Raw genomic sequence first — 72089 nt, 5'->3', positions numbered from 1 at the left:
CTCATCCAATCAAGAGTCAGAGGTTGAGGGTGGCTAGGTGGTGCAGTGGATAGAGCACCAGCCCTGGATTCAGGAGTACCTGAGTTCAAATCCGGCCTCAGACACTTGACACTTACTAGCTGTGTGACCCTGGGCAAATCACTTAATCCCCATTGCCCCACAAAAAAAAAAAAGTCATGTGTTACAACTCATTCTGTAGAGCAGATATTCACAGGAGAATTCCTGAGGTAAACTGAATGCCTTTAACTACCACACTGAGAGAATTGTTGGGCTATGGTCCCAGTGCTTTGGAGGAGTCAGCAGTTACAGTCACTGATGAAAGAATGATAAATGACAAGTTCTTCTTTTCCCTGATTTTGAAAAGAACAGAAGTGACTCAGTATGGCAATATATAGTTGAAATATTTATCTATGCCTTTGTATTATTTGTTACCATTAATAAATTATATGGCCAGTAGCACTGATGCTTGTCTAAGTCTATAAGTCTGGTGTTTGAGACCGAGAGAGGAAAGAAAGATTATGAAAAAGGAGGTTTTGTGGGTTTTTCTGGTATGAAGACTTAAAGTTCATTAATTATTGAGAGATATTTTTCATTTTTAGTACTTTCTGATATAATTCCCAGTTGTTCCTACTAGTTAACCTTTGAACACAGTGAAGGAATTAATAAGAGAAGAAATCAGTAGTACGCTGAGGGGTTGTATTGTTTGCCCTGGAGAACATCTGAGAAGCATATATCTAAGCTTACAACTCATACCCATACCCTTGTCCATGGGATTGCTGCAGGTAGGTTAGCAAAAGCCTTGCTATATAACTGAATTATGAGATAGCACTGAACTTCCACCTTGGAGGTGGGGCATGAGATGGAGGGTAGAAAAGTCCAATCATATGTCCAAATTAGGAATTCTATATGATAAGCCATTATCAGTAACTATACAGAAGTAAATGATAATAATAATAATAATAGCTAATATTTATATAATAGCTAACATTGATATAGCACTTATTATCTGTGAGGAACTATGTTAGCACATTGCAAATATTATCTCATTTGATTCTCTGAACAACCTGGGAGGTAGGTGTTATTATTAGCTTCATTTTACAGATGAGAAAATTGAGGCAGAAAGGATCACACAACTAGTGTCTGAGGCTGGATTTGAATTCAGATCTTCCTGCCTCCAGGCCTCCTATTCACTGGATCACATAGCTGCCTAAGGAGTAGGAGAGGACCATAGGCAGGAAGGCAGTTATCAGATGGAAGTAGGATTTTTAGAAACTGAATTATGAGATATCAGTATAAATATATGGATTAGTAAGGAAAGTTTCCACTAGGGTATTATATATTATCTTAGGAGAATTTGTCCAAAGGCATGCGGGAAAGAAGAATCCAAAACCCTCTCTCATGAGACTCTGGCTCCCTCATGATTGATCACATATATCAGATATTTTTTTGTTCCCAATGATTCACATGAACAGCATTGCTCACTGAGGGGAAAAATCCATCTGATAACTGTTTTGTTAACAATAATGGATTTTCTCCCACCCCCCTGGATTTAAAGTGATTTTTCTTTTTTATGAATTTTTTAAAAGTTCTAGAAACTTTTTAAAAACTTTCCAGAGTTCACTGACAAAGCTTTTAAGAAAAGAGAAATCTCTATAACAGAAGGAAGACAGATAAATGAATGAGCAAAGTCATGGATACTGACAGATACTCAGAGAACTAGGAATGTCTGGGAAGATTATATTAGTGATAAATTATAGAGTCACAGAATATCCTAGCTGGAAGGGGCACCAAAGATCACTTAGTCTAACACTCTCATTTTACAGATGAGGAAACTGAGGCCCAGAGAGATGGCTTGGGATTTCTCTCTTGGAGAGGCAAGCTAGATGGCACACTTGATAGATCTTGGGACCTGTGATCAGGAAGACTTGAATTCAAATCCAGTCTTAAATACTTGTTAGCTATGTGCCCTCGATCAAATCATTTAATGTCTTTTGCTTCAGCCTGCAAAATGGAAATAAGTATCTGCCTCTCAGAGTTGTGATGATAAAATAATACTTGGAAAGCACTTTGTAAACCTTAAAGTATGAACTAGCTATATTATTATCATTATTATTATTGTGATTATTGGAAAACATCAAGATCAAGGAGACATCTAGTTGACACAGGAAATAGAAAGCTAGGCCTAGAGTCAGGAAGAGCTGAGTTCAAGTCCAGCCTCAGGCATTTACTAACTGTGTGGCCCTGAGCAAGTCTCTTAACCTACATTTGCCTCAGTTTCCTCAATTGTAAAATAGATATAATAAAAGCACCTACCTCCCAGGGTTGTTGTGAAGATCTAATGAGATAATATTTATAAAGCATTTAGCACAGTACCTAGCACAAAGCAGCCATTATATAAATACTACTGTTATAGTTCTTATTATCAAGGACAAGATTCTTTTCATGTCTTAACCAGAACCTTGGTTTTTCCTCAAAATCTTGTCAGTTTCAAAAATTTGGTCAAGTTTTTCTTTGAACTGTTTTATAAATCCACTCCTTCCTTTCCATCCCCAACCATACTACTTGAATCCAGTCCTTAACCTTAACCCTAGGTCTGGCTTATTGCAATAGCCTCCTAACTGGTCTTCCTTCCTCAACCCCCAGAAGTCCCCAGACCAGTCCCCAAAACATTGCTAATCATAGTAATTTAGACAACTGATCTGTGTAACTGAAAGGGAGCTTAGACATTCTATTCATCCAATTTGGCCATCTTTCTTTTGGGGGGGCGGGGCAGGGCATCTTTCAAAAGAGGAAATTAAGCCATTGAGTTGTTAGCTGATACACTAAATGGTACACAATTAGTTAATGATGGAACTGGAACTAGAATCCGGGTCTCTTAATTCCTAGGATAAAGCTTCTAAAAGCACTACTTGGATACACTTCACTACTAAAAAAAGCCTTCATGGCCTGTAGAATAAAGCACAAACTTCTTAATCTGTCACAAAGGCCCCTCCCAATCTACTTCATCTAGAACAAACTCCTTACTGTTTCCAAAATATTCACTCAACATTTATTCCTATTGATTCTCTAGTTGAAGCTTTTGCTGATTCTACCACCTCCCATCCTTCCCTCCCACCACTCCCTCTATGCCTATTTACATCATATCTCCATAGAGCCTTCCCTGAAGACTCCAGTCCACAATGACCTTTTCTTCTAGAATACAAAGGGTACTTGCATATCATTTATTTTGAAATTTAATTAGATAATTCCTAGTGGAAAGTGCCAAAGATTTGGAACCAGGAGACCTGAATTTGAAACCTAGTTTTGTCACTTACTTTCTGTGTGACTTGGGACCATTCATTTCCCTTCTCTGAAAAATGAGTGCGACAAAACTTGAAAACATTGCTTCAATGGAATATTATTAGGAAAGTGCTTTGAATGCCTTGATGAATCATATGAGCATGAGGGGTTTTTGCTTGTTTGTTGTGTTTAGCTTTTATCTAGTTTGTTAATAATAATAGCATTTCTATAACACTTTATGGTTTGCTAAGTGCTTTATAAATTTGATCTCATTTGATCCTCACAACAACCCCGGGAGCTTGGTGCCATTATTCTCTCCATTTTACAGATGAGGAAACTGAGGCCAATAAAAATCAAAAAACTTGCCCAGGGTCACAGAGCTAGTAAATGTCTCAGGCCAGATTTTAACACAGATCTTTCTGACTCTAGGTCCAGTTCTCTATCCATCTAGTCACTTACCTCCCTGAATTTTTTCAGGATTATTCATTATTCATTCATTCCACAATTTCCCCATTTTATTTATTCACTTCCACATTCTACAAGAAGCTACAATTTTTTTTTTTTTGCGGGGCAATGAGGGTTAAGTGACTTTCCCAGGGTCACACAGCTAGTAAGTGTCAAGTGTCTGAGGCCGGATTTGAACTCAGGAACTCCTGAATTCAGGGCCAGTGCTTTATCCACTACACCACCTAGCTGCCCCGAAGCTACAATTTTTAAGCATTTATGTGAGCATCTTCACTCTCCAGGACTTTGATTCTACTGAAGGGAAAGAATATACAAACATAAATATAAAATGTACAAGGTAGAGGGGATTTCTAGAAGTAATGGCACTCAGACCTGGAGGGCTCAGTATAGTTCTCATGTGGGAGAAGATGCTTGAACTGAATCTAACAGAAAGATAAGTAATTTATGAAGCTGACCTGAGAAGAGATTGCATTCCAGGCCTGGGGCACAGCCTATACAGGGATAAAAATGTTCAAGGAACAGAAAGTAGACCAGCTTGACTAGAATATGGGAAACAAGAAGGAGAGTAATGTACAATGTGTTGGGAAAGGGAAGTAGGAATCAGATCATGAAGTAATACCAAACAGAGAAGTTTGTATTTTTATCTTGAGTCAAATGAGAGCTACAGAAATTTCTTGAACAGAGGACTGACCTATGCATTAGGAATATAAATTTGACAGCTGTTTTCAGGACAGATTGGAGTCAGGAGAGGCTGGGGAGGACACCAATCAGAAGCCTTTTGAAATAACCCAGAAAAGGCAGAAGGAGGACCTCAATTTGTGTGGTGATCATGTGAGTAGATAGAAAGGGAAACATGCAAGTGATGTCTTTGGAGTTGGAACTGACAAGACTTGGTAACTTATTGTCTATAAGGGATGAGAGAGAAGGAGGGGTAAAGAATGAATCCTAGATTGTGAACATGAGTGACTGGAAGGATGGATGTTGGTACTCTCAAGAGAAATAGAGACTTTTAGCAATGGGAAAGGCTGGGATGTGGGGGGATGTGGGGGAGGGTGAAATATGAATTCTCTTTCAAGCATCTTAAATTAAAGGTTATCCAAATAGAAATATTTCATAGACAGTTGGTGATGTGGTCCTGTAATTTTGCTAATCTGGAAATCCTTCCATCAATGAAGACATACAACTTTCCTATAACCTGTGGTATTAAAGTACTGTGGGCTTTTTGGTCTCAGCTGTTCTCATCCTATCTTTCAGACTCCCAGGATAGACAGTCATTAGCCCCAGGTTGGAAACAGCCACCAGCAGTAAATCAGGCCCCCCTCTTACTATGAGGCTGGGTGATTATGAGGAAGAAATTATATCACGATTTAAATATGTGACCCATTTGTCCTTTAGAAGCAAGTTAATGGATTGTACAGGCCCAGGAGGAAGAGGAGGGTAGTTGGTGCTTTAGCCTGGTATTAATTGCCTAGACATAAAGTACAAAGGAAAGGACTTGATTAACTGTCAAAGTGACCTTATTCAGCTATCAAGCATGGACTTTCATGGGAGGTGCCAAACGCTCATTTACCAATAACAGTTTTCTTTCTCATATAGATGGTCTCAGGGTTGGAAGGATCATGCACTTGACCCAATTTTCTTAGCCTAGGGCAAATTATCTGTAAGACCAGAAAGTGATAGCACTATAGGAATGTCTGTGAAGAGCTTTCTTGGCAAAAAGAGAGAGAGAGATAAAGAGACAAAGACAGAGACAGACATATAGACAGAGAAAAAGAGACAGAGACAAAGAGACACAGAGAGAGCAAATTTTTCTTCCATATCTGTCCTTTCTCCCTATTTTTTTCTTCTAAGACTCCCTCTGCCAAAAGACCTAGATTCCAGATTCTTTGAAGCCTACCCAATAAGGGTGCCAGGGATCATTTTATATATATATATATATATATATATATATATATTCCATAGGCCTGATCAGCTGGTGCCCATCCTTGTCAGCTCCCCACCCACTTGCCTTGGGGAGGTACCCTTTAAATCTAAGTCATACTGGGCCAGAAGGGATATTCTCCTGTTTCAAAAAGACGTGGAGGCCATGTAAAACATTGTAAATCAAGTTTCCTTGACTACCTCACCTGATCCTATGATTTCACTTAGCCTCTTGGCTTTCCCAGTCTCAGCTCTTATACTTTGACTACCACATTCACTCACAGGACCTTAGGCTCAGAACCAGAAGAGAACTTAGAGTCCCATACCTTCCTTTTATAGATGAAGAAATAAACCCAGAGAAATTAAGTGACTTGCTTGGAGCCACCAGTACTAAGTTGATTTGAACATTAAGTAGATGATTTAAACTTAGGTCTTCCTGACTCCAAATTCAACATTCTATCACCTATGTCATCTAGATGACATACTGGTTTTCTATTTCCCAGGTACGGCTATGATCCCAAGATCATACAGACAGTAAATAGCCTAGAAAGAACTGAACTGATGTCCTCTGACTCCAAATATAGCACCCTTTCCATTCAGTCGCCTTTGCTAGATCTTCATCCAGGTCAAACCCATTAACTGTTGGGGTCCCCCAAGTCTTGGTCCTGAGTCTTCCCCTTTCCCTCTACTATCTGACTTGGCTATCTCATCAGCTCCCAGGAATTCAATAGCCATGGCTTCACAGATGACTCTCAGGTCTATATATGCAGCTCTAACTTCTCTTCTAAATTCATCAAGCACCATCAGCTATCCCTTGGGCATCTTGAACCAGATATCTCATAGACATCTCAAATTCAAACATTTTTAAGACACCCTTCATGTCATCCTCAACTCCTCAATTGCATTCGCCATGCATATCCCATCTGTTGTCAAGTTTTGTAATTTCTCTTTTGTTCAGACATTTTTCATATTGTTCAGTTATGTCTGACTCTTCATGACCCCATTTCAGATTTTCTTGTCAAAGATACTGGAATGGTTTGCTATTTCCTTCTCCAGCTCATTTTACAGGTGAGAAACTGAGGCAAACAGGATTAAGTAATTTACCCAGAGTCACACAGCTAGTAAGTGTCTGTGGCTGTATTTGAACTCCTGAAGATAAATCTTCCTGATTCCTATAACAAGTGTTCTATCTACTGGGCCATCTAGCTGTAACTTCTACCTTTACAATATCCCTTGTATTTGTATACATGTATATGTGTGTGTGTGCGTGTGTGTGTGTATGCATATACAGAAATATACATCAATGTATGTGTGTGTGTGTGTGTGTGAGAGAGAGAGAGAGAGAGAGAGAGAGAGAGATTCCTTTCTGTCCATTCATATAGCCACCAACCTGCTACAGACCCTCATCACCTCACAACCTGGACTATTACAATACCCCGTTAATTGGTCTCCCTGCCTCAAGTCTCTACTCACTCTGATCCAGCTGCCAAAGTAATCATCTTAAAGCACATGTCTGACCATGACATGCCACCTCTCAATCACTTCTAATAGTTCCCTATCACCTCCAGAACCAAATATAAAATCTCCTATTTGGAATCTAAAGTCCTTATCACTCTATCTTCTTCCCACCTTTTCAGTCTTCTTACACTTTCCTCCCTCTTGTACTCTATGATCCAGCAACCAAGGCCTTCCTTCTATTGTTCACACTCTCCCTGGCCCCAAATGCCTTTTCACTGGCTGTGTCCCGTGCCTGAAATGCTCTCCCTCCTCACCTCCAGTTCTCGGTTTATATCTTATGTGTACATAGCAGTTTGGATGTTGGGTCCCCAACAATAATGTGATCTCCTTGAGGGCCTTTCTTTTATCTTGAGTGATTATCCCAGTGCCTGGCCCAAAGTAAGGATATAATAAATGCTTATTGTCTGACCAGCTACCCCCAAATGGCCTTGACCTCTTATGACTCTTCCAGAGACCATCAGCCCTATTTTCTCTTTGAGTTATCTCCCTCCTTCTCAGTGATGCTGTCAGTCTTTAATCTACTGACTTGGCCTTAATCTCTCTATCACATCCCTCTACTTCCACCGGTATGGTGAACTGCAAATAACTCAGAGGGCAGCTAGGTGGCACAGTGCATAGAGTCCCATACCTGGAGTCAGAAAGACTCATCTTCCTGAGTTCAAATTTGGTTTCAGACACTAACTGTGGGACCCTGGGCAAGTCACTTAACCCTGTTTGCCTCATTTTCCTCATCTGTAAAATGATCTGGAGAAGGGAATGGCAAACCGCTCCAGTATCTTTGCCAAGAAAACTTCAAATGGGGTCACAAAGAATCAAAAACAACTAAAAACAACTGAACAACAACAACAAAATAATCAGAATTATTGACACAGAGTAGAAACCAGTATACCACACTGGTAAAGTAGCACTGGACCTAGAGATGGAAAACCCGGGTTTGAATCCTACAAGACTCAACCACTTGCTAGTTCTGTAACCTTCCATTGAAGCATTACAGGTTTGTCATAAGGAAACCATCACAAAACATTATATGTGTGAACTGTTTGCATCAAACCATCTGCCTCTGATAATTACTAGATGCTTGGCCCTGGGCAACACATTAAACATTTGAAGATCAATTCCTCATATTTAAAATATGGAGGTTGCAGGGCAGCTAGATGGCACAGTGGTTAAAGCACTGGCCCTGGATTCAGGAGTACCTGAGTTCAAATCCGGCCTCAGACACTTGACACTTACTAGCTGTGTGACCCTGGGCAAGTCACTTAACCCCCATTGCCTTAAAAAAAAGAAAAAAATATATGGAGGTTGGATCAGATGGCCTTTCAGATTCCCTTCCATCTATGCCCTGACAATCCCATCCACCCTTGCCTTGGATTGGAGCATTTGGCTACCTCCTGTACTGATAGCTGGTTACAATTGTTCCTGGTTCTTGCCCTCCCCCTAGTGTCCATTTGCAATATTACCCCGACCTGGTGTTAATCCAGCGTGTGTTCAAGGTGGATGAAGACAGTTCCACCCATAACATTATAGATTTAGACTTGAAGATGACTTAAAAGACCATTTGGTCCAGCATTTTCATTTTACAAATAAATAGTATGAAGCCCGAAGAAACCAAATAACTTGCCTTTGTTCACATTGGTGCTAAGAGGCAGAGGTGGGATTTCATGTAGAAGAAATAACATTCCAGACATGAGCAGCACGAGAAATAGACCATTTGATGCTCACAAAAATCAATGTACTCCAAACAGACCTTTATGCTAGTACACTGTGGATGTGTGCACATGCGTGTGACAGCCAAGCCAAATGAAGCATACAGTACCTACGTGATGAAGAAACAAAAGCAGAAATTTCCACAAAACTTATATACATATAATGGAAATGTTCATTTTTAAGACAGAGCCAGATAAAAGCAGTCCTCTGATTACAGAAAGCCTCTCTCCACTTGACGGTGCCTGACCTGTCTTGAAAGTCCTCCAATCTCCTTCCTTTTTTCTCTCTGTAAGAGAAAATGGAGAGAGGTTTTGACAGGCTATTTTATAACTGTTCCTCAGCCAGAATAACTGCATTGTAAATAACTCAAAATTATTGACATAGAGAAGAAAGCAGAATCACTCTGTGCCTGCCAAGAAGAACAAAGACTTATTTTTCCTGATTGGGCCCTCCTTTGTGATATGTAAATTGAAGCTGATTTCCAAAAAATTACTCTTAGCTCCAGGACTGATCCCTGTGTTTTTACCACCAAGTCCCTGGGTGACTGCCAATCTTCTTGATGTCCTAGGCACACTCGTTCATTCACCAAACATCTATTGAGAACCTACTATGTGCTAAATGTAGTATAAATGTAGTATTGTGTGGAATTCAAAGTCATAGGTAGTAAGATTTTTGCCTTACTCTCCCATAAAAGGGCTGTGTAAGTCTCTGCTCAGGATTCTAAGGGTGCCCCATATGTTATCATATGTGTTCCTATCACTGTTTACCACCATTCTCAGCTCTACATAACCAATTAACATCAATTAACTTTTACAAAGAGGTATTTACTTCCAAGATATAGCAAGACACATTTTCCTCAATACCTACAAGACAAACTCTCAGAAATATCACCTCAGTTCCTGGGTTAAATGGGCTCATACTTTATGCAGGTCCAACATAGCATCTGCCCCACCAACTTCACTTCCAAATTGACATGGCTGATGGATAGATAGTCTGTATCTCTGCTACTACTACTGGACTGGGCTAGGAAGTTGAAGTGGTATTTCACTCCTCACCTTCTGGATCCCAGGAAATCCCAACAAGTGTTACAATCCCTGGACTCTGGTGTCATTCTCTCCCGACCTTTCAAAACTCACAAGGTCATAGATATCTTCAATCCCCTTTAGCTAAAACAAGAAAGAACAAATATAAAGAGTAAAGGACAGAGATCTCTGACCAGGAGAAACATTTAGGCCTCATTTGGGAAGGGCCTGAGTTTTCTCCCTTTAAAGCATTGTCTCTCTTGACAAAATGCATCCAGGTAAGAAAACCTAGAGCCAAAAACAAGGCCCAGGTTGACTTGTACCTTCTGAATACATCCCAGTTGTGGATACTCAATCGATCAAAAAGGTTCCTCTTCATAACATAGGGAACCAGTTATGGAATATCAGTGCTTCCCCTAAGTTGGGAAGCAAGACATTTCCATTACATGCCATCATGTTTTCCCAGAAGCAGATTCCCCAGCCTCCTCCACATTGTTTCACCCCACCCATTATACATATAAGACATGCTCCCTGCTCTCAAGTAATTTACAATCTAGTAGGAATGAGAAGATAGATGTATAAACACTTACAATACAAGGCAACAGTGGTTAGTGATACATGCTGTAGGCCATGAGACCTAAGGCTAGAAAGGCAGTGTCAAAGGCAAAGGTCTTTAAAATAGACTTGAGTTGGGGGAAAATGAAGGGAAAGGCCTCATTCAGAAAATTCAGACACATAGCAGTCACCTTTGTCTAAGACATTCAGTGCAACACTGATCCATTGTCATGGTTCCTTTGTGGCTCTGGGTGTATAATTGTTTTGCTTCCATCCACATCCAAGGCTGATGAAACAGGGTGCTCTTCTGGAACCATTCCTGGAAAATAAGCACACACACACACACACACACACACACACCATCCCTCAACAGCTGAGGGTACACTACAGAAAATGATAGAAAACTTATACTCAAAGTAAAGAACTCGAGAGGCCTAAACTCAGGTTTACTAGGATCATGTTACATAACTTATAAAATAGATTGCCCCCAACTCCTCCTTAGACACTCACCTCTCCTCTTCCTGACACTGAAGAATTGAGTGGCTATTGAAGGAAAGAGTATGGATAACTATGGCCAAAGCTACCAATAAAGGTATTTTGAGAGAAGTGAAATTTGAGCTGGGCCTTAGAGGATGAATAGGATTTCACCAGGCAAAGATGGAAGAGTAGGCATAAAAATAGAGTTAGTGGTATAACCAAAGACAAAGAAATGAAGTATATCTTTTAGGAATGACAATAGTACAAACTGGCTGAAGTATAAGGTTTGTGTAATGGATAGCAGGACATAAGGCTAGAAAGGCTTGGTCAGAGACCAAGGTCTCCAAAGTAGTCATGCCCTTGGAACAAGGCAAAGGGAAATCTGCTTCATTCAGAAGTTTCAGACACACAGTCATCAGCTACAGGCAAAGGTTTTATTCCCATGGTTCCTTCTTGTCCCTAGTACTTGAATTACTTTTCTCCATATGCCAGGTTGACAAGATACAGGACACTTCTGCAACCATTCCTAGGGAAATACACAAATGAATCATCTCTCATCAGCTGAGGGTACACACTAAAGAGAGCCACAAAAAAAACCTTCTCTTCAAGGAAAAGAACTTAATAGGTCCAAGGCCCACTGGGATGCTGTCAGCTCAGTTACAAGATATATAACTCCCAACTCCCCTTTACAGTCTGCCACTGCAGAATAACTTTGTTCACTGTAATAAAGCCAGCAATTTTCCACCACCAAAGACTAACTTGAGCAACTTATATTTAATTACTGCCCCCACTAGAGCAGAATTTCAAGGTATTACTGGCTGGAATTGGCACCATTGCATTTGTTCTTTCCACTACTTATGCTGAATTGGGCTGTAAATGTTTCTGGTCCCTGAACCCTTGGCAGGAAAGAATATATGGATTGTGTGGAACAGTGCTTGCTGCATTCACAGATATTTCCTATCTGATTTCAGTCCAAGTGACTACGCCATGAGGATAGAGTCTTCTAATTGTCTGAAGAGCCAGAGAAGAGCTGATGACACAAGAGTTGCTGATCTGGGAAGCCTACCCCTTTATCACTCTCTTGCCTATGTGAGCATAATGGTGTTGTTCATCCTTAGTATTCAAAGAGGATCAAAATGACAGCCTGATATTGAGGTCAAGATACAGGGTGTTCAACTGTTGCTGATCAGTCCACTATGATCTGGGAAGACTCTACCACATCAGGCAAAAATAGTCCATTTGAACATTTAGGATGGAGATCTCTCCAGATGTGTACATTTTAATGTTTCCTTTGTGCTGCTCCAATTCTGTTTTCCTTAAAGATCACAGTGCCTTCTTTGATGCAGGCATGCCATGCTGGGTGGTCCTGTGCCAGTGTGTTTCATGTATCACAATCAATACTAGTTTTTCAGAAAAACCTTGAGAGTGTCCTTGTACCACTTCTTTGGACTTCCATGTGAGTGCTTGCCTTGTGCAAGTTTTCCATAAAATAATCTCAGATAAATGCAGTTTGGTCATTTGAACAATGTGAGCAGCCCATTGGAGTTGTGCTCTGTACAGTAGAGTTTGAATGTTTGACAGTTCAGCTTGAGAGAGGACTCAGTGTCCAGTACCTTATCTTGCCAGGGGATCTTCAGAATCTTCCTAAGACAGTTCAAATGGAAGCAATTCAATTATTTGGCATGGTGCTGGTAGACTGTCCAGGTTTCATAGGCACACAACAATAAGGTCAACTCAATGGCTCTGTAGATGTTCACTCTCATAAGCAGCCTAATGCCTCTTTTCTACCATACTGTCTTTTGGAGCCTCCCAAATATTGAGCTAGCTATGACACTGTGTGTCAACCTCATCATCTATGTGGACATTCTTGGAAAGTATACTGCCAAGGTGAGTGAATTAATCCACAGCATTCAAAATTTCTCTATTTTCCATAATTAATGGTTCCATGTATGGATGGTGTGGTACTGTCTAGTGGAGAATTTCTGTTCTCTTAGTGTTGATTGTCAGGTGAAAATTAGCAAAAGTGGCAGAGAATTGAACCATATTCTGTTTCATCTCAGCCTCAGAAATTGCATTGAGTGCATAATTAATTATCTGTGAACGAAAAGTTATGCACCAACTCTTTCTATACTTTAGTCTTGGCTTGTAGCCTTTTAAAATTAAATAGTTTACCATCAGTGCAGTGGCTGACTCTGATGCCATTTTCATCCTTGTTGACAGTGTCTGACAACATTGCTGAAAACACCACACTAAAAAGCATAGGAGCAAGCACACAACCCTACTTCAATACACTGGTGAATGGGAAAGTATGAGAGCAGTATCCTTTATCCAGAACCCATGTAAGCATGCTATCATGAAACTGGCATACAGTACTGAATTTCGCCAGGCAAATAAATGTTGCCATGATCTACCAAAAGCCTTCATGATTGACAGTACCAAAGACCTTTGTGTAATTTAAAATTCTAAATGTGGGTTTTAATCTGTCCCCCAAAGTTTTGGGGGGAAACTGGCTAAAAATCACTGATAAATGAGTTTAGGTTTTTTAGGGTTTCTTAAAAGATATAAGATAGTAAAGAAAGAGAAAAATCAAGAACAGATTTCTTATAGCATAGAAATCTTAGCCTTCCTAAACCTCCCACTTCTGAAATCCTCTGCCACCACACTGACGTCTCGAACCAAAAGAGAGAGAATTCTTCCACCAGCATTCACTCCCTCCTTCATGTTCTCCCCCCAGAAATGGGAGGTTCTTCAAACTGATTGGCTAGCGTCATTCAAATTCATTGGTTCACTGGAACTGAAGGTGGTCTCGATGTAAAGTTCAAAGTTTTTAGCTTCTGAAAACAATATCCTCTTAAGTATGAGCCAGATGTGCTTACAGGCAAGTCAGTCACTCTCACCCAATTCAATCAGTTCAGCTCAATCTCCAGGTGGACCCCTGAGTATCTGCTAAATCCCTTCATCTACCACATTCCATTTTCTTGACACATCCCCCCTGCTTTGTTTCTTTGAAGAACGCGAGGAACCCGAGTGTTTCCTTGATGAAACACACCCTATGCTAACAAACAATATATAAATAACAATATAGGAAAAGGTGAATTTTAGCCCCTTACACCTTGGTGAGGTAAACAAATGTTGTGAACAGACTTCTATTCTATTCCTGGCATTTCTGATGGAATTGTCAGGCAGCAAACTCCATGTTGACAATTCCTCAACCCTTTCTGAAGCCACACTTCTTCTAGGGTAAATGACCATCTTCCAGATGCAAGATCAGCCAATTAATTAGTACTCTGGAAAGAATCTTGCCAGCAGTGAAGAAAACAGAGACCTCCTACACCCTCCCCTCCATGATTATCACAGGACAACCTCTTTCCTTTTCCTTCATAGAGATGGACAATGATCTCCTGGGGGATAGCCTCCTCTTGCCATGTAGTCCAAAAGATTTCAGTCGGTTTCTATATGAGCTGTGGACCTCCTGCCTCTTAGATGCAAGGATGAAATCAGTGCCAGACACTACCACCCAAGAAGATCCTAATGGTATTCAGCGCCTCTTCTTCGATTGGTTGTTTAGATAGCAAGTAATTGACTATTATCAAAACAATCTGATACTGGCTAAGAAATAGAGTGGAATAGAATAAATATGAATTGCACTATAATAAATTACTACAGTAATCTAGTATATGATAAACCCAAAGATTCAAGCTTTTGGAACAAAAACTCATTATTTGACAAAAACTACTGGGAAAATTGGAAAACAGTATAGCAGAAACTAGGTATAAACCATCTCATGCCATATACCAAAATAAGCTCAAAGTGAGTTCATGATTTACACCTAAAGGGTAAAATCATAAGCAAAGTAAGAGAGCATGGAATAGTTTATCACATTTATGGACAGGGGAAGAATTTAGAATCAAGGATGATACAGAGAGTATTACAAAATATAATATAGTTAATTATGATTATAAAAAATATGGGGGCAGCTAGGTAGCACAGTGGATAGAGCACTGGTCCTGGATTCAGGAGGACCTGAGTTCAAATCTGACCTCAGACAATTGACACTAACTAGCTGTGTGACCCTGGGCAAGTCACTTAACCCTCATTGCCTCACAAAAAAATGAAATAAAAGGTTTTTCACAAACAAAATCAAAGCAATCAAGATTATAGGGAAAGCAGAAAACTAGGGGAAAAAATTTTAAACCAAGTATCTCTGATAAAGACCGCATTTCTCAAATATATAGAGAAGTGAGTCAAATTTATAAAAATAAAACTCATTTCCCAAGTTATAAATGGTCAAAGGATATGAACAGGCAGTTTTCAGAAAAAGAAATCAAGGCTATCTGTGAAAAAATGCTCTAAATCACTATTGATCAGGAAAATGCAAATTAAAGCAACCTGAAGTATCACCTCACACCTACCAGATTGGCTAATATTACAGAAAAGGGGAAATGCTGGATGTTGGAGGGGATGTAGGGAAAATGGGATGCTAATCCACTGTTGATTGAGTTGTGTACTGATCCAACCATTTCTTAGGGTAATTTGGAACTATACCCAAAGGGCTATAAAACTGTGCATACCCTTTGATCCAACAATATCACTGCTGGGTTTATATCACAAAGACATTTGAAAAAGAGAAAAGGACCTCTTTGTACAAAAATATTTATAGCAGCTCTTTTTGTGATGGCTAAGAATTGGAAATCAAAGGAATGCCCATCAACTGGGGAATGGCTAAACAAGCTATGGTATATGACTGTGGTGTAATACTATTGTGCTATAAGAAATTACAAGCAGGATTACTTCAGAAAAACCTGGAAAGACTTACATGAACTGATGTATAGTGGAGTGAACAAAACCAGGAGAACACTACACACAGCGAGAGCAATATTGTTTGATGAAGATCTGTGAATGATTCAGCTATTCTCAGCAATACAATGATCCAAGAAAATCCCAAAGACTAATGATGAAGCGTACTATGCCTTCTTATACAAAATGACAAATATAAAAATATTTTACATAATTGTACATGTATAACCTATATAAGATTGTTTTCCACCTCAGGGAGGATGAAGGAGGGAGGAAAAAAGGGAAAGATAGAATTTGAACCCCAAAATTTTAAATAAAAATGTTTGAAAAAAGGGAAGACAGTACATCCTTGTACTGTGGAGGGAAAGGGGGAATTGACTTCAACTGAGGTAAGCAGTCAATGATTTCAGCCTTGGCTGATGACAGTCAGTTGAGAACACTATGGAAATGTTCAGCCCATCTTATCAGGATCATGTCCTTATCACTGATCAGTGTGGCTGATATACCACTTAATTAAGATGCACCAGAGATCTTTGGTGCATAAATAGTCTTCAGGGCACCACAGAAGTTCTTTGGATTGTTGCTGTCAAGTGTACAACTGAATTGCATCTGCCTTCTTACTGAACCAAGAATCCTATATTTCTCTAAGCTTTGCTTGCACTTTACTCTTGATGGAGTTAAATTCTGTCCTCTTAGAGAAGGACAAACTGTATTACTGGTAAACCCTGTGGAGTTCTTGTTTTTCATGTTGTAGCTTCTTAATTTTTCCATCATTTTTTGTCAAAACAATTTTGATGTTTACTGGTGTTCTGTCTCAGATGAGCAAATGCAGGGCTGTACGCCAAAACTCTGAAAGTTGTTCACTCCTTTTCTGTTCTACTGTTGCTATGTGCTGCCTCAGCTTTTCCTTCAGGTTAGGAAAAAACTGTTCACATAGGGAGAAGCACTTTAATCTGCTGACATGGAGTCTCCTGACACTTGGCACTTTTGATGAATGTAAATATTTAGCTTAGAGAGGTTAAGTCTGATTGGTCCTGCACTCTGAACCACACACCACCTTCATCAGTCTCCCATCCTGCCTGCTCCTTTTCCTCATAACAATGTAGTCTAGTAAATGTCAATGTTTGCTGCAAAGGTGCATCCATGGCATTCTACTGCATTTAGGTATGTGGAAGACAGTGTTGGCAATGAGAAGGTCATAAGATATACAAGTCTTCAGTAATAGGTGAGTGTTGTTGTGTCTGATTCTGTTCCTCCCAAGGACTCCCTGCCATATCTGATAGTCTGTACCTCATCTGGCATTAAAGTCACTCAGAATTACAAACTTGTCGTTCTTCAGCACATTGATGGTGGGAGGTCTCTAGATCTCCATAAAATTATTCTTTGACCTCATCGGGGATCATCATGGTGGGAGTATACACACTGATGGTGGCACTTTCCTGCAAAAAGGAGTCACATTGCCATTAGCCTACCATTCATTTAGGAAACATACAAACTTGATGACTAGTTTAGAGTTGATTGTGAAACCTGTGCCAGATTCATGGCATTCCTTTTCACAGCAAACACTCCAGAAAACCATGTATCCATCTCTATCTTCAATAAACTTGCCTTTCTTTGTCATTCTTGTTTCCCTCAGGGCTGCTATTTGAATGCAAAACCTGCTGAGTTCTCTCACAACAAGAACTATTCATTTTTCAGGCCTACTAAATTTCATGTTGTCTGTGAGCATGCACACATTCTACATACCAACGGTGAGTGGAATCTTCTTCACAAAAATGTTTGTACATTTTTTGAGTGTTTCAACTGAAGGGTGGGATCCTCGCCTGCCACAGTCAGCAGGCCAAGAGTTGGGTGAAGCAGACAACTTTTAGAGCATCTTTTCTAGCCCCTAACTCATTCCAGGAGGTGGGTAGTGTGGTCCTTTAAGAAAGATGCTCAGACACCCAGGGTGCTGCTTCATCCCACTGCTGCTTCAGTCCAGTGAAAGGACCCTATTGCCTGGGCTGCCCATTTGCAGAGTTGTGACTATAGCTCCCACTGTATCTATATCTGGTGCTTTGTCATTTTCCTGTCATCACAGGACTTCACGGTAAGTAAAACAGTAAGAGAGCAAATTAGTAAAATAGCAACCTAATAAAATAGTAAAATAATACAATTGTAAAATGGTGGGTGATGGGTGATATCTTGACTTGCCCATGAATTGGATTTAAGTGACACAGGGTTATGCAGTCATAAGACTCACTCTCTCTTCCAGTCATCAAAGTCCAGTGGAAAGACAAAACCCAAGGCAACTGGTGATGGCTCAGGATGCAGTGGATGACCTTGGTGTCTAAAATATCTGAGCTCTAAGTGCTCCACATCACCTTCATCCGCCCACTCCCCAGGGGAAGTCTTTACATGCTTGGGATAGACATTCTCCTAACTCACTGAAAGGTTTGAGACCCAATGGTTACCCTCACCCTCCTTTAACCTGTCTGCCAATACAGTTTTGCTTGGGTGTGGCTGTTGCACCTGCTACAGCTTCTTGGAGCCACAGGTAAGAGTTGGGTGACAGGTGCACACCAGAGGTGCATGAGCAGCCATGCAGCAAGCCCTTACAATGGAGATGCTAGTCTTCCTTGAACACCCTTTACACCACAATAACCCCATGATAAAACAGGATTACTTTGAGTTGCCTCACCTAAAAGCTAAGGCGGAGAAAGGGTTGCCCATTGTCTTGCCTCAACAGTGGCAACTATAATCACATGACCTCCCTCTGTCTCTTTTCTGATTATTCTTTTTTTTATTTAATTTTTTTAGTGAGGCAACTGGGATTAAGTGACTTGCCCAGAGGCACACAGCTAGTAAGTGTCAAGTGTCTGAGGTCGGATTTGAACTCAGGTCCTCCTGAATCCAGGGCTGGTGCTCTATCCACTTCACCACCTAGCTGCCCCCTTTTCTAATTATTCTTAATCTTAAATGAATGAATATTCTGAGATGGAAGTAGCCAGGTGACTTTGGGAGTTTGGAAGATTCAGAGGTCTTAGAGATCCAAAAGTGGATGAAAACTAAATGGTGGCAGTAGCAATAGCTACCATAATGGCAGTGGAAGAGGAAAGATAGTCAGCTGAGGCAACAGAGTCAAAGAGCATGTTCTTGTACCAGAAAAGGACAGCTATGGACTTTGGAAGGGCACAAACCATGGGAACTTGGATAAGAAGCTTACCAAGACTTCTAAGATATCATGAGTATACCCCAAAAAATGTAGTAAAGGCTTTCCAAGGCCAAGGAGTTGGGAGGTATCCTTCTGCCGGACATGTTCTCTACATGTCTTCCTCAATACCTTTGTACTTAAAAGTTTGAACCCGCTCTCCCCCAGGATTTCATGTGTTCAAAGGGAGAATGTACAGTAATATGGCAGGAATATTTTGTACCATCTAGTCATACTATTCTTTCTCAGTAAACGCACTGATAGTATTAGGAACCCAGATCCTTAGGGTTATTGCTAGGATTCTGAGGATAGAAGATAGTCAAGTCTCCAGCGACCTAACCTACTAACCCTAGTTGAGAGAATGGTTCCAGACAGGACATTATAGTAGGCTACAGTCAAATTTTAGAGGGTGTGAACATAGAAAATAACTCCGTTGAAAAGTTATTGAGGGGCAGCTAGGTGGCACAGTGGATAGATCACTGGTCCTGAATTCAGGAGGACCTGAGTTCAAATCCGACCTCAGACACTAGCTGTGTGACCCTGGGCAAGCCACTTAACCCTCATTGCCCTGCAAAAAAAAATATTGAAAGCTTTTAGGCAAAAGAAGGACATGATCAGAACTGTGTTTTAGGATGATTAATATGACAGCAGAATATACAACACACTGGAGGGGGGAAGAATCTGGAAGTAATGAAAATCTAGTCCATTAGCAGCTATTACAATAAGCATGAAGTGTCAAAGAGTTGAACCTGGGTGATGGCAAAAGAAATGGATAAAAATAGACAGATGGAAGAAAAACTGAAAAATGAATTAAGTGACAGGATTTAGCAAAATGAGATTATGATTTCATACCTGAGCAACTAAGAAGATGAACAGAAATTATCAGAATGAGGAGTCAGAAGGGGATTTGAAAGAGAAGATTTGTTGGATTTAAAGTGTCACTGATTCACCTAGGGAAAGATGTCCAAAATGGAGTTTTTTAAAACCCTGTGTTTGAGAGTGGGGCATTCTTTTCAGCTTATTACATCGAATGAGTTACTAGTCCAGGTTAAACAGCAGACTCCAAATGGTTACAGTATACAATCTATGAGGTTTTAAAACTTGTAACAAGGACAGAAGAGAAGTTGTCTACTCATTTCAAGGAAATCTTCACAAACTTCAGTGAGCCACAAGCACTTAAAAATCATGAACATTCAGATGGTCATCCTTAGCCAATCGAATCTGTATGAGGAACTGGAATGTGTTCTTATGCTGGTCAGCTTTTAGCTGAATTTCTTCTTCATATTCTGGACGTTCAATTACAGTACCACTGGAGCTTAGGACATAGGGCACAGTTTGAGATATTGACTAGCAACTCATTCTCATATAGGTCACAGGATCAAAGAAGCCATCTTGATCAAACCTCTCATTTTACATTTGAGGAAACCGAGGGCCAAGGAAGTTAAGTGACCTTCTCCATGTGAAAATAAAAATGCACACACACACACATATATAGACACACATATGTATATTTTACATGTATGTGTGTATATTCCCAGCCCTCATTAGATGCATGCCATCCATAGCTAAAAACTCTATTATTCCTATATTTTAAGCCATGGTTCAGAAATACACATCTCTTTCTCAGCTACCATCTCCTTAACCAGGCATTCAATCAATTAACAAGAGTGTATTAAGGGCTTATTATGTGTCAGGCACTATGCTTAGCCACCAAGCATACAAAAAAAGTCCCTACCCTCAAGAAGAATGAGCATGTAAATAAATAACTACATTAAAGATACACATACAATAAGGTTAAAGTTAACCTTAGATGAAAAGACTCAGCAATTGAGGGAGCAAGAAAGGTCTCCTGCAAAAAGTGGCATCTGAGCTATCCCTGTGAAAACCAGGTTTTCTAAGAGGCAAAGGTGAGGAGAGAGGGCTTTCTAGGCATAAGGGATAGTCATCAAGTGATGGGGTTTGGGGGGATGGGGTGGTAAGGATAGAAGACACAAGAGCATGACTAAGAAGCAGGAAAGGAGCCAATAGATAGGAGAACATTGAGATTGTCTTTCCCTTACCTTCAGAAGACAGCAGCAACAAAATGCTTATGTGCATCCCTAAGGTCTTCAGATGAGTAACTTCTTTTAGAATAAATGAATAAATAAATGTGACTGTTGAGCCCTTCCCATCATTAGATAAACCATAAATTTGATAAAACATGCCATCTAGGTGTTTATCTAAATAATTAATTTTTTATGTTGAATACAACAGGATGAAGGGCAAAGTCACTGGACAGCTGCCTCAAAATTCATAATAATCTGTTAACCAAACCACTTTCTATTTTCACAAAGGAGTAATGGGTATGGACCCAAAGATAGACCCATGTCTTTTGTTAGAGTTGAGATCTTTCTAGAGAAAGAAATGTAGGTTTTCCAGAACTTTTCTCCCAATTTCTACCCAGAAGGCAGATGTGACCATAAACAAAACATAAAGAAAGGTGCTCTTTTGTACCATCTAGCCTAATGCTGACTCAGATTCTCTCCTTCTCCCTGGGCAGTTTCACGGCTTTGTAGCTTTTCATCCTCCTTCCCATATTAAAACCTTCTTTATACTCCTAGTTATTTGGAAGGAAGCCAGTCATTTAATTTACACCAAAGCCTCACAAACTGAGAACAACTTCAAGTGTGACTCCTAGGAGGGTGTGTATTTTAATGGAAAAGAGTAAAATGCAGACATCAGCACCATTGTGGGAAGATATGGGGGGGAGAAATCCCTTTTGAACCCCTAAAACCATACTACACAGTCTGAGACCAGCTCCCTGCCAGGTGTTCACCTCTATTATGCCCATTTATCCAGAGTCCCAAGGCATAACAGCTACAGAACTGAAGACTCAAAGACTAGTTCACAGGCAGCTGATTTAACCTGAGTAATTGTGATCTTAAATTGTCTCACTGGGGAGTTCCTAAGGCAAACAAACAAACAAACAAACAAGGACAACAGATGTGGCCTGCCAAAATCCTGCTCCTTTTTGTTTCCAGAGGGCCCTGGTAAATTAAACTGCATAAAACTGGCTGGCACTTGGTCCCAGACTCATTGCCTTCCCTGTGTTATTGTTAGTAAACCCAGCAACCCAAGCATCAAGATGTAAATCAGGGCAGTGCTAATGTGGCATGGATGAGCCAGAAACATAGACATAAACAAACAAATAAAAAAAAGAAAAAAAAAAGCTATCTCCTAGGCTCTGCTGATTCACAACCAGCACCTGACCCAGTTAAAGATTAGGTATATTCTACTGATATTTGCTACCAAGAAATTGCTGATGTTGCCTTTTTGCTTCAGGAGACACCAAGCCAGGGACACTAGTAGTCTTGGAGTGGTATCCCACCTTCTCCCCACCAGTAAAGTCCTAGAATAGAAGGAATAGAAAGAGCCAGAATCTTGGGATCAGGAAACTTCCATTCTAGTCCTACTTTTGCCACTCATTATAGCTGTGTGCCTCTGGAAAAGTCCCATCACCTCCATACCAAGGCTCTTGGAGGTGAAGCCTGTTGGGCTGAGACAACTTCCATGGGGAAGAGGCTGGGGCAGCCTGCTTCCAAAAAGCCATGATGACTTATAACAGAAAAACGAACGTCCTGGTTTGGACCATGTGCAGACACTCTGTTCTAGTCCACTAACTATATAGGGAAAAGTCACTTTTTTGACCAGCAATAGAGCTGAAATTGGTATAAACCAAAATTGGTTTCTTTAATGCTGTAAAGCTCTGGAGGGTACAAGAACTCAGGCCTTCCTCGTCCAAGGTTTGACATGTGCTCTGTGAATAGAAGACTCTGTTCTTTTCCTCTTTGCATTTGTTCTTTCCTATTTTAGGTGAACACAGAAATGACCTTGTGAGATTTGAAAGGCTACAATGGTGAGCCACCAGAAGTCCAGGAGCTGGAGTCCATGCAGATTTTTTCAAGCTATCCCAGCTAGAGTACAGAGCAAAGTCCCAAAGGGCCTATTTGAACCAGTACAGATCAAAAGAAGCCAACAGGAAGCTATATCTATTCATTCAACATCTATGCCCCAAATTTGGTGGGGCAAATATTATATAGAAACTGCTTTAGCTTTGAGAAAGCAAAATGGTATAAGGGAGAATGTGCCCCTAGGTTTTGGACGGGGGAGGTTCTTGTATTTCTCTTCTTATAATTTCAAAGTAAATATCCCTTTGAAAAAGCTAATTGATCTAATTGGTTAAATTAGAATTGTGGGGTTAATCACCATCATCTAACAGTGGAAGCAACATACTAGAATGGGGATTTAGTTAATAACATTAATAAATGATACCTCCCATATCCTTATGGAGTCCCCTAGAAGTCTGAAGTAAAATTGCAGCCAACCCAGCTGTGGGAACCTGACCCACTAGTGTGTATTTTGGGGATAGGAAGAGGGGATGAGGTTTGGGAAAATAAATCAATCCAGGACATTGCTACACCTCTCTGGATCCCTTCCTTGTGGCAAAATCACAATCACACTGCAACCTACTTGACTACTATTTTGGAGTTTCAATGAGATGATGTATATGAAGTACTTTTTAATTGTTACTTTCACTCTCTGGACTTCAACTCCCTCCTAATATAAAAGGAGGGAGGTGGAATAAATTCTCCCTAAGGCTCCTCCTGGCTCTATCATTCTTTGAATGTGATAGTAGCTCACACAAAGGAACATGAATCCTCTGTGGGCCCTTCTTTCACAGTTTGCCACCACTTCGTCACCTAATACCCTGTGAATGAACCACAAACCTCTGATCACTAGATAAAGCAAGTCATTAAGCCTGCTTCCTGAGCCACAAACTTCCATATTTATCTCAGTTAGCCATGTTACAAAATCCAAAGCACTGGTGACAAGTGGGCCAGGTCAGAGAGGATGAATAATATCTTTGGAAAGTACATAGCTATTAGAGTTAGGAAACTTAAGTTCTAGTGTGACTCTGTTCCTTACTAGCTTTGTGACCTTAGATAAGTCATTTAACCTCTCTGATCCTCAGTTTCCTCATCTGTAAAGTGAGATGATATTATTTATGCTCCCTAGGTCACTGGATTACTATAAATATCACATATTTAAAATTTGAAAAGCGCTTTAGTCCCTTCTTTAAATGTAATGAGTACCACCTATCACCAGAGGGCACTCTGAGGTAGCCACCAAGTTCCCCTTCTTCTGATACTCAGAGAAATAGTCTGTAACTCTCAGCCTTTGTCCACATCACTCATCAGGATGGTGTTGAGTTATGGTATCAATTTGTGCTTTGTGTCTGCATCCACCAATCAAATGTCATAGCTCCTAGGCTATGAGTCTACCAGCCACTCTCATTCATCCCTTATCTTCATGTGTTTCATTTAAAATTATTTACAAAATACATACCCATATAAATGCCTTCATCAAAATGGTAGAAATAAGTCATCACAAGTTAATACTCATGCATTCAACAGGTATTCTAGCAAAGGTAATCCAAAGGCAAATCTAGTCTTTGACCCTTCAGTCTCTACATCAAACACGCATGCAGTAGGCAAGGAAAAGCCAAGGAATTCAGTTTTCCATCCCTCCTAGTTAGAAGCTTTCACTCACAAACATAACAATAGTTAAGCTTTGCCCTGGTGCTATGCTGGAACTCAGAGTATCCTGGCGATCTTCCAAAGACAACATACATTGAGCAAACAAGGTGGTATCAAGTATTAGTTTTGTTTCCTGAAAGTCTCGTTTCCATTCCTCAACCTTGAGGTCCATTCTCATCCTTCTATCAAGTGCTTTAGTTTCTATTATCTCCCTCCCCTTAATGCCAGACAGAAACACACACACATACACACACACACACACACACACACACACACACACACACACACACACACACACACATATATATATCATGGTGTACACTGCCTAACCATCAAAATTCTAGCAAAGCAGAGGGAAAGGGGGCTACACAGTCCATCAAGAGCTTGCATTCCATTTATCCAATGTTTTCTTTGGGGGGGGGGGAAGGTGGGACAATAAGGGTTAAGTAACTTGCCCAGGGTCACATAACTAGTGTCAAGTGTCCAAGTCCGGATTTGAACTCAGGTCCTCCTGAATCCAGGGCCAGTGCTTTATCCACTGCTCCACCTGGCTGCCCCAAATATTTCTTTCTCATTCAAACTGATTGTTCTTTTTAAATCCCCTTCCATAACTTTCCCCATTACTCCCCCCTGATTTTGCCAATGCTCAGCCATGCTTGTTACCAGAACAAAATAGGAGAGGTATGAATACTACCTAAAGATGAAAAAACTGAGACACAGAGAGATTAAATGACTTGCCAGAGGTCTCCTAAGTACTAAATGAGGGGGCCAGGATTCAAGCCCTGGTCCTCTGATTAAAATCAATCCCTCTAGATTGATAAAGATCTGTTAACCAGACTGTCTTCTGCTTGCATCAAAGAGATAGAGTACCAGGAATTGTTTTCCCCAATATCTGTAAAGCCTTTTGAAACCATGAGGGGCAATAGAAATTTGATCACTACCTAACCTGGATAAGAAGAGAAACATGGAAATGTTTGCAGTGTGGAATTTTACCTACTGTATTTTTTAAATGAAGTAAATTTGAGGAAGGGAATAATCCCAAATGGTCTTTCAGGGATAGTGGCTTGCAGTGAGATTTAGCACCAGTGATGGATGGGAAAAGTGAGATTAAAGAAACTACACCTGTCACCCACTGTGGGCTGAACAGCAAATATCTCATCTCTAAAACTGAGAGAGAATGGAAACAGGCAGATAAGCAAAGTTTCAAGTGGATAATATCTGGCAATTCCCTGAGCACTTTCCTTAGAGGACATCTAAAGGACCTGACCATAACAGCCCTGGAAGGCACTGATTAATCTTAGCTCCCACCCTCTATTTACAAATCAACTGAGTAATTTAAAGGGGTCTTTTGAATTACTAGCAAACTATGGATGAAAAGGGTATGGGGGAAAATGATCCCATTTTACAAACAGCAAAACCAAGGCATAGAGGGGTGCAAATGAGTTCAAGTCTGCAATATCCCTGCCTTACTACAATGCCTCATTGGGGCATTCTTACTTACCTTGATAGATATTGATTTTAGGTTTGTCTTACCTGGTGCAACCCAATCAGATGACCTATAATCATGATATCACAATATATGGGTTAAAACAATCTCATTGTTCTAGGCCCCAAAAGGGAGATCAGTTGCAGACTTGGCCCTTTCTGGCCAGACAGGAACTGAGGTAATAGCAGAACCCGGTCTCTAGAGGAACCATCCTGTGTGTGCCCACAACAGCCCCTGGTGGGGGGAGCTTAACAGTTCACTTGTAGCAGAGAGTTCCTGGGTCTTAAGCTCTGGAATTGAGCCTTGAATCAAGAGAAAAGGTAGTTTCTGAAAATTTCCATTCTCTTAGAGACAAATGTAAGTGATTGGTCTAACAAGAATAGAGCTAGGTACTAGGCAATACTAGTCTCCTAGGGAAAACAGGATCACAGACATGGTCCCTGCAGCTGGAAGAGCAGTAGCTTACTCTCTGTACTGACTATGAATTATTTAGACAAGAAGGGGATTGCTTCTCTAACAAGCCCATTTTCTTTGCAGAAGGTATCTAAATTTCCAAGGTAGTACCTGAAGGTTAAATGCTTATACAGGTCTTTAGGAGAAATTGGGGCATACCAGAATATCAGGGGATTGTCTACATTTCAACCTAATTGAATTTCAATTAGACTCCAAGGAGTCTAAGCCTCAGAATGGTACTACAAGTGTGGATATATGTTACAGTCTATGGAGTCAATCAGTGGGGTGATCACTATTTGTTATGTATCTACTATGTACCAAGCACTGTGCTAAAGGCTAGTGATACAAAGAAAATCAAAAGATAGTCCCTGCTCTTGAGGATCTCACAGGCTAATGGTGGAGACAACATGTAAAAAAAAAAATATGTACAAACAAGATATACACAGGATAAATTGGAGATCATCAACAGAGGGGAGGCCATTTGGAATTAAGGGGAATCAGGAAAACCTTCCTGTAGAAGGTAGGCCTTTAGCTGGGTCTGAAAGAAACCAGTGAAGCCAGGAGGCAGAGAAGAAAAGGAAGACCATTCTAGGTATAGGAACGGAACCTGCTAGGGAAAATGCTCTGAATCAGGAAATCAATTGTGTTGTGCAAGGAACAGCAAAGAAGCCAATGTCACCAGATTGCAAAGTGGGTGGTAGAGGAGAGGATGGAAGAAGACTGATAAGTTGAGAGAGGAGGAGTGTCAGGTTATAAAGGGCTGTGAACACCAAACAGAGGATTTTATATTTGGTCCTGGAGGTGATAGATTGGGAGCCATTAGAGTTTTTTTTGTTTGGGTTTTTTGTTTGTTTGTTTTTGCAAGGCAATGAGGGTTAAGTGACTTGCCCAGGGTCACGCAGCTAGTAAGTGTCAAGTGTCTGAGGCTGGATTTGAACTCAGGTCCTCCTGAATCCAAGGCCAGTACTTTATCCACTGCACTACCTAGCTGCCCCCAACTAGAGGTTTTTGAGTAGAGTGGGCATGGCAGGAGTGGAGGTGAGGCTAAACATGATGAGACCAAAAATGGACTGAAGTGGAGAGAGACATATGACTTTTGTAATAGTCCAGGCATGAGGTGCTGGGTCCTGATGAAGGTGGTATCAGTGTCAGAGAAAAGAAGGAAAAATGAGAGAGATATTATGAAGGTCAAATGGACAGACCTTGACAACAGATTGAATGGGGTTTGGGGGTATAAAGAGTCAAGGATGACACCTAGGTTGCAAGCCTGGGTGACTGGAAAGATGGTGGTACCCTCAACAGTAATAGGAAAGTTAGAACAAAGGGACCATAATGGGGGGAAAGATAATGAGTTCAGCTTTGGACATGTTGAGTTAAAATGCCTACAGAACATCCAACTCAAAATGTCTGAAAGGCAGATGGAGATATGAGACTGAAGATCAACAGAAAGGTTAGAGATGGATGAGAAGATTTGAGAATTATCAGCATAGAGATGATAATTGAATTCATGGGAGTTGATGAAGTCACCAAGTGAAATAGTATAGAGAGAAAAGAAAAGAAGTCCCAATACAGAGCCCTGTGAAATACTGAGAGTTTGCAGTAATGACCTACATAAAAATCCAGCAAAGGAGACTAAGAAGGATCAATCAGAGTTAGGAGGAAAACCAGAAGAGAGATATCACAAAAACCTAGAGAGGAAAAAGTATCAAGGAGAAAAGGGTGATAGTGTCAAAGGTTGAAGAGAGAGAAAAGATAAAGATTCAGACCCACTGTAGAAGAAAGAGAAATGTAGAAAAAAGAGAACTGAAACGATTGTTTGAGGGTTATACACCTTTTATAATTTTATAATAGGTGGCGCAGTGGATAGAGCACCGGCCCTGGAGTCAGGAGTACCTGAGTTCAAATCCGGCCTCAGACAATTAACACTTACTAGCTGTGTGACCCTGGGCAAGTCACTTAACCCCAATTGCCTCACTAAAAATAAAAAAATAAATAAAAATAATTTGGGAGGTGGAAGGAAAGTGGTCCTATACCTCATATGGGCTTTTTTTCTAGAATGCTTGCTTAGGAGCTAGGAACCCTTTTACTGACATTTGATGAAAACTAGACAAGAGCTATATTCAAAGTTTATTCTAGTATTTCTCAGAAGAAGCTTTAGCTGACTGCAAAATAAACCAAAGAGATATGATTTGAGGGTCTGCCACAAGGACTAAATACAGCCAATGCAAGCCCAGAACTTGGGGCACTGGGACAGGTGTGACATTTTAAAAGTTCAAGAGATCTTATTTCTGAGAAATTAATCATTTTATTAATAATGCTAGCATTTTATTAATAAAAGGGTCGTTGACACTCTTAAAGACCAAAGACTCTTCATGTCAGCAGACACACAGTTTATATACCCTTGGAGAGTGGGTGTTCCTGAGAGTGGCAATCAACTTGGATTGGTTAACCATTAATGAGAGATGGACTTTAACAAAGTGAACACTCTAATAAGGTGCTGAGAAAGTGACATCATCTCACTCTTGGACAAAGAGACTATCTCTATACCCAGATCACCTCCAGCCTTGGGCAATCTAAAGGAGGGATGTACCTTTACCCAAACTTGCTTGAGTAGAACACAATGGGAAGGAATTCACCTTAGATTCTTTCTAAGGTTGGGTGGAATCTGACCATGATTGAGGAGAACGCTTAACCTTAAGAGACTGAGCTTTGAAATGAAGACTTTAGAAAAAGGGGGAACTCTGGATCTCCCCAAATCACTGGTTATTAATAACCATTTCTCTCACAGATTAAAGAAAAAGAAGTATCTATTCTGTGATTTGACCCAACAGAAGTGTAGAAGGTTTTTCAGAATGGTTTAGAGGTCCTCTCTATGAAAAAGTCCTTTGGCTATATTTCTAAAAGTGCACTTTTCCAGCCCATAATACAATCCCAACCAATGAGCAACCAAGAAGGATTTGATAATCGAAGGTATTGAAGGAATCTGTATACCTTCATCAAAAAGTTTCTATTAAAGTCTTACTCAACACAAAAGCTAAGTCACAATGGGAGTGTGTTTGATTTAATAGCTTGGTGGTCTTCTTTGTCCCCTACTGCACTCAGAAAGAGCTATCAGTAAACAGCAAAATGGCCAATGATGGGGGCAGCTTGGTGGCACAGTGGATAAAGCACTGGCCCTCAATTCAGGAGGACCTGAGTTCAAATCCAGCCTCAGATACTTGACACTTACTAGCTGTGTGACCCTGGGCAAGTCACTTAACCCTCACTGCCCTACAAAAACACAAAACAAAACAAAACAAAATGGCCAATGAGGAAGAAAAGCAAGAGGAGAGAGAAGAAGCAAAGGGCCATGAATCTTTTACTTATTGAGTCTTCACTAAAGGCCTTCTCTGGTGGCATTAAGATTTCTTTCAGTATATCCAGGGAATACAAATTCTGATAGGAAAGCAAGTTGGGCTCAATGATGGTCATGGAACTGCATCTATTTTCTGAGAACCAGTTTACTCAATGTGGAAAGCTGGTCATCAGGTAATAACATTGATTTTAAGCCAAAGCAAGATATCAACTAAGGCAGGAAGGGAACTATAAGCTACATTGGTAGATAGATTTCCCACACCAGATCTTTTAAAATATTAAAGATAAAGATTCAGACCCATGTAGAAGAAAGAAAAATGTAGAAAAAAGAGAACTGAAACAATTATTTGTGGGTACTATAAGCCCTTAATAATTTGGGAGGTGGAGAGAAAGTGGTCCTGTACCTCATATGGGCTTTTTTTTCAGTCCCAATCCTGCCATTAATTAGCTGTATGACCTTGGACAATTAACATCCACTCTTAGTCATTGAACGCAATACCCTCAACTTTAAAGTGAAAGTTTGGAAATAGATCATGTTGAAGCTCATTCTCAGTCAAAGTGTTGTATGAAACTTTTATAAAGTCAAGTTTATGGAAGTTTACCCAGCTTTGGACCCACCATATTTCTGAAGTTTGGGAAGTAGAAAAAATAAGGCATAACAATGGTCAGCAAACCACAGGGAGAATTTTCTTGAGTGAATAGATGTGTTCATTCTATAAAAAAGCATTTTAAAATTATATCCATCTTTGTAAGACCATATATTCACAAAAGGGGTCCTGGAGATCCATCCTGAAGGACAAGGAATCTAAACTCATAGTTTTATTATTTGTATTTCCCCCCTCTCAAATCACAACATTCCATAGGATCTCCATATGAGAATGGGTAACTTTCCCCAAACAAGCAAGGCAAATTCCTAGAAGTCCTATACACATCAGAGAGTTTCTTCAGACATTAACACTGCTCTTTTTCACTCACCTGGACTAGTAGTCAAGACACCTTAGCAGATGCCCACATATAGATTGAGGGTGTGAGGCTAGTTTTAAACTCAGATGTTCCTAATTCCAGTTCTATCATTCTGTCTACTGTACCACCTACCATCATCATCATCTACGAGTGACTATAGAGACTTCTGGGCACCAAATCCATTGCACTCTGTGTTATTCTAACCCTGTTCACATTTACCTTCAATGGAAAAAACACACACAAGCCATCTGACAGAGTGAATTGGAATGTGCCTGAATTAATGTATCCTTATTGATCTTTTTTTATGATTGAGTAAACTCCTCTTGGCTGATTATTTTATAGTCCACAAGTGTGCTATTTCTTTCAAATCTTGAGCCTAAACACTGGATCAACTTTAATTAAGCCTGGCCTAGAATGCTATGAAAGGGACATTTGTTAGAATTATGTTTTATGTCCCTGTCCACTCCCAAACCTCCAGTTGCCAGTCAATAATAGTTGTTAATATAACATTGATGAGGCCCAAGTACCACTTTCTACATGAAGCATTGCTTGACTGCTAATAACCCCTCTATCCCAAACTACTTGTATTTATTCTTTATACACATTCTATATATATTGATATATTTCCTTGATGTCTCCAACATTAGAGTAGGAATTGTTTTTGTTTTTGTACCCCTGATGCCTAATAGATTATTGATTGACTGACTGATATGTTTAATGATTTCCATTCTATTACTCATGCATCATAGCCAAGTCCCAAGCAAGTCAATTAACATTTTGGTACTCTAGAAAGTTTTTTTTAATTTATAAGATCCAGAGAAGATGCTACCCTGAATTAGTAGAGGGAGTTTTCTAATCTGGGAGTGCTCTATATCAATGAAATCACAGGTTCTGTCCTATCTATATCCTACATCCAAGCATCAAAATGGTTAAGGGCTTCAAGTTCATGTCATGCAAGGATTGGCTGAATGAAATAGGGATATTTAGCCTGAAGAAGAAATGAGTGGGTGGGGGGAAAGCCTTAATAATTGTCTCCATGTAGTAAAGGGTCTTCACATGGAAGAGGTCAGACATAACCTGGAGAAATAGAAACTGCAAAGAAGCCAGTGTAGACTTCACAATTAAATTGGTTCAAAAATAGAAAAAGCTACTTTGGGAAGACTCTAAGCAAAAACAGAATGACTTGTAAAGTATATTGTAAAGTATGCAAGAAATTAGACTAGATAGCCTTTCATATCCTTTCAAATTCAGATTGATTCAGTGGTTTCCAACAGTCACCAGCTTGAGTTACTGATGTGATGCCTTGACAATTGTCAATGTGACCTCTGGACATGTACTTTTAGTATCAACTGCATCAGCTTTGGTGCTTCCAGTCTCAATGTATAAATTCCTTCCTAGTTTAAATTGCCACCAAAAGTTGTATTCCCAATCTCTGAAACTTCTCTAGCATCACCAGAGATATTTTCCACTCTGTGACATCTTAATAACAATAATAACAATAGCTAACATTTATATAGTGCTTACTATATGCCAGGCATGGCTGGTTCCTCCTGGAACATTCATTTGAAGGAAGATGTCCAAGCTATCCATGCCTTCATTTCCCTCTAGGTTATACTATTAATTCTCCAGCCTTTCTCTACTATTCCGCCTCTCAGGTATTCCTCCTCCCTCCCCATCCTTTTCAACTCTCTTTTATGTGTTTTCTTCCCCAATTAGAATGTAAGGTCCTTTTGGGCAGAGACTATCTTTCTTGTTATCCCAGTCCTTTTCACATAGTAAGTATGTAATAAATCCTTGTTGTCAACTTAAATGAAAACAAAACATTAAAAGTGGGGAGTGTGTTGTGAGAAGGGAGAATGGGAGGAAAGAAAGGAAGGAGGAAAGGAAAGTGATGCCTGTTTTGCCTCCATCCCCCCCCCCAAAAAAAACCACCTAAACCATCCAAGGACATCCACACAGTGTGAATCTAGAATCTGGCAAATAGGACTAGACTTAGAAGTGAGGAAATCTTTATTCTAACAATATCTCTGCCACTAGCTTTCTAACTTTGGAAAAGTCATTTCATCTTTGTGCATTATTGCCCCCTACCTATGAAATAATGTCTGAAGTCTAGCTCTGAAATCCCATCATCCAATGATCCCTTATTTGGGGAAAATATTTCTCCAAAACCCAGGTACCACTAGGTGGGCCAAAGCTAGGCCAACAATGTTCTCCCATTTTGAGCAAAGATTTAATCCAAAAAAGGAGCAAGTGTTGATTCTAAGTCACATCTCACTACAGCACCAGAAATCTCCACGGGTGGTCTGAGCTTCCCAAAGTAGACAGGATTCCCTGGAGATGAAGGCTGTCAGATCAAACAGAAATAATTGTGCCTCATTTCTACCCATGCTACCTTTGGTCACACAAAGCTTTGACAAAGATTACCCCAGGGGAACAAGAGAACTCTTGATTGCTATTCTGAAAAACCAAGTCTTTCTGGTAGAGAGGATAAGCTGTCCCCTCTCTTTAGAAAAAAGCAACAGTTCTTCCAAGGTTAGGCAGAACACTGAGCTGAACAGGGAGAGGCTTAGATTATTCCTAATCAGTCTAGAAAGTTATAACTACATGACTCAAATCTAAAGATGAACCAAAGTCATTTTATTTCTTATCGATCAGTTCAGAGGACAACACTAAAACTATGTGTTTACAGCAGCTTCATTTCTACCTTTGGTGGGATTTGTGGTTCAAAGTACTAAAGCTAATGGCAAAATCGTTATACTAATTTACAAGGAAGATCTAAGTGAAAATGAGTTGATGCTGTAAGGTGATCTAAGAGAGAAGTGGAAGGCCAGCAGCCATGAACTACATAATGAAGCCTAAATTTCAAGGATCCCTTGTAACCAGCATCATAACTCCTTTCTGCCAGTCTCCAGTACATTTAAGCAAAAAGTACACTCCCCTTTTCTTCTTGGGATTCCAAATGGCAGTCATTTTAAAATCAGCTAATTCCTCCTGTTTTATACCTGAAATGGTAGAAGAAAAAGGGGTGTGGAACAACAACAACAACAAAAAAAAAAACAAATAACACCCAGATAAGCAGCTCTGGAATAAGCATTCAAAATCAATACAAGGCAAGGGATACCAGCTAGCAACATGTCATTCAATGTCAAATACATCTAATTATGAGTTAATTTGAGGAGCAGCTAGGTGGTACAGTGGATCGAGCACTGGGCTTGGAATCAGTAAGATTTATTATCATGAATTCAAATCATGGGTGACCCTGGGTAAATCACTTAACCCTGTTTGCCTTGATTTTCTAATCTGTAAAATGAGCTGGAAAAGGAAATGGCAAGCCACTCCAGTATCTTTGCCAAGAAAACCCCTAAGGAGGTCACAAAGTCAGACATGACTGAAGAAGAATGACAACATACAATTAAGCTTACTGAAATAAGCAGATAAGAAAGAAAAAGAGAGAGAGGGAAGGAAGGGAGGAAGGAAAGGAGAGGGAGACAGATGGGGGAAGGAAGGAAGAAAGGACTAGGGCTGAAGAAGCTTTTCTGTACTCTGCTCTCTTAATCCAGGATTTTCACATTCGGATCTCAGTCCTTTTTGTCCAGGTTGCCCCTGACCTCTGTTCATTTCCAATAATCTGGCTGGCTGGCTTTGTTGTTATTATTAATAATGATAGATTATAAGCTTATTTATGAGAGCAATGACTGTCTTTTGACTCTTCACATCCTCAGTGCTTAGCAAATTGCCTGGTACATAGTAGGTGCTTAATGAATGTCTATTGATTGAGTGATTACCTGATTCAAGATCCATGTTATAGACAGATGTTATAGCCATGCTTTCTATGTAATTCATAGATAATATAGTGAAATACTCAGACCAAACAAATCAAAACCTATGTATGCCATCTCATCCTATATGATTCATGTTCATATTCTCTCATAAATACTCCAGAAAAGATCCACTCAAAATGCTGGAGACCCTGTTCAAGGTATTTATAGATTTTATGGATAACAGTGGAATGATAGTTATTGCGACTCTCCTCATATGACCCTTTCCAATCTTACATTTCCTTAATTACATAACCCTTTGATTTCTCAGTGACTGTGGTATGCCAAAATTTTCAACTATATAGCAAAGCTGAAAAAATACTTGAATTAAAAATGTGAATCTTGTCAAAAGCATTGGGATTGTCAAAAGCATTGCCCAATTCCCTGAGGTAACTTAGAAAGGCCAGGGTGGCTCACTTCATCCTAGGCCATCACCAGTCATCTTGACTTTGGCCTTGTCAATGGACTTTGATGACTTTGATGACTCTGGAGTAGAGACTGAGGCTGATGATTTTGTCCAGTTTTGTTTCATTTAAATCCAATTAGCAATCAAATCAATACATCATCCCTGGGATGTCCTCTAAGAATGAAGGATGAAGAACAATAAGCACAATTGACCAAGTATAATCCAGTCTGCTCTCCTGTTTACTTCTACATCCAATCCATCATCCATCTGAAGTGTCTACCCCAGATATTGATATATTAGTGCAGTATTCTGGCCATCCTGTAGTAGGGATGAAAAATGGTCATTACCAAGACTATGGGGGAAGAACCATATCTTACTGATCTTTACATATCTACAAGCATTCAATATGGTGTCAATAATAGGTGCTTAGTAAACATTAGATGAATGAATGGGAGAGCAAAACAGACAAAATCATGAAAGGAATACGTTTATCTTCTTGTGACCAGTGTTGAAGGATTGGTAAAATATACTGCTATTCACTTTGAGTAAAAAGCATTAGGAACATAACCAGTGTTCTTTTTCTGGTATTTAAAATCAGATCTTGAAAACACCAGGGTATATTTGGCCCATCTGGCTCATGAGGCCCAGAAGTACCAAACATGCAATGGAGAACCATTGCTTGAACAATTAGAGGTTACTCCAGTGGACATAATTTGAGTCCTAACCTTTGGTCCTGCTTGAACTTTTCAGCAAAAAAAAAAAAAAAAAAAAAAAAAGCTACTAGCAGAATGGATCGAAGTCTGGACAGCGGGGAGTTGATGCTAAACATTAAAAGGTACTTTCCCAATTCTGTAGGGGTAATGCATATACTTTTCCGACAACACTTCAAACTATCACAACATAATTGCAGCACCAGGTCTGACCTCAGATACTTGACACTAGCTGTGTGACCCTGGGCAAGTCACTTAACCCTCATTGCCCTGCAACAAAATAAATAAATAAAATTAAATAATTGTAGCACCAGGGCAGCAGAACAATCTTTTGCTCTGTACTAGAAGAATACTTTCTCCTGAATCAGAGTGAACTAAATGGAAGGCTAACAGAATGGGGCTTTTCTTCCTTTTTTCCCTATCTTTCCATTTTGCCCTAGATACATAGCCATTCCATGGCATGTTTCTTTGACTGCTTGAGCCATCTCCCTTGATTCTGGGAGGCCAGATAAGCTGTAAGAGGCCAGTTGACTTGCAGCCAATGACCACATAAAATAGATGATGTTGGTTTCTCTCTAGTTCAATATTCCTTCCAACCAGTTGTACTCATTCAACTGATTTTACCCACAAATTATGGGATAATAATAGAAATTATTACTATTATTTTAACTCATATATCTAGAGCTATTAATCTATATAGAAATATAGATGTATATAAATGTGACATACATATAGATGTAAATTTACATAACACATTAAGGTTTTAAAAGAACTTTGATCACTATGCAGAACAAGCATCATTAATCCCATATGAGGTTTGAATATTTGAAGAAGTCCTGGGAAACATCCCCTGTGAAGCAACCATTTATTGAATTTAGTGAGAGATGTCGAGAGAGAGAGAGAGAGAGAGAGAGAGAGAGAGAGAGAGAGAGAGAGAGAAAGAGATGTCACTCTTATATGTTTGATAGCGAAGAAGTCACTCCTAATATGTATAAGGAGGCTTTACCTCTACACAAGAAAACGTGACAGGGATGTAGGCAAGGAGAAAACAGGAGTTCTTTTAATTTGGCTATTCTTTTGGAACAAAGCAGCTAAGCAGAAGAACAGTAAATAGAGTGCTGGACCTATAATCAAAAAGACCAGAATTCATATCCAGCCTTACATACTTACTAGCTGTATGACTCAGAGCAGGTCACTTAACCTCTATCTGTCTCAGTTTCCTCATCTGCAAAAGGGGGAGAATATTAACACCTATTTCCCAGGGTTACTGTGAGGATCAAATGAGACAGTGTTTGTAAAGCATCTTACAAATCTAAAAACGTGATGTAAATGCTAACTGTTGCTTAAATAGTTTGGTCATGTACCTTTAGGGATTAACTAGGAAAAAACAACAAAAACATTTACCAAGCAATTACCATGTTATGTTCCAAGGGAAATGGAGTATTTCCCACTCCACCTGTGCATGGATTCTCTGCCAATCATTTAATTAGCATTTATTAAGCTAAAAGAAAGTGGTACCATTAAGATTGACAGGAAATGGGCAGGAGGATCAAAAAGAGAAAAAAATATATGTGATATCTCCTCCCTTCTAACTAGAAGAAAGCAGCAAATTATGATAGTAATTATATTAAAATTAGATCAAGAAGCATACATTAAGCACTTGCTGTATATCAGATACTGTGCTAAGCACTAAGGATAAAAAGAAAGGCAAAAACATTGCCTTCCTTTAAGAGATTCACAATTCAATAGGGGAGACAATATATAAAAAATATTAACTATGTGTCAAACACTGCCCTAAGCACTGGGCAAAGGAAAAGAGTCCCTCCTCTGAAAGAGTTCACAATCTAATGGGTAAGATAATGCACAAAACCATTACACAAACAAGATCCATGAATGATAAATTAGTGATAGTCTCAAAGGGAAGGCACCTAAGATTAACAAAGACTGGGAAAGGCTTCTTGAAGAAGATAGAACTAGAGATAAGGAGGGAGAGAGTTCCATGTATGGGGGACATCCAATGAAAATGTAAGAAGATGAGTATCATATATGAGGAATAGCAAGGAAGCTAGTATCTCTGGATCTCTGGATCTCAGAGGTCATGGAGGGGAGTAAGGTGTAAGAAGACTGGAACATATATGGTTACCATATATTCATCTCTAACTCCCATAAAATGCAGACTCTATTCTCCTACCAAGCCAATCATAAGAAATCAAATTATGAAGCATTTAACTGAAAAATACCAACAAAATACATAGAAAGAAAATCAATGCCATAAAAAATACTCATTATTTGGGGGGGGGGGGCAATAATGGTTAAGTAACTTGCCCAAGATCACACAGCTTGTAAGTGTCAAGTGTCTGAGGCTGGATTTGAACTCAGGTCCTCCTAAATCCAGGGTCCGTGCTTTATCCACTTCGCCACCTAGCTGCGCCCCAAAAAACTCATTCTTAGTCACTGATAAATCAATGAAAAACAATTTCATCCCCCTTCACACCTCCATACACGCTCCTGTTAATGTGCTACTAACAAAAAAGGGAAATCTATAGTTAGGGAGGAATACTCATAAATTAGAAGAGCCATTGGAGGAAAGACTGTCTTATGCTGCTGCTGCTGCTGCTGGAACATGACAGATAAATGCCTTCTCCCCAATCTTATCCACTCTTCACAGAGACAGAAGAAAGGAATAGCAACCTTGAATTGGTATTAGAATAGCCCTTTGAGCAAGTCTGGTTCAGGTCAGTTGTCCTTGGCTCCATCTCCACTGCTACCTATCACAGTCATCTCCACCCCCACAACCATTGTTTCCTCTCCTATTTGCTGCTGTTTCAGGTTTATTTGCTGCTGTTGGGAGAAGCAGAAACCTTTTTATCTGTGATTATGGAAAGGAGGGAAAGCAGTGCTTGTTAAAATCCATTGACAAGCTTTAGAATATATATCAGCTAATAGTTACAACGCCCTCTGAAGAACCTTTTACAAGATCCTTTAAAGGACAACAAAATTGATTGGCATGAGTTTTATTTGGTTCCTCTTATTTCCTCTGTCCATCTTCTGTTAGGGTCACCAATGAGCTATAAATGACCCAGAGGGAAGATGTGCAAGGAACGTATGTGAACAGTAAAGAACCAAAGAAGGAAAAGAAAATTCTAAATGCAGAAAAACAAAGGGATTAATTAACACAAAAACTAGATAATCACATTAATAAGATCATCCTGACTCCTGGTCCAATATTCTTTGCTAGACTACTCCTCTTTCCTCTGGAAGCACTGAGATAGAAGGTTTCACAGGGTTTCTACCCCATTATCCCTACCCTATTTTGAACTTTGTATAGAAATGTTTTCCAGTGTCATCTTATCCTGCTTCTAAACAATCATAAGTATTGAGAACCCAATTAAGGAACCTTGCTTTAAAACTCCAAAATAGTTTCAGGAGGAGTCTCTATAGAAATGTTCCCTCCAAAAAAAAGTCAGCAGAAGAATAAGATCAAAAGAACAAGACACAGGGCTTTCCTAAAATACTTGCAGATCTCTGCCTCAGCGTACTGGTAGCCTGGTGTCTTCTCTAAGTCACCAAAGGAAAAGATTGGGCATTGTCTAGGATTTAGCTTTGATTTAAAATATTTTGTTGTTTAGTCTGGGTTTGGAACGAATCTCATTGCCACCTGCCATTCTCAATTCACAAGTGCTGAGAAATAAATCAACTAACCCCCACTGGAGTTGATCTATTTGCACAAAACCTACTAGGATATTGTTCCCTACCAGGATGATGTTCTAGGAGAGCTTTGCCCTGGTCTAGTCCTATTTCCTTAAAACCGAAAGTCACACTCTTTCCAGATTTCCTCAAAAGGCTCAAATCTGGTTTTCACCACCGTATTTACACATTTACAAAAAGTCCATCCAGTAAGTTCAATTATTTAGTATGCTTCCTTTTTTCCTGACACTAATTAAGGAATTACCTCCAGAACCACTCTTATCTGTCCGTCAAAGAAAGCAAGAGCCTCTGTGTTATGATTTAAGGGATGTTGCAGCCTTCTGGGCCAAAAATATCTCTACTTATAGAATGGTAACCTTAGTGAGAGTGAGCATATGAAACAAACCCATCTTCCATCCTAGCCTGGGTGGTTTTGTTAGTTTCTGAATACTATATGTGGAAGGAAGAGTGATTCCTGCCTGATTAGCTGCCTGATGGGTGATTCAGCATACTTGCCATAAGAAACTTTCTTTGTTTTATAGGCCCTTAGGAGAGATACATGGAAAAAAAAGAACTTTCTTAAAGGTGGTAAAGAGAAAAAGACTTTGAATGGTAAACTATAGCCTTCCAAGCTTTCTACATGGTTGGTAGCTGGTCCCATTATGTTGTTGACTTCTAGAGTCTATAATTCTAAGAGACTGCTGAGAGAGGAATTCTTTTAAGTAAAATCATTCTCTTTCTCCTGGTTTGAGAGAAGATTATATCTTGCACTGAGATGATGGAGGGCTCATTTACTCTTGCATATTACCTGGTACATTCTAATATACAAAACATTTCCAATTTCAGTTTGCTGTTTGTATGGATAAATGGATTTACCCATGATTTGCTATTTGTAATGATTTTTTTTGTATAACTACCATTTGATGGGAACTAAATTGGCATGTGTAACCTAGGGAAGCTATCCTCTCTCTTTTAAGAATTATCAAGGAAACAACTTTCTTTCTGAACTCAGATTCCTACCCTTAAAACTAGAGCTTTTTGAGGAATGACAAATAGCTGTAATTCTAGCACAATACCTAAAAGAGAGATCCTCAGATGTCCCAGACCCTTCCTATACTCCTCTCAGATATCATTTTGATGGTACAGGCATGGCCTTTCCCTTACCCTCTGCAAAGGTGTAGACATCATATCATATCTATGAATGTACCCAAAAACTATGTTTATTAATTCATACGACCTACACAAACGTCTTATACATACTTAGCAATAGTACCTACCAATGACCGTGTTGCTTTATTAAATGAGGATAACTCACTTAAAGTACTATTTACATTCTTAGCTATTTTTATCAATCAAAGAGGATGTAAGATCCTTAAGGCCAGTAACTGTTTTGTTTCTGTCTCTATTTCCTAAATGACAAGTCCAGTGCCAGGTAATATGGTCCCTTATTATCTGAGTATTGAATTGAAATGAATCAAGAAGAAATGTGATACAGTGGAACTAGTGAATTCTGAGTCAGAGACCTTGGGTTCAAACTCTAGCTTTTATATTTACCATATTTTGACCTCGGTCAAGTCACTTCACCCATCTTTGCTTCAGTTTTCTCATCTGTAAAATGGTGGGATTGGATTAGATGGTTTATAAGGTCCCTTCCAGATCGAAGTAGATTGTGCTACTGTGAATTTAACTGAATAGAAGTAGAGCTAGAATGGAGTTGTCTGGAGAACATACCAGGGCTATTTAACCTTTTTTGTGTCACGGACCAATTTGACAATCTGCTCAAGCTCATGGACCTTGTCTTAGAATGCACAAAATAAAATGTATAGGATTATAAAGGAAACCAATTCATCTGGAATACAATGATCAAAATATGTTCTCAAGTATACAAACCCCAAGTTAAAACCCTTAAGTGCAACAATCTTTTTTTCTGATAAGAAAAGTACTCTAAATGCTTTTCTTCTTCCTCTGAGATGCTAATTATGCTGAAATTCAGTATGACGGCAGTAGAACACTAGAGGTAAGCTTTATTTGCTTCATAATTTTGCTTAGGGCCAACTCTAAGTTTATTACAATCATCCATCATCACCATCAACTCATACTTATTTAGGACTTGAAGGTTTCAAAGCATTTATTTGCATATACCATCTCAACTGATCCACATAACAATCCTGTGAAGTAGATACTATTATTATTTCCCCAAATAAGAAAATTGCTATGAGCATTGGAGGGGCCTGGCTTAGCAGAGCACCTCCTCCTATCTCACCTGTGTCCAGAACGAAGGAAAATAGGGCCAGCTTGCTGTGCTTGTTGTTTTTTGAATAGATTGATCCCTTTGAGTACATTCTGGCCATAGCCTTCAAAATAGGACCAGACTATATGTACTGGGATGACCAGCCTGTCTAAAAGAAGAGGTTAAAACAGAAAATTGCTGTTGGACTAAATTACCCACTCAGGTGTCTGTGAGGAGCTGCATTTGCCACAGTGAAGTATAGGCTATTACCTGAAAAGCAGCTGAACTCAATTGAAATAATGCTGAGTTCAGAGAAGAAAGATTTAAACTCTACCCTTGATACACACAAACTAGTCTAGGGGCAGCTAGATGGTGCAGTGGATAAAGCAGTGGCTCTGGATTCAGGAGGACCTGAGTTCAAATCCGGCCTCAGACACTTGACACTTACTAGTATCAAGTTACTAAATGTGTGACTGGGCAAGTCACCGACTCATTGCCCTGAAAAAAAAAACCCAGAGTCTATTAGTTACTGGGTTCTTCTCCTTCCCTATTTAAGTAACTATTAACTATTTAAAGGTTTCTAAGGAGGTATAAAGGTTTCTTAATTAGTATAGGCAGAAAAATAAGAAAGAAGAAGCCAGAAAGAAGTGAGAAGAAGAGAGCTCTGGAGGTTTTCCCCATGTTCTCTTCAGAAGAAAAGGCATCAAGAGATCATATGATGCTAGAAATTCCTCACCTGTACAGAGAAATTGGTAGAGGGAATAGGCACCATCAAGAATGACAGAAACTTAGGAAACAGAAAAAGGATGGCAAGAAAAAATGCAATGCCTTTAACTATCAGGACATGAGGATAAGCTGGAACGGGGAGATTTGTGGCAGGTAGATCCACCAGCAGACAATTACAAATAATCCAGTTGTGAGGTGATGAGGCCCTGTAATGAGGTGGTGGAAATATCAGAGGAAAAAAAGGGGTGTATATGAGAGATATTGTGAAAGTACAATTGAGAGAACTTGACAACAAATTGAACATGGAAGATGGGAGGAGAGTGAGAAGTCCAGAAGACACTTAGATTGTGATCTTGGGCACCTTAGAGGATGGTAGTGCCCTCAATGGTAATAGAATAATTAGGACAAGTGAGGGTTTGGGGGAAAAGAAAAAGAGTTCAGTTTGGGGCGTGTTCAGTTTAAGATGTCTGTGAAAAAAGTGCCAATAAACAAGTTTGGGTTTACTTTATTTTTTAAGGATTTTTATTGCTATTGATTCTTGTTCTTTTTGAATTTTTACTTCCAGTTCCCAATTCTCTCCTTCACTCTACCTCCTCACCTACCCCACTGAGAAAGCAAGAAATATGATACTCATTATACATATGAAGTCATGCAAAATAACCACACTATCCATATTGTGGGGGAAAAAAGAAGCAAGAAAAATAAAGAAAAGAAAAATAGGAACTCTGGGTCCATCCATCACTTATCTATCTGCACGTGAATAACATTATTTTCATAGTGGAATGCTTTGGAAGTGTAGTGGACCATAGTGTTGATTAGAGCTGCCAAGTCTTTCACGTTGATTATTACAATATTGCCACTGCTGTGTGCATTGTTCTGGTTCTGCTCACCTCGCTTTGCATTGGATATATAAGTGCTTCCAAGTCTTTCTGAAACCATCCTCTTCATTGTTTCTTATAGCACAATAGTATTCCATCACAATCATATACATAACTTGCTCAGCCATTGCCCAAATGATAGACATCCCCTCAATTTTCCAGTTCTTTGCCACCACAAAATAGCTGTTATAAATATTTTTGTATATATGTCCTTTTCATTTTTCTTGATCTCTTTCCAATAACTGAAGATAAAAGACTGGAAAGAGGTTAGTAGATCTGAGAATCAGCAGCATAGAAGTGATAATTGAATCCAACAAAATTGATGAGATCACCAAAAAAAGTATATAGAGAGAATAGAAGAGAGTCTTAGAGGGACATCCATGGATAGCAAGCCTGCTTTCAATAAAGGAGACTAAGAGTGGTCAGACAAGTTGGAAGAGAACCAGAAGAGAGCAGTGTCATGAAAACCCAGAAATGTGAGGGCAATCAATATAATCAAAGGCTGCAGAGAGGTTAAGAAGAATGAGGATTCAGAAAAAGCTTTGACAATTAAGAGAATGTTGATAACTCTGGGAAAAGGGTTTCAGGTGAATGATGAGATTGGAAGCCAGGCTGAAAAGAGTTAAGAAAAGAGTTAAGTAAAGGAAGTGGAAGCACCAAATGTAGATGGCCTTCTCAAGGAGTTTAGACATGAAAGGAAGATCATAGAAGTATACATGATAGCATCATACATTCTACCTTTTCCTCTTTTTTTGTTTGTTTTTTTGGTGGGGCAATGAGGGTTAAGTGACTTGCCCAGGGTCACACAGCTAGTAAGTGTCAAGTGTCTAAGGTTGGATTTGAACTCAGGTCCTCCTGAATCCAGAGCCTGTGCTTTATTCACTGTGCCACCTAGCTGCCCCCACATCATGCATTATATAGGATAATACATCATATTGGATGACAGATTTAGAACTTTAAGAACCTTAGAGGTGACTTAGTCCAACCTCCTCATTTTACAGATTAGAAGTTACTAGAGAAATTAAGAGATCTGTCCAAGGGTAACATAAGTAGTTTCTAAGGTAGAATTTAAACCCAGATCTTCTTGACTCCAAATATCATCCTCTATTCACTATTATGCATATTCAAGTAAGTGGCACCCAACATGTGTAGGGGATCCCCTACCAAAGTAACCCTAGTATTTAAGATAGTAAGCAACTGTGTGGTTTATATACACATTTGAGACTAATGATGATTTATTCAAGGATGTTTGTTTCTGTTTTCTTCCTTCTTTTGATAAAACTTTCTTCTGGTGTACAGCAAACTGTGTGTATAGAAGGAAAGACTAGGAAAGGCAGTAAGCTTTCAGAAATCACAACATGATGGATCCAATAAACCTCCAAATAATGCTATAGAACAATTCCTAGAGCAGCAAAACCCACAAAAGAATGGGCTGAGATCATTTTCCAGCCAAAGATGGCTTAGAAGGTAGGCAGGAGGGGGCTTCTTGTGCTGGGGCAGGAGTGGAGTCCAACCCCACAGTCATGCTGACACAGATCCAGTACCAGGCAGACAGGGCCAGGGAAAGAGACCCCCCAGAACCTCTGAATCACCTGCAGCACCAGTGTCATCTAGAACTAAGCTCATGGTCTGATGAGAGGGTTGAGTGGTTGGCAGGGGGGAGATTACAGGGGTCTCTGCTGGTGCTGAGACAGAACTTGGGTTTTTCACCCCTACTGGGAACCAGGAAGTAGGCTTGAGTATTAGTGGCCCAGGTCAGGGAGAGACTCAGCTTGTTGGAGCTAAAAACCACAGCACACAAAGCTTTGCCATCTGGTTAATTAGCAAGTTGGCCTGGAGTTATCCATGGACCAGGGAACAGGCCAGGCAAGTGATGAACCTGCCCTTCCTTAAACTGAAACAACTGGGACCCTCTAAAGCTTGGGAGAGTGTAGCTTAGAAGCCCCATTGTAAGAGGGAGTTAAAAGTCAAGTAAAATACTGGCAAGATGAGCAAGCAAAGAAAGTTGAGAACCACGGAAAGTTTCTTTAGCAACAAGGAGGTGCACCCTCAGAAGAGGATAGCAATGTCAGGGCTCATACATCCAAAAACTTTCAGGAAAAATATGAATTAGTCTAAGGCCATAAAGGCACTCAAAAAGGACTTTGAAGATAAAGTAAAAGAGGTTGAGGAAAAAATGGGAAAGAGAAATTAGAGTGATGCAGGAGGGTTATGAAAAAAAAAGTCAACAGCTTGAAAAGCCAAATTGGTCAAATGGAAAAGGAGGTGCAAAATACCTCTCTGAAGAAAATCATTGCTTAAAAATTAGTATTGAGCAAATAGAAGTTAATGACTTTATGAGAAAGGGAGGACCTGACCTCAGAAAAATTCATGTACCATTCAGAACTCCCATTCTGCAGAACAGAATGAAACTTTATTTACATCTTGTGCCAAAGTGAACATATGTACAGTCTGGCCTAAAATCATACTCTCATATAGTCTTAGTGAGCCTTGAAAAGATATTAACTTACTAACTGTGTGACTCTGGGCAAAGTCACAACCCTATTGCCCCACAAAAAAAAAAAAAGAAAGAAAAGAAACGAATGGAAAAAAAGAAAAAATATTGAGCTACAAAGGAAACTATATAGACTAATTCAAATAACAATGCTACAAACCTGTCAAGAGCAAAGCAGAAAGTGTAAGGGTCTAAAATTCTAGCTAAACTATCTAAAATCTAATGAGTGGTCGCCAATAAATTATTAGCTTTAGCAAGAGTATTTAAATGTTTAAGTATTTATTAAAGAGCATTAGGATCAGAGAGAAAGGTAAAAATCTAACTATTTCTAAGAGACCCTATCATCCGACCCACCATGGCGAGGTCAGGAACCAAAAGAGAGACAGAACCCCTCCACCAGCGTCTGCTTCCTTCTTCACGTCCCCCTCCCAGAAACAAGAGGCTCTTCAAGTTGATTGGCTGGTAGCTTTGATAGACAGTACTCATGAGCAAATGTCACTTCCTGACACTAAGGACCTTGACCACATGGCTTGCCCTCAGAGGCCTTTACCTCCTGGGGGAGCTTTTCTACAGTAAGTCTCCAGCAGATGGCATCATTCCAATCCTTACAAAGTACTTACAAATAATATTAATCATAATAAAGTGGTATTATCAATGAAGACAAGGAAGAGTTGAAAAAATTGGAATACAACAGCTAACCTTGAAGACTGAAGCTAGGTCATCATGAACTAAGAGTACTATGCCCATTCCTATTCTGGGCCTCTGTAACCAAGTATGTCATTTAGATTGAGTTCAGTTCTAGGGAACCTAGCCTATAATGAGAGCAGGTGTCATGAGAATGATTTGGTTTATAGCTCACATCTAGGTCCTCCTCCCAAAAGGCAAAAGGAAAGAAAAACAGGTGATTCATTCAGAGAAGATTAAATTGATTCTGTATCATTTTTAGGGGAACAGGATAAGAATTATATTTTCAGATATAGTCAATGCGTAACTGTTTTTCTTGACTATAATTATTGGTAAAATCTAGAGCTTCTATTTGGGGATGAGGTTGAACATTGGTGGATAGTGATAACATATACAAAACACCAATAAAAGATCATCAATAAAAAATTTAAAAACCACACAGAATGGGCAGCCAGGTGGCGCAGTGGATAGAGCACCGGCCTGGATACAGGGAGTACCCTGAGTTCAAATCCGGCTCAGACACTTAACACTTACTAGCTGTGTGACCCTGGACAAGTCACCTTAACCCCAATTGCCTCACCAAAAAAAAAACAAAAAAAAAAACCTCCACAGAAGAGAGCAAAAGGAAGTTAAGGAAACCCAGACAAGGAAGGTAGTTTTGTAACAACTATGTTAATTTAATGCATTTTAATTACATAGTAGAAGTTTCTCTCCCTGACTGAAACCAGCTCCCTTCTCCCCTATGCTCACTTTGGCAAGTTGGTGTGGTGTCCCTAGAAGGTTGACTGCATAACTATTATTCAAACTTTGTAGAGAAGATGTCCACTATCCCCACCATAACCAAGTACTGACCAACTGCTTTTAACATGATGGGCAAGCCAAGTCTGGATGAAGTATCAAAGCACTCTAAGGAAAGAGATAGGAGATGGCAGGTAGCAATTGTTAAGTTTTGTTGAATCAACTTGACCACCACTTCCGCTTTAGATCCTAGTAGAAACAATCTAAATCAACTGAGCAAAAAATCTCCAGGAATAACAATGACCCCCATGCCCCAGTCCACTATCCTCCGGCTCTGCCCTTGCAGCCATCATCCAAATAAACAACCCCTGTAGGAGAAAATGTCCACAACCCCTAAAAACACCAACTGCTACAACATCCTGACCCTCTGCTATTTCTGATTCCAAGCTGGTCCTATAACCCATAGTGCAGGGAGAGCAATTCTTGTGGACATATAACCTGGAAATTTCCTCTATAGGTGCTACAGCCTTTGGCCTTCTCAGCAGTCATGGCCACTGGAAACCATAAAAAAGTCAGTTGTCATTATGCAAGTTCAGAAAAGCAATGTGGGTTATATTAATGAAAATGACATTGAGGAAGATGCATTACTATCTTCTTTGATGCTGCATCATAAGGACCTGCATCATAGGGAACTTCACCTAGCCAACAGCTAAAACTTTCTCTATTTGTTGTTTCCCTCCTACTAGAATGTGGAGATTCTTGAGCACAGAGACTGCCTTGCTCTTCTATATGTATCCCCAACATTTAGATTGGATTGTAAGCTCCCTTGAGGGCAAGGACTGTCTTTTGCATCTGTTTCTACCCTAAGTGCTTAGAACAGTGCTTGGCATATAGTAGGCACTTAATAAATGTTCATTGATTGATTTCAAATAGTAAGCCTTAATAAATGATTTTTCATTACTTTATAATACTCTGTTTTTGTTCTTTATATGTAGAAATATTTGTGTAAGTTCACAATAAAGAAACCACGAAAACCCATCAAAGACTCAAGGTAGCAAAGGTCAGGTAAAGCTGCTTCATGAGTAATGTTGTTGCTATGTCCAGGCTATAGGGATGGTATTTAAACTAGGCTATTCAAAGATAATAGAGGTCAGTTGCTATCATTATTGGTTACAGAATATGCACAACCCTATTACCTTTGGGATTAACAAAAAGCAACCCACCTAGGTGTGTTCTGGCTCTTCTGGTCACTGTAAAGGGTGCCATTGGATCTGGATAGGTGACTTCATACCTCCCATCTTGTTGTGGCAATTTGGATGTGCTACCCCACTGGGAAGGCAACTGGGGGTCAATTCTGGTGTTTTGTGTGCTTCACCTGATCTGTCTCCCAGGTACTTTGTACTGGTTGAATATGCTTAATACCTTCTGAGTGAGGAACCAATTTAACATGAGACATGTCTACGAGATGAGGTTAATTCAGAATAGGCCTAGGCTACCGATCCAAATAAATAAACTGATCTGTCCCTCCTGCCCCTCTAGTGCAGTGTTTATGAAGCCCCCATTTCTTATAGATAAGAGGCCCCACTCCCTAGTGTTTCAATAATAGGACAATGAAATTATAGAAATGCATGCAGTTATTGGACTTGCCTTGAGAATGCTATGAGATTCACAGCTCATAGATATGGCCACCATCAAAGCTTATCCCTGGTCTCCCCATAGATAATCCAATAGCAATTTGGGAACCAGACCATGCAGCCTTTCAGGTATGAATAAGGAGACTGTGATTATGATACAGAGCAATCCCTTGATAAGGCAAGGTAGTGCAATCTGGTAAGAACTCCTAAAGTACTTTCAACCATTGTGACTGTTTTCCTTGTTTCCCATTAAACTTTCTGTTTTGCTGTTTCTTTAGACTCTGATCTAAATTGCCCACTTTCCTTTATGAAACTAGTATTCACATGAAAGCTGAAAGCTCTGGGGAGTGAATCACACATTTCTTCTAATGGAGGCAGCCGCCAAGCTCCCTATAATGGAGTGAGTTTTAATTCTACCTTCTGTGCTGGCTGGGCTTTTATGGAAACATATTTATTCTTTGTTCCTCCATTCCAAGTTAAGCCTTGTTAACAAACATGTGAAAATGCAACTAACCTTTCAAAGCATTCATTCCAGCTGTGTACTCAGTCCCCACATCGATGATTAAAGGGTGTGACAGATGTTCTAAAAGAAAAACTGTGTTTATCACTGTGCCTTTGGTTTAGAAAGCCTAACCTGCAAAAATCCTCTTTTTACATACTTATTCAACTTCTCTCCCCCGACAAAATTAAGGAATATATCCTACTTTCCCATATCAGCATTTCAGTATGCAAACCTGGTTAGCAGGTTCATGACTTTTTATTTTTTTTGCAGGGCAATGAGGGTTAAGTGACTTGCCCAGGGTGTCAAGTGTCTGAGGCCAGATTTGAACTCAGGTCCTCCCGAATCCAGGGCCCAGTGCTTTATCCACCTTGCACCTAACTGCCCCCTTCATGACTTCTTAAGTAACCAAAACTTATCAGCTGTCAGCTACAAGCACTATCACTAGACTATGAGATGAACCCCAAATAAAGTGGTTTTGGTTATCAGTGCTACAAATCAGACCAATAACTGATCACCTAGCCATGTGGCCATCAGTATTCTATGGAACCAGCAGATGTATTCCATCCTTGCTGGTTATCCTCTCCATGCTTCTAGACAGGGACAGGAAGCTCTGAAATCTGTAACTCGTTGTGCATGCCATAGTGGATAGAATGTTGGGACTTGGAGTCAAGAAGACTTGGGTTCAAATCTTGCCCCTGAAATTTTCTGGATGTGTAAGCCTTATCATATAACTTAACTTCTCAGTTTCTCTATCTGTAAATTAGGGATAAGTAAGTGCCTTTAGTACCTTCTTCACAAGTAGATTCCCATCAGAGTTGTTATGAGGCTTAAGTGAAAATCATTTTTATAAATGCACTTTGCAAATCTTAAAGTGCTGCATAAATAGCAACTATTATTATTATTATCATTCTAATTATTTTAGTATTTTTCCTCTTTGTATTCTGTCAAGGGTCAACAGTTTTGGCTAATACTTCACAATGAGAACTTTTGTTCACATTTACTCACAAACACAGAGTCATTGTAAAAACCCACTAATCTCTTTGTATTGTCAAGATTAAAAATCTACAAGGATTTAATCTTAGGTTGGCAAGGCTACCTAGTACTTGTTGATGGTATAACAGGAGGAATAGGCTCATTAGACTTGTCAGATACACATATATCTAAGACTTCACCTTTCAGAGTAGTCAGGAGCATAGTGGGAAAGTTTGGAAGAGCTTGGTTTTCTGGTCCTCCACTGTCAACTCAAGCCACTGTTAGGGGTGGGACTCAGAGGTCAGAATTGGAACCTAGATCACAGGCATATAATTGGTGTAGAGTATGTTCCCTTGAAAGCCCTCTCCCATTGTAAATGAGCCAGTGGATGAAGAGAGGCTGAGAATGGGGTGGGAGGAGTTAATGATAATAGGGGCAAATTGTTGGAGGAGATGGTCACAACTAGAGAGGTTGGCCTTGGCAAGGGGACCTCATTGTCAAAGACTGGAGCAAATGAAGAAAGAAAGAGGGACAAAATTAAAATAATTTGGGAATATAAAACTGAGGGGGAAAATTTGTAACTGATGGTCTCCATTTTCTATGTGGTGATGGTGGTTGTCCTTCATTATCAAAAAAGACCAAAATGACATCACTATGTTCGTGTCAAGGTACAGTGTGTCTGACTATGGCTGATCAAACCAATGTGAGTTCAGAAGGCTTTACCACAGGTTGGGCACAAATAGTCCATATAAACATTTGGAGTACAGATGCCTCTAAATTTGTACATCTCATGTTTCTTTTGAACCACTACAATTTTTCCAGGTAAATTTTCTAGGTAAAATATAAGTCAGGGTCTTGTGCAGATAAGCAGTGTAGAAAGGTAATATAGTTGGTTTAACAAGAGGAAAAGGGCTTTGGAATAGATGAGTGTGATAGAGAGTCAATCAGGGAAAAAACAGAAGGATTGCCTTGTTGCAATGAAAACCCAGTTGAGATTAAATAATATAAATTTGTTGCAGACCTAGTCATCACAGTTATGTGAATTCTTCCAGAATTATCTAGCAACACACAAATTGGAATGGAGAAAGTGGATGATGGGGGTAAATCAGGGCTGGAGTTTGGAATGTCATGAACATTGATAAGACAAAGGTGCAAAGAATATGAAGATAAACCATGATGTAAAAATCAAATTGTTGATTGTAAGGTCATTACAAAGGGGAGAAAAACTAAAATATCGATAAGATTGGGAAAGAAATAGGGGGTAAAATGACTAGAAATGTAGTGAGGAAAGTAATACCTGAAGGGGTTTGAAGGATGACACCAGGGAAAAGTGAAAGGATACACAGTTGTTATTGATAGAGGAAACTTCACAGCTCTGCAGTGTGGAAGTACAATATAAAAACATTGTTTTTTCATTCTTCATTCATTCATTCATTCATTCATTCATTCATTCATGGTTTTTCCCCTAATAGAACCAGCAGGCTGATGGCAACAAGAATAAGTTAATGAATTTAGAGCAGAGTATATAAAACCATACAAGGCTGATTATGGTGTTAGTGAAGCCCAAAGTGAGGGGGGGGGAATGGAGAATCTAGATCAGATAAAATGTTATTTCAATCAGTCATACACTACTTCCATCAATTCATTAAAACTTATAGCTAAACTGAGCTGTACTCTAAAAAAATACAATGTAGCCTCACCCCACACTCCAAAAAAGAAAGATGGTAGTTTTAATTTCCAGTGTTTAAAAGCTCTTCAATTTCTATGTGTTCAGGCCATTTTTAGTTCTTATCTTTTCTCCTGTTTGAGCTAAGAACTCAGTAGGGACTGACTGAGGCATTCTATCTCATCTGTGTTATTTATCTTATCAGGAGATCTTGTTAGAGGGATTTGGGCAGTGTAATTATATCTCTGGGCAAAGTTATTTGGACATAGAAAAATATTTATTGATCTCTTTTTGAAAGCATCCTTGTCTGCTTCCTACCCCCACAGGCCACTGCACCCTGGAGCAACTACAGACCCAGAAAGGTAGTGTACTGGGAACCAATAAATAAAGCTGCCTATGGTGGATTCCAGAAAGCTGAGAGGAAGAGGCTGTTCCTTTCTTCCTTTGAAGTAGAAAAAGGCAGATTTTTTTTCATTTGGGTCTTTCTATTCATTCTGATGTTGTCAACTCCTCTACCTCTGTGGATCTAAGCCATGATAACATGGGCCTTTTGTCTACTGGAGTAAGTTTCCATTGAAGCCTTTATTCCCTCACTTGCCTTCTTCTGTGGTTTGTCTCTGACTTCAAAAAATGGAATATCTTCTCAAGTCCAAACACTATCTGATTTCTCTTAAAGCTGTGATCTTTTAAACCCTCTGATCTTCCTGTCCTCTGAATTCCAATCAAACTTTGTACCTCATTTTTGGAGCTCAGTATATCCAAGCTTTTACTACTATTCATGTTATCTCTCATCATCCTTACCAGACTATAGGCTTCTTGAAGGTAGAGATTGAATTTTATTTATCTTTCTATCCTGTTTATCTTTGAAACAGGGTCTTGCATATACAAGCACTCAGGAAACATTAAAAGCTAATTTGACTGTTAGTGGTAAAATGAAATGAGGTGCAGGGGACTCTACCCCGACATTTCTGAGAAGACCATTAATGGAGACTGGAATCATTTGCTGAGAACATAAATACCCCAAATGCTATTAAGAGTAATTGAAAACACTAGAAGGAGGGGTGAAATGTAACATCACTCAACTTCAAGAGAGGATAAAAACTAACCTAACATCCATAGGTGGAGGGGTTAAAATATCAATCTTATCATACCTGCCCTTATAGAGCTGACAATGAGGCAGGCTTATTATTTTTAGTTTCCCAGGCAATCCTACTACCCCCCCCCCAGAGCTCCTAGAACATCCCTGTCCAGGCCAGTGGATTGTTAGGTCCTAACCAAAGCACATAACATATACACTCACACAAGGGAAATAGGATGGGATGACAGGCACCATAAGAACTAGAAAACTCTCCAAATGCCAGTAGGGGCTGAACCACAGAAGGAATGACTTCCAGAGACTATTCAATGTTCTTGAACTAGAAAACCCCATGTAGGAGACATTTATCAAAGGTAATAATCATCAAAGAAACCTCCTAGCTCATAACACTCAAATTTTGAGGAGAAAGGGAAGGGAGGCAGTATAACAGAATTACTTATCTCTTTTGGACTATTCCTATAGGGAAAAGAATCAAAATCTTCCAATAAAGCACAAATTCATGGAAGGCTCTTCCCAAATACCATAATTCCCAATCTTCCCATCAATCTTTGGATCACAGTATGACCAATTACTATAACAGTCACAATACTGTATACCACTTGCAGAATCCCTTATACCACAAAATGGCTCCTTTTTTAGTATTATAAAGCAATATGGCATAGTAGATAGTCAGTGGATCTGGAATTAGGAAGGACTAGGTTTAAATACAGCTTCTGACAGTAGCTTTGTGACCTCCAACAATCTACTTAATTTCTCTGAGCCTGAGGCAGCTCTCAAAGACTAAGTTATAGAAGGTTGTTATATGCATTAGACAGCAAGTTCCTTATATGAAGAAAACCACAGGTCCTCAATGTCTTCACATGTGCATACTAGAGCAGAACACAATGTACTGTGCGTTGTAGAAAGCATAAGCCCACAGCATCTCTCACTTGTCAATACTCTCCAAACCACAAAAAAACAAATGACTCAGTATAACAAAATGCAACTTTGAAGTATCTTCTTAAATAAGATGTTTCCCATGCACAGGTTAAAGAAAAAGAAAACACTATACTATGAAACATGTATCCACAGAGATAATTTTGTTCAACAATTCACTGAGTAGCAACATTTTTTGTTCATTTTTCAGTCATGTCTGACTCTCTGCGACCCCATTTGGGATTTTCTTGGTAAAGATGCTGAAGAGTTTTGCCATTTTCTTCTCCATTTCACTTTACAGATGAGAAACTAAGGCAAACAGGGTTAAGTAACTTGCCCAGGGTCACAAAGCTAGGAACTGTCTAAGGTCAGATTTGAACTCAGGAAGATGAGTTTTCTTGACTTCAGACCCAGCATGGGACTCTATCTACCATTACACCTAGCTGCCCTAGTAAATTTCATTAATGCAAATTTCATAAAGTTGTAGAGAATTTGTTGAAAAATATGGATGGGGGGGAAGCTAGGTGGCTAAGTGGATAAAGCACCAGCCCTGGATTCAGGAGAACCTGAGTTCAAATCCAGCCTCAGACACTTGAGACTTACTAGCTGTGTAACCTTGGGCAAGTCACTTAACCCTCATTGCCCCGACAAAAAAAAAAAAAGAATGAATCAACCTTCCCCTAACCTCTGAGCTTTGGGGCAAGCTAGGTGGCACAGTGGATAGAGCACGGCCCCTGGATTCAGGAGGACTGGAGTTCAATCTGACCTCAGATGCTTGACACTTACTAGCTGTGTGACCCTGGGCAAGTCCCTAAACCCCAACCAAGTGCCTCGCCAAAAAAAATAGAAAAACATGGATGAGAATGTGTTGGAAGTTAACTTGCCATGTAAAATGATAAATAAAATTAATAGAAAAGCATAGGAAAACTTAACAGATGCAAAATCATACAGAAAGAAGAAAGAATTGTACACAGTGATTTCAACAATGTAAGTGGATAGAATAATTAAAACCAAATACTCGGGAAAGAAAATATCCAAAGAAGCAATAATAGAAGGGATTTTTCCTTCTTTCTTTGCAGAAGTGGGCAACCAACAGATATTGTGCCACTAGAAGTAATAACAGACTTTTTTTGATATATTGGTTTGTTTTGACAAGTTAGAATTTTTGCCCTTTTCCCTCTATTATAAGTGATATAGGGAGGGGGAAAGAGACTTGGGAAATATTGGTGATGTAAAAAAGATTTCAATAAATATTTATTTTAAATGAAAGACATGGACAAGAATCACATGGACAATAAGGTTTGGGAAGCTTGCCATCTGATTTTACAACCTGGCCAAGACACTTAACCTTTCAGCTTCTCCATCTATGAAGGCAATCTCATTTCATCGACTCTAAGCACATCCTTATAATAAAGCTCCAGTGTATCTTTGGCAAGTGAAGGAAAAATGCCTCTTTCTCTCTGTAGTTATTACTATGGACTTAAAGAGGCATAGTGAAATTAAATTGGAAAATATATGTAGATGTAAGTACTTTATATTCCTAGGAGAAAAAAATGTCTTTTGAAGGCAAGATACCATCATCATTATGCTTTATGTAATTCCTCAAGAATATTGAAGTTGGCTTTAATCAATCAGCCCTCACTTCCTTCTAATCCTATGTGGAAGATTGAGGTTGTTTCAGCATAGTTGTTTTTGTTTTTTGTTTTCCTGGAACCAAAAACTAAACAAATGTAGAATAAGGAAGGTTTGTTACCTAAGTAATAAAATTCCCTCATAATAAAGTGGTTTTACCTATAAGCTCATGCTATATCACGAACCCCAAGCACTGCATAGCAGAAAGCCAGGGTTTAGAGGTACCTATAAGAAGGGAGATGAATTAGATATACATAAAATGTCTTTCAGGATTCATTCAGTCCTAGCATTCCAAGGCCTCCATTTCATATAAAAAATGTGAAAGTCACAATAAGGTACCTTCTCTTGTTCACCCCAATTCTTGTTTCTCCAAGTTGAGAGAGAGGAGTGCAAAGACAAGGGAAATACAAAAAATGCTTTGGCTAATGGTGCAGAAAAGAGATCAAGATTGAGAAAGGGCCCTAGCTTATGAGAAAAATCAGGCACAGGGACAGTGAGGCTCTGGACCCTCTGGTCTAGCTGTAAGAAAAGGGAGCAAAATCCTGATGCTTCTTCACCATAACCCTTCCAATAGTACCTGGGTCTTATTATATCACATGCGGAAAAGGCCCCATAAAAATTAACTTTATCCCTGGCTAGCATCTCTATAGGCCAAATAATACAGTTGGAGACAAATTTGTATCTTCTATATTCAAGCCTTGTGCAAGATTTGGGAGTGGTTGGCTCTGCTAAGGCAGATTGGCTTTAAGGGACAGATCACTTTTTAATCTGAAGGCTCTAGTCCTATAGAAAGCTACCTCTACAATCCAGTCACATAGTCCATTGATACTCTTTTTAAAATAATATTTCATTTTCCCATTATTTGTAAAGTCAATTTCTACATTGATTTTTAAAGTTTTGAATTCCAAACTTTCTCTTTCCCTCCCTCACTTCACCATCCCCTGACACAGTAAACAATTTTGATAATGGTTTGTTCATGTTCAATCATGCAAAACATATTACCATATTAATCATGTTATTAAAGAAGACACAGACCCAAAAGGGAAAAAAAAAGCACACAAAAAATATAGAAAGTGAAAAATAGTGTTTTGATCTGTATTCAGACTCCATTGTATTGCTGAGAATAGCTATGTCATTCACAGTTGATCATTGTACAGTTTTTCTGTTAATGTGTATAATGTTCTCAGAAGTGGTTCTGCTCACTTTACTTTGCATCAGTTTGTATAAGTCTTTCTAGGTTTTACTGAAGTCTGCCTGCTCATCATTTCTTATACCATTGTAATATTCCATTATAATCACATACCACAACTTGTTCAACCATTAACCAATTGATGGGCATCCCCTCAATTTCCAATTTTTTGCCACTACAGAAAGAACTGCTATAAATATTTTAGTACAAATAGGTTCTTTCCCCTTTTTGTCTCTTTGGCATACAAACCTAGTAGTGGTATTGGTGGATCAAAGGGTATGCACAGTTTTATAGCTCTTTGGGCATAGTTCCAAATTACTCTCCATAATAGTTTAGATCAGTTCACAACTCTACCAACAGTACATTAGTGTCCAGTTTTCCCACATGCCTCTGATGCTCTCTTTTTACATATTGTTCTGACAACAGCTAGGAATTCAGGGTTTGGTGTCTACCAATATTATTGTTGTTATTATTATTATTAGTGAGTGAGTGAAGGAAGGAAAAGATGGTTTCAGTTTATCATGAACTAACTTTGAAAGAGTTACAACATACTAAGGTATCAATTGATCACAATCATATTTGTTGTAGCTTAGTTGTTTTGTCATGTCTAACTCTTCATAACCCCATTCGGGGTTTTCTTGACAGAGATACTGGAGTGTTTTGCCATTTCCTTATCCAGCTCATTTTACAGATGAGGAAACTGGCAAATAGGGTTAAGTGATTTGTCCAGAGTCAGACAGTTAATAAGTGTCTGAGGCCAGATTTGAACTCTTCCTAACTCCCATCACCTCTATCTACTGCACTGCTTAGCTACCCCTATGATTATAAATACTCAACTTAATGCCCCCAAAGTCATCATTAAGTTAGTTCTTCCACTGGAATATGGCCCTTCCCTCTGGAGAAGGGAGATGGGATGGGGCATTAGAACATCCCCACAGAAGAGACTCCAGAGGAAACTTCATTTCATTTGGCTCCAGCTAATCAATTCAAAAAAATAAATAAATCTTTCATGAGCTTTGCCCATTGTTCACTGGGAACTGACATCAGGGGCCTCTGGGGTGAAGCCTTCATTTGTTGAAATATTCAAAAGAAAACTGAATTCCTTACATAGACCTGTCAACTCACTGACACATGGAAACCACTTCTGGTCTATGCTACTATCTATTCTCTCTTCACACATACTTTTCATGAAGCATAGACTCACCATGAGAATAAAGAAAAGAAGACATGTAACAGCAAGGGACTAACCAAAACACTAGCCCCTCCAGCAGATGGTAGGAAAGAAATATCAATAGGGGTACAGATGTGGCCATGGACTGAGAGAACAAATTAGAATGGGACCAGCATCAGAAGATACCCACTTCTTAAACAGACTGAACCAAAGCGAACACCAAATCAGATCCCCTGGAGCACAACTATATATGATTTGTCTCTGCTATATTATCTAGCTTTAGGTCAGTAGTAATTCTGTTCCCAACAACAGTGCAACAAACATAATCATAGCTTTATTGTATCATAAAACTGGTAGAAGCCAAACAGAGGGTTCAAGGCCAGAAAATAGGAATAATAATAATAATACCAATATGGAAAAGTCTAAATGAAAGAAGGAAAAGGCATTTTTCTCTAAACTAAGAAAATATTAAAAATAATGTTGCTTCCAAAACACAGCAACACATGAATATTTTGTAAGCATGAGATTATCACTAATCCACGAGCCTGGAATCATTCTACTTCCCCACTCCCATCACCCCGATCTCTACCTTTTGAAGTCTTCTCCTTTCTTCAAGACCCAATTTAGATGTAAGTTCTTCCACTGACCCTTCCCCAACCTCCCCTATCAAATCCCTAAATAAAAGCACTCTTTACTTTTTAAAATTTAGCATCGCACTTTGACTTGTCTTCTCCTTTGCACCTAATGCACTATTTCTTATATAAATTTATTTTTGTATATGTATTTCTCCCCTTAGATGAGTTATAATCTCTTTAGGAACAGAGCTTATAATTTATAACCCATCATTTATGCCATGACATAAGGTAAGACCTAGAAGGATTCCTGAAATCTGGAAGTCTATGGCATTCTGCAATGCCACTAAGTGGGTTAGGAAGTCAATTAATACAATGAAACTGCTGCTGAAAATCTAAGAAATAGATGGGGGTAGCATAGGATTACAAAATGGCTAAAATGATCAGCTTGTCACAGGAGGACAGTGAAACACACGGCACTTCCTTATATCCTGGCACCACAAGGAAGCAAGATACATCAGAACAAAATCAGAAACATTAGTACACCATCCAGCTGCTGGAAAATTATTCCATTTAGATGGTGCTGACCTTTAAAATGGATGCAGCAAAGGCTCACATCTTATTCTCCCTGAGTGAGACAACTACATCTTCCCTTCATTGTTCTGGGGGTACTCCTGAAGGGTTGCAGGAATCTCTTCTCTAATACCATTGTCTCTAGCCCCCATTTTAGTGCATCTCCCTCAAATGTTAAATACTAGTAATTATATTACAAATTCTACTTAACCAATTCACATAAAATATTTTAAAGGGATATTGACTGGGGCAGCTAGCTGGAACAGTGGATAAAGTGCCAGCCCTGGAGTCTGGAGAACCTGAGTTCAAATCCAGCCTCAGACACTTGAGACTTACTAGATGGGTGACCCTGGGCAAGTCACTTAATCCCAATTGCCTCACCCAAAACAAAAAAGAATATTGACTTTTAAAATACAGCAGAAACAAAATGTTATCAACATTTCTCCACAACTCATGGGAATAAACTCTTCCCTATACCAGCTCAGTCTCTGGGAGAAAGGGTTCAGGTAACTCAATTTATACTGAGTTGCACCAAATTCATTACCAAATATAACAGAAGGTGGAAGAGTGTCTCATCTAGACATAAAGTCATTCTTCCTTGAAGCCTCAGTGCTAGTTTGGCTTTACTTCAAATATGACATGGGCTCCATTCCCAGACTTACTGGTGGCTTGTCCTCCTGACTTTTTGAAGCTCACAAAGCCATAGCCATCTCTAATCTCCTTCACCTAGAAGCAGGAAAAGAATAAACACAACAAAGGCAGAAGCAACAGCAAAGCCATAGACTCAGCTTCATGGCAGGTTGGGGTAAGAGAGAGCCAAGGCTTCTCCCCTACCTGACAATCCTCAGTAAACCTTGCCCTCCTCCAACTGCGCAAGTTCAGAAAGAGTCTATGTCAAAATATCTCATTCTGTCTGACTAATGTCCTCTTGAATGAACCCCTTTCTGGCTCCATAGCCAATCAAAGAGTCTTCTGCTTCACTGTGTGGTCAGCTGTGGTAGAATTCGTTTATAGAATATTTTTGCATAATCCAAAACTCTCCTAAACACTTTAATCATACATAATCATTGCTTTCTCTGGAAGGAGGCTGCCCAGCCTCTCAAATGTGGGATATTGAATTAGCACACCTACTCCTCTTTACATGGGCATACCAGGGAAGTTCCCAAATGGACTGAGAACTGTAATGTGTCAAACAAACTTTAAGTGTTAACAAAATTTTTAACATTTAACCAGTTCATGGCAGGCAAGATCATCATACTAGTTCTTTCACGAGTACCCTCAGTTCCAACTCACACAGCTACCACATTACCAACCAGAGGCAGGAAATTTTTTGAAATGATTTATTCCTATCCCTCAGTTATGGAGGGGTATTTGGACTGTGAGCAATTTATCTCTCTATTATCTGCTCTATGCCTCTGTGACTACATTAATGAGGATTCAGAGGAAGAATTCAAGTGGTCAAACACCAAATACCTCTTGCAATGAAAAAAATGAGATAATTCAAGAAATAAAACCACAATAATAATAACAATTATTATTATAGCATTTTCTACCGCCTTAGGGTATGCAAAAAGCCTTAAATGTGATTTCATTTTGTTCAGCACAACAACCCAGTAAGGTATATACTATTTTTATCCCTATTTTACAGATTAGGAAACTGATGCTGGAAAAAAAAAATTTGAACAGTCTGCCTAGGATCATACGACTAGTAAGTATTTTTTTGTGTGGGGCAATGAGGGTTAAGTGACTTGTCCAGAGTCACACAGCTAGTAAGTGTCAAGTGTCTGAGGTCGAATTTGAACTCAGGTCCTCCTGAATCCAGGGCTGGTGCTTTATCCACTGTGCCACCAACCTGCCCCCTGCTAGTATCTGAGACAAGATTTTAACTCAGGTCTTCCTGATTCCCCAACCTGCACTTACCCCTTATGCTACCAAGAAGAGCCTAAGATGGTTGAAAGACTTTCTTAGTGTAAAGAATTGTTATTCGAGGTTTTTATGCCCTGGTGCGCACTAGCCTGGGGCTCCACAAACCGCATGGTGCTCCACCCACTGGTTGTAGCCGCTGCCATGGCGCTGGCACCTCATGTCATCACCACTCGCAGAGGCCTACATGGGCCTGGCAAAATTATGTTGATTGGAAGCCTAGTGAGGGCAGTCATATGACTGTCAGAGCGGCCATCCCATTGGCTGGGGCTGTGTGGGGTGTTTCTAGGTTTGGGGGAGGAGAATTGGGCATTCTAGGTGGAAGCTGGAAAGCTACAGGCGTTCTGCTGCATATTCTCAGCTGATTCCTGGGTCGGTGGTATTTTTTCAGGTTGTATAATTTCCCTTCCCCATTTTATTTACTCTACCCTTGATCCTACTGATCCTGTTTGTGTTGGTTTTTGGGTTTTTTTTTTTAAGTTTGTTCTTGTTAAAATAAATCTTGTTCTGTTTTGAGGGAGGCTGCCAGTCTCCTTCCTTGCCCCAATATTGCGGTGAGCTGCTTAGCTAACACTCCCTGATTAAAAATTGGTCCCCAAATTAGTGCATCCTCGAGAAATTGTCTCTAATAACAAAATGGTTCTAATAGCTCAGTGATTTTGGAAAGCAAGTAGGCATCTTAGACTGGAATTCCATAAAGATATTTTCAAGTTTAATGCATAAATCCAACTGTTAAGAAATTATAACAAAACAGAATAATTCTGTTAAATGTCATAACCATCATGGGAAATGGTATTCTCCAATAGTATTTGACAAAAAGTGCAAAAAGTTCAGGATCTTCACATAGTAGTATATGTGGCACCTACAAGGAATACCCCAAAAGATTGAGCATTAAATACCATTATGGCAGAAGTGACTTGAGAAAGCTATTGAGGAGGTGGAGAATAAAATTGGAAGATGCATCAATAGTCAGCTGGTACAACAGAATAGAAACTGAAATGCTATATTGCCTAATTAGGTCAGCTAGGTGGCATAGTGTATTAGGGCAAGGTCTGAAGTAAGAAAGATTCCTCTTCCTGAGTTCAAATAAAGCCTCGGTCACTTACTAGCTGTATGACACTGGACCAGTCACTTAATCTGTTTGCCTTAGTTTCTTCATCTGTAAAATGAGTTGAATAAGGAAATGGCAAACCACTCCAGCATCTTTTCCAAGAAAACCCAAAATGGGGTCATGAAGAGTCAGGTACAACTAAAAATGACTGAATATTGCCTAATTAAAGGCAGCAATAAATATGTGTAAAGAAATCCGGAAAAAAAAAGTAGCAATTCTCGAGTGCCTTAATTAGCAATTGAAAATAAATGGGGGGGGGGGCGCGGCTAGGTGGCACAGTGGATAAAGCGCCGGCCCTGGATTCAGGAGTACCTGAGTTTAAATCCAGCCTCAGACACTTGACACTTACTAGCTGTGTGACCCTGGGCAAGCCACTTAACCCCCATTGCCCCGCAAAAAAGAAGAAAAAGAAAAAGAAAATAAATGGGGGCAGCTAGGTGGAGCATCAGATAAAGCATCGGCCCTGGATTCAGGATGACCAGAGTTCAAATCCAGCCTCAGACACTTGACACTTACTAGCTCTGTGACTCTGGGCAAGCCACTTAACCCTCATTGCCCCACAAAATAATAATAATAATAATAATAATAATAATAATAATAATAATAATAATAATAGTAATAGTAATAATAATAATAATGTAAAGGGGCAGCTAGGTGGCACAGTAGATAAAGCACCAGCCCTGGATTCAGGAGGACCTGAGTACAAACCTGGCCTCAGACACTTGACACTTTCTAGCTGTGTGTCCCTGAACAAGTCACTTAACCCTCATTGCCCTGCAAAAAAAAAAAAAAAAAAGGAAATGTAAAAAGGATAACATGACACAAAGAAGCAGCTAAGTGATTTGGTAAATATAGTTCTGGACTTGAAGTCAGGAAGACTAGAGTTCAAATCCTGAATCAGAAATAAACTCTATAACCCTGGGCAAGTCATAACTCCTGTGAGCCTCAGTTTTGTCATATATAAAATGAAGGGGTTGAACATGATGGCCCCTAAGGTCCTTTCCCAACTCTAAAGCCGTGATCATATGTGAAGTCAAAGGAGCACAAAGAATAAATAAAATAAGCAATTCACCATCAATTTTTTAAAATTATTACAAGAGACTTAAGAAATGAGAAGTGAGAGAGAGTCCCAAAGAAGAACAATGGAGAAATGTTCTGGTTATCTACATGGTCATAAGAAGCCCAACACACCAATCAAGAAACAAAAAATGTGCATACCATTAATATAATGACTGAGAGAAGACATACTGGGAGGAGCAGCTGAAGCTCAAGCCTCTATGCCAAGTGGAAAAGCATTGGGGCTGGAGAAGATCCATAATTAATGGTTTAAATGCTTCAGAGTGATGAATGAATTATTAGCATAACACTTTACTAGTTTTCTGTCAGATGCAAGCTTGATGCCACCTTTCTTTTTATTTAATTAGATTTTTTTTCAATTAACAAGTATTTGTTTTCTCTCTCCCATCTTCCTCTCCCCACCTACTGAAAAAGAAAAGGAAAACAGAATCCTTTTAACAAATGTGTGAAGTCAAACAAGTCAAATTCCCACATCAGCCAAATCCAAAAATAGTTTTCATTCTGCTTATTTAGTCCACTAGCTCTCCATCAAGAGATGGGTAGCATTTTATATCATGGGTCCTCTGAAATCATGGTTGGTCATTGCATTGATCTGAATTTTTCAGTCTTTCAGTGTTGTTTATCTTTACAATGTTGCTGTTATTTTTAAATTGATCTCCAGCTTCTGTTCATTCCACCCTGCCTAAGTTCATACAGATCTTCCCATATATCTTTTTTTGTTTGTTTGTTTTGTGGGGCAATGAGGGTTAAATGACTTGCCCAGGGTCACATAGCTGGAAAGTGTTAAGTGTTTGAGGCCAGATTTGAACTCAGGTCCTCCTGAATCCAGGGCCAGTGCTTTATCCACTATGCCATGTAGCTGCCCCCACCCATATATCTTTTTTTTTTATTTTTAGTGAGGCAATTGGGGTTAAGTGACTTGCCCAGGGTCACACAGCTAGTAAGTGTTAAGTGTCTGAGGCTGGATTTGAACTCAGGTCCTCCTGAATCCAGGGCCAGTGCCCTTTTTCCCCTTTCTTTGATCTCTTTGAAATACAATTCTAAGAGTGGGAATCACATATCTATTGCCAAAAGATGAGAAAACCAGCAAGCCCTCCAAATATAAGCCACAAATCCAATTATACATATTATACAAAGCATTCACCACTTAAATAACTTTTTTTTTAATTATGAACACTTGCAAAAAAAAAAAAAAAACGCAGTATATTGTCTAAGGAACAGAAAAACTTTACCAAAAAGCTACAAGAATAAAAGAGCAACTTATCATTCATTTAGTAATTATTAAACAAGCTGCCCAAAAGGACATGACCTTGACACTGCCTTTGTTGATTGTTGTGAAACCTTTGACAAGTACCACACTTCTGGCTTGTATATATGCTATGAATATATAAAATAGATCCAAGTATAGTGAAAAAACCTAGAGTATTTGATTTCTATAGGAAAAACTGTTCTTTATTTAAAAACACACCAACAACATATTTATGTCAAGAAAAATTTATATAAAACATAACATTTTAAGGGATAATTTAATCCCATCTGCCTAGTCTTAAAGCAAAACACCCACCAATTGAAAAATCAACAGATTGGCTCCAGGGGGAAAAAAACTACTTCTTTAAATCCAAAACACAAAAATTTACAACTACAATGACAAAGAAAAAAATTCCAATAAGTAGTCAGAAGAAGAGCCTTCATATAGAAAGTAAAGATGATTGTAATAACACAAAATTATTACACATACAAACAAATAAAACTGCAGAAAAGAATATAATAATCTATTATAAAAAGCAAAGGAACTCAAGCTGCAACCCAACAATGGCACACTCTAAAAACTTGGGCCTAATCACCAGTGAACAAAATGGACTTCCACCAAAAAAACAACAGAAAAACGGGCATTTGAGACATTCCTGGCAAAAGAGACAGAGAGCAGAATATTCAATATGCAAAGTCCCTCCCCAAAAAATTAAAGACATAAAAGATAAACAAGTATAATTACCAAAGAAAGAAAGGCCATGAATTATTTCATATCCATTTTTTTAATAAAAGAAAGAGAAATATTTAAAACCAAGGATCGGAGCAGCTAGGTGGCGCAGTGGATAGAGCACCAGCCCTGGAGTCAGGAGGACCTGAGTTCAAATCCGGATTCAGACACTTAACACTTACTAGCTGTGTGACCCTGGGCAAGTCACTTAACCCCAATTGCCTCACTAAAAATTAATTTTTTTTTAATTTAAAAAAAAACAACAAAGGATCATCAAGGGATGGGGATGAGTGAGTATACAAGGAATGAAGCCATAAGCAGAATTCAAAGAAATAGGAGCAAAGGTGAAAGGGCATAACAGAAGCACCACAGAGTAAACTCCACAAACCCCTTAGTTGATGAATCTAAAGTTGGGTGAGATAATGTTTCACTGGGAGAGGATTCATAAGTAGGGGGCAGAGAAGTAAAAGAAAGAAAGAGAAATGTGTGCTGGCTCCTTATTTAGTCTGTGAATGAACAGCAACTGGATAATAGCGCCTATATTCTTTCAACAACAAAATTTGTAGGGGAATGGAAGGGGTATTGGAAAGGAGGGTTTAAAACTGGAAGAATGAAAGGGGAGGTCTTAATTCAACAAGGAGGTGGCATCCCACTCAAAAGAATTCCCAAGGGCTTAGAGGTTTATGCCAATGATAGGAAAGGAGAACTTTATGATGGTTTTAATCGTGGGAGAGTTGGCCAATTGGAAAGCCATTGAATGTTATGCCTCCATGGAAAACATCTTGCCTTAGGAGAAGGGAAATGAGAACTCCTAGGATCAGTTAATATGCAGTGAGAAGGGAGAGAGGAGAAGACTTGGACCCAGAGATGAGATGGCATGGTCAATAATAAGGAAAGGCATCATGAGAAGAATAAGAGGTAGAATTGGAGCACATGATTTTATACTCAGTGCAATTTCTACTATCAGACACTGCCTATCAACATTATTTGTCTATTGAAAAGTACAGAGGGGAATGATTGGCCTATAAGGAGCAGTCCTTCACTCATCAACAGGTAATTCCCACTTGATTTCAGTGAAAATGATCATGTGGACACCTGAGAGGAGCCTGTTTCCAGCCATGATGACTCAGGGATTAGTACATTATGGGAGGTCCAGAGATTTTATCATAGGTCCCACAGGTGCCCAAAGCTAAATCAAAGGGGTAGCTATAGCCACCAGAGTGACCACCAGTCCAGCCAAGTGGCAGCAGAGCAACTTAACTCAGCAAAGAAGCAGCCCAGCCCAGGAAAGGAGCTGTCTGACTTGGCATCAGTAGAGCAACCTAGCCCAACAGCAGATTGACCCAGTCAGCCAGCCAAGAGGTCTCATCCTGCCAAGAGCCAGCCCAGCTGAGCAGTTGAACAACCTTTCTATCATTAAGTATTCTAAAGACCTTCAAGGCCCTGTACTTCTCCAGTTGTAAGCTGCCTTGACCATGTATGTTTTCTACCTCAGCATCATTGTGCTGTAAACTGTAGTCACTCCTCTCCCTACCTTGACTCTGGGGGCTCTGCGCTTGTGCAATGACAGTGATCCATTAGCAAGAGGTGGGGATGCTCACCCACTGATGAGGCCCTCAGCTTTGTGCTCAGTCCAGTACCAATTGCTACCACAGTCCAGCAAGGATCAGTGGGGACTGGGGCATTCACCCTCTCCAGATTCCATCACCAACCTTTTGCCCTTTTACAGATTACAGATAGGGTGTAATCTTGGAAATTTCCTCTGAAAACATTGCAGCAACCTTGGGCATTCAAACTTTCTCTAAAAAGATCCTTGCCTTGGAGCAACTAGGTGGTGCAGTGGATAGAGCACCAGCCCTGGATTCAGGAGGACCTGAGTTCAAATCCGGCCTCAGACACTTTACACACTTACTAACTGTGTGACCCTGGGCAAGTCACTTAACTCCAATTGCCTCACAAAAAAACAAACAAAAACCCCAAATAAGACAAGTGCTTATCACTCTCTCACAAAAAAAAAATCAGATAAAAAGATCCTTGCCAATTCACAAGGCAATTCAAATGGAGTTCCTAACTTATTCAACAATCCCCAGGCATATGCTACATACCATGTATGTTGGGGTGGCGTTAGGGTAGACTAAATCTGTGATTTCAATGGTATAGTGAACTTTCACTGAGGATAATCCCTCTAGCAATGTAGAAGGAAAGTTCTTACATAGTCTATAGCCATAGAAAGTTGCTTAGCACATTGGAAGTGCTTAATAAAATATTCTCGATTGATTGATCCCAAATCAGTAATGAATTGCATCTTGAAAACTATAATTTAAACAAACTTCATTTTTGGTATGTTTGATGCACACCATTGCCCAGCACCTCTTGACTTTTCTTGCCAAAGAAAGTTTTCACACACAGCTATGAAGCTTCTGTGTTGTCTTACAAGCCTTTGACCTCTTGTTTTTTACTCTTGATCTGTATTTTCCAACATTTTTGGCCATCTTTCCCTATCCCCACCATAGCATTAAAGTCATAAAGTATGAAAGTATATGTCAATTTAATTTGGAAGGTCTGACCTAGCTCTTTATAGACTTTCTCTACCTCCTCATCCCAACTCAGACATTGGCACATTAAATTGCAATCATAGTGGTCTAATTTGCAGAGATTTCTCTAGAGTGCTGCATTATGAGGTGACCAAATGTCCCACGTAATGTTCCTTGTAGCCTCTAGACACACAATAAAACCAACTCCTTTATTTGCTTCTATTAAGGAATCTTGAAAACACATATTTTAGCTGTCTTAATTAAGCTTTCTCTTGTTTACCAAATAAAATGCTAACTCCCTACTCTGACATTAAAAGCCCTCCATCAACTTGCTCCAATCTAACTTTTTAACCTTATTTCTCACTACTCCCCTCCCCATATTCTTCATTACAGCCAAGGTAGATTACTGACTATTTGCTGCTCTCATCCAGCCTTTTCCTTTCTGTGGTCTGTATGTACTCTGCACCAAAAACCTTGAATAATTCTCCTCCCAACATCTGTGTGGCTTTTCAGCCCTTCCCTTCCTTCCTAGTCTCAGCTCAGATATCACTTCCTCCATGAAGCCCTCCACTTCCCCATCCCCCAATCTCCTATTCCCAACACATACAAATGATCCTCCCTACAATTTTCATACTACTTTATTTGAATCTCTGACCAATTACTATAACTTTTATATTTGTTTAATTGTCTCATACTCTTCTATTACTTTATTTTGGGGGGTTTTGTTCTTTTTGGGGGGTTGTTTGGGTTTTTTGTTTTTGGGGGTTGTTTTGTTTTGGGGTGTTTTAGTTGGTTTTGGTTTTGATTTTTGTTTTTTGTGGGGCAAGAGGGTTAAGTGACTTGCCCCATGGTCACACAGCTAGTAAGTGGCAAGTGTCTGAGGTCAGATTTGAACTCAGGTCCTCTTGAATCCAGGGCCGGTACTTTATCCACTACACCACCTAGCTTCCCCCCTCTTCTATTACTTTATAAACAACTTGTACTCAAGGACTGGATGTTCCCCCCATTTTTGAATCCCAAATACATAACACAACATCCTGCATTTAATAGGGTTTTAAGAAATGTTCATTGAATTGACTTAAATGTTGGTCAGGAAATACAACACAGGGAATTACCTAATAGAAAATGATGAGTTTGGGAAATTTTAGGATCCTAGAGTGCTGCAGTGTACAATATTTGGAAGGAAGGAAAGTTGGGGGTAGGGATGGAAGGTCCTGGACAGCATGTGGAGAAGAATGTCAAAAGAGGCTAGGACAACTCATATTGCCATCCACCTCAACCATTTTGCTATCATGTCTGACAATGCCCCACTCCAGAACAAACACATCCCCATACATGGGGGAGTTAATTCATTCATCATAGGAATTCCCACTGTGGGGCCAAACTGTCTAGATTGGTGAGTCCCTGAATGCAAATTCACCTAATCCACTCTATCTGGTCAGACCTAGACTGTTTCACAGTCCATACAGCAATCTACTCTGGTCAGTTTGCCATCAGACCTACTTCTACACATTTCTATTGCCCACTATCTCCCTACAACTTTCCACCTCTTGCTTTGGGCTCATTCAACCAATACTACTATTGCTTCTGGAAAGAGAATAACAATCTGTTGCCCAATATATCATCTCACCATCCCCAAACCTTCCAACATATTAAAACTCTTACCTAAGTACTACTCTCCTACATTGTCTTCCTTTATCAAAATGCAAATTCTGAAGGGTCAGGATCACTTTAATATTTGTATCCCCAGTCCTCAGCACAGTATTTTACACATAGTAGGTGCTTAATAAGGGAAGGTAATGAACATTTACATGGGACTTACTTTGTGCCAGGAGAAGTGTTTTCTACAAATGTTATCTTCTTTGATCCTTCTCACAATAACCGTCGAGGGTAGGTGTTATTATTACCTACATTTTACAGTTGAGAAAACTGAGACAAAGAGATTAAATGATTTACCCAGTTACAAGAAGGAAGGAAGGAAGGAAAGAGGGAAGGAGGGAGGGAGAGAGGAAGGAAGGAAAGAAGGAAGGAAGGGGGAGAATAAAGGGAGGGAGGGAGGATAGAAACATTTATTTATCATTTACTAATGTGTTAGTCACTTATTTTGCTAAATGCTTTATAAAAAGGTCTCATTTGATCCTCACAACAATGCTGTGAATTATGAGTTATTATGATTCCTCATTTTATAATTGATGAAACTGACAAACAAAAGTTGGGTAAACTGACCAGAGTCACATAGATCATGAATGTCTGAGCCCATATTTGAACTCAGAACTGCCCGACTCCAAGCCCGGTTCTCTGGGCCAGTGTTCCACAAGCTGACAATAAGTTCTTTCTCATTTATTCATTCTTTCATTCTTTCAACTTTACAATTTTACTTAGACCAACACAGCTCAAAAGCTTTGGATTCAGGAAACAAAAGTAGCCCTTCCTCCTATGTTACTTGGTGGTCCCACTGCTTTCAGTCTTGGGTTGACTGAGGCAGGAGTTACCTGCTTCTCCTGCTCAGCAGAACATACAATCAGTCACAGCTGATTTATTTATTGACCACAATAGAACACTGCCCAGGGTGAATAAATCAGTATGAAATAGATGGAAGGAAACCAGTGATGACCATATCAAGATGATAGCTCAAATACAAAATGAAAATGTCAAAACAATTCCAAATGTCCTGGAGCCAGCACTGATCTGCAGTCATTAATAACACTGTGTCCTCTGCATCACTTTAATTAAGCAATTATGAATGGTAGGAACAATGGTCCTAGGGAGGTAATGAGAAAATCTAATAAGATTTACCTTCCCTCCTCTCTGGGATCTCACTCTTTTTTCTTTCTGTAAGCTGAGTATTCAGGTGTTTCCATCCAAAGGACAGGGAAAAAAGATGTCCTTTATACTTGTTAAAACCATTATTTACTCATTTATCCCCTTCTCATTAAGCTCTCAAAACTAGCAGCCAAAAGGACAGTTGTATTTTGAGAGTTCATTTAAGAGGCAGTGCTTTTCTCTTATTTCACCCTTACCTGGTCTCTCTTGAGAAGGGAGGTAATGTTGTAGATAGAGTAAGAGCTACTCTGGAAACTACAAGCACAGGTTCCTTTTGGTCCAATTCAATATAGAGAAACAACATCTTAGTGCTGGATAAAGGTAAGCAAAAGAGGAATAGCATTTTTGTTGCCAGTAGATATGTATAATGAAGGGAGAAATGTGACTCAAAAGCTTCAACTGGGCTTTCCTTTTGTCCTAACTTTATTAGCATGCAAATTGAAAAGAATCTTGGGAGTTAGTTTGACTTCATTGCCCCAGTCTCCAAAAATCTCCCAAAAAAGTTCCAGTTTTTGAAGTAGATTTTGAGGAAACATATACCAATGAAAGATGTAACAAGAGACTATAATAACAATGTCCTACTCCCAAATCAGATAGATGTATGGGACAGTAGATTTTGAATCAGCACCAGACAAAAGGGCAGTCAAAAAAACAAAAAAGATAACTCACTCCTAACCCAGAGCATTCTGGTGACTTGGGTTGGCTAGCTGGCTAGTTATGGTGACTCAGCCAAAGTCAGGGGGAGAGGAGAGGGTAGTGCTATTCCCAGGACTTTGGGGCTCAACATCCTAGGCTATCTCTAATGGGATCTGAATAGAGGTGGTGGTTAAGATGGCGGCAGTATTTTGATTCACTTGGCACAGGCTTTCTCCCTCCTGACTCTCCCTTAGAGGACTTTGCCACTTAATCTAAACTAGCCTATTCCAGAAGAAAGTAGGAAAAAACAATTAAGCAATGATGGTCTACTTTCCCAAATTCTAGTAAGCCCATTCCTCTGAAAAAACAGAGGTTTAAGGACAAGGTTTGTTGATAGAAAGGCTGATGTAATATTTTTTTATGTAGATCGCCCAACTTTCCCCTCAATCTTCACCATCCCAGAATTCCAGTTTGGAAAATAAATCCAATTTTCCTTTGGACTTTGTCCTGAAGGAGCTTTGGAAACCCTGGAGAATAATGAGTGAAAAATAGCTTGGGTATTTAGTTGACCTTAAGTTCAACAGAGTCAACTTACCGTAGTAGCTGGAATACAAATCATGGAATCAGGACAATGTAGGTTCAAGTCCCGTCTCTGGAAAATTGGTCATGTGACCCTGGACAAGTCACTTAACCTCAGGGGCCAAGGTAACTCTTGAAAACTACCAGTGGCAAAAGAGGTGATGATCTGAATTGGTAGAGAGGGAGTCCTCATCAAGAAGTTACATCATTGGACTTGGAGTCAGGAAGACTTGGTTTAAGGTACCTCTCTTTTACTAGCTGGGATACTAGCTGGGTCCCTTAATATCTCTGTTCTTCAATTTCCTCATTTGTAAAATTAAGCAGTTGGATTCAATGGCCTTTAAAGGTCCCTTCCAGCTCAAATCTTTAATCC

Source organism: Dromiciops gliroides, chromosome 2 (genome assembly GCF_019393635.1).
Source record: "Dromiciops gliroides isolate mDroGli1 chromosome 2, mDroGli1.pri, whole genome shotgun sequence".
Classification (NCBI taxonomy): Eukaryota; Metazoa; Chordata; class Mammalia; order Microbiotheria; family Microbiotheriidae; genus Dromiciops; species Dromiciops gliroides.
This window is presented reverse-complemented; position numbering follows the sequence as displayed.